Source organism: Rutilus rutilus, assembly GCF_951802725.1.
Source record: "Rutilus rutilus genome assembly, chromosome: 19".
In the NCBI taxonomy this organism is placed as follows: domain Eukaryota; kingdom Metazoa; phylum Chordata; class Actinopteri; order Cypriniformes; family Leuciscidae; genus Rutilus; species Rutilus rutilus.
Genome location: NC_140232.1, coordinates 16,751,420 through 16,823,508, shown reverse-complemented (window position 1 = coordinate 16,823,508; position 72,089 = coordinate 16,751,420). Strand labels below are relative to the sequence as shown.

The 72,089-nt window shown below is 41.2% G+C and overlaps 2 protein-coding genes across 2 annotated transcripts in view; one reads left to right on the top strand and one right to left on the bottom strand.

Moving 5' to 3' along the window:
- The window catches only part of setd1bb (SET domain containing 1B, histone lysine methyltransferase b), a gene marked incomplete at its 5' end in the record, with an annotated part of 15,062 nt that extends 5,957 nt beyond the window's left edge, over nucleotides 1-9,105 (bottom strand). Inside the window, 12 exons of the mRNA XM_084390275.1 lie at nucleotides 1-357; nucleotides 1,077-1,164; nucleotides 1,328-1,512; nucleotides 1,707-1,788; nucleotides 2,502-2,657; nucleotides 2,768-3,403; nucleotides 3,557-4,900; nucleotides 6,926-7,047; nucleotides 7,202-7,466; nucleotides 8,516-8,614; nucleotides 8,785-8,927; nucleotides 9,063-9,105. The exon at nucleotides 1-357 is cut by the window's left edge and continues 36 nt beyond it. Coding sequence (XP_084246401.1) covers nucleotides 1-357; nucleotides 1,077-1,164; nucleotides 1,328-1,512; nucleotides 1,707-1,788; nucleotides 2,502-2,657; nucleotides 2,768-3,403; nucleotides 3,557-4,900; nucleotides 6,926-7,047; nucleotides 7,202-7,466; nucleotides 8,516-8,614; nucleotides 8,785-8,927; nucleotides 9,063-9,105 — 3,520 coding nt within the window. The remainder of the gene's footprint in view (nucleotides 358-1,076; nucleotides 1,165-1,327; nucleotides 1,513-1,706; nucleotides 1,789-2,501; nucleotides 2,658-2,767; nucleotides 3,404-3,556; nucleotides 4,901-6,925; nucleotides 7,048-7,201; nucleotides 7,467-8,515; nucleotides 8,615-8,784; nucleotides 8,928-9,062) is intronic.
- An 11,338-nt stretch (nucleotides 9,106-20,443) lies between these two features.
- LOC311278336 (zinc-alpha-2-glycoprotein-like) lies at nucleotides 20,444-46,149 on the top strand. Its single transcript, XM_084389096.1, has 8 exons — nucleotides 20,444-21,228; nucleotides 39,681-39,766; nucleotides 41,929-42,186; nucleotides 42,396-42,674; nucleotides 43,051-43,341; nucleotides 43,474-43,599; nucleotides 43,752-43,793; nucleotides 43,903-46,149. The coding sequence occupies exons 2-8, from the start codon at nucleotides 39,718-39,720 to the stop codon at nucleotides 43,923-43,925; spliced, it is 1,068 nt and encodes a 355-aa protein (XP_084245222.1). The 5' UTR covers nucleotides 20,444-21,228; nucleotides 39,681-39,717; the 3' UTR covers nucleotides 43,926-46,149.
- Nucleotides 46,150-72,089: the final 25,940 nt, after the last annotated feature.

The following is a 72,089-nucleotide window of genomic DNA, read 5'->3' as shown; positions in this document are numbered from 1 at the left end:
CTGGAGCAGAAGGGGTCACAGGAGGGCCGAGATCTTCTTCACAGTGTGTGAAAGACAAGTAAAATGGAGTGTGAATCATCTCTTGGTTTTCCTTATTATCCTCATCTGAAGAAATCCATATCTCTTCTTCTATTCTCCTGTCCTCATGTAGAGTTTCAGGAAAAGATCTTTCACCATCCAACTGATCTTCCTCCCCAGAAGAAAGACTGTCTGAGGAGTCGTCGCTTCTGTCGTCTGAGGAGTCAATAACAGATGGAGAAAAAGCTGAGGAGTCCGAGACAGTTCTGGGAGAGACTAAGGAGTCGTATCCTTGGCTTTTAGAAGCAGACGAGTTTGAACTTGTATGGCTGATGGTATCTGGAGGATAAAAAGAGGACTATAAGTTGTCATACATGATATAGAAAATATAATTATTTTAAAATGGTTAAATATTATATATGTAAATATAATATATACAAACACTACCGTATGAAAGTTTGGGGTCAGTAAAAATGTATCATGTTTTTGAAAGAAGTATCTTAAGCTTGCCAAGGCTGCATTTATTTGATGAAAAATACAGTAAAAACAGTAATACTATTACATATTAAACTAACTGTTTTCTATTTTAATGTAATTTATTCCTGTGATGGCAAAGCTGAATTTTCAGCATCATTACTCCAGTCTTCAGTGTCACATGATCCTTCAGAAATCATTCTAATATGACCATTTGCGGCTCAATAAACATTTCTTATTATCATAATGTTGAAAACAGTTGTGCTGCTTAATATTTTTGTGGAAACCATGGTAAGTTTTTTTTTATTCTTTGATGAATAGGAAGTTCAACAGATCAGCATTTATTTGAAATATATTTATTGTGTAACATTATAAAGATCTCTACTGTCAATGTTGATATTTTTAGCATCCTTGCTGGATAAAAAAGCATTAATTTCTTTCTTTTTTAACGTACTGCCTCAAACATTTCAGTGGTAGTGTTTTATATTTGTATGTAAATTAAATATTATATTATATACATTATTATATATAATATATAATTAAAATAATTATTTTATATAATAATTAACAGATTTCAATGAAACCTGAATCTGAGTAATCTTCATCCTCTATTACACAGGCATCACTCTTCTTCTCTTTATGTACTTCATCAGCTTTCATCTCATCAACCTCCTGAAAAACACAATAGACACCAAACATGTTCATTAATGGCAGGGGTCAATTATCAACTCTCCTAAATACAGTGTTATCTCCCAAGCAAACATCACAATTTCTGCTCAAAAATCAATATTTCTTTTTATACGTGCATCTGTATTTCAAATAAGTGAAACAGTACCTGAGCAGACACGTCAACTTCCTTAGATTCTGGATCCTCCACCTTCACAGAATTCTCTTCATCTTCTTCCTCCTCACTTTCTAACACCATTGGCCTGGAATGCCTGCGTTTCACCATGGTCTCTTCACTGGCATTTTTGGTCATGTCCTCTCCAACATTATCTAGGGCTGTTTGCTGCTCTAACTCTTTAAGAAATAAATGTTGACCATATTTTTTTCAGTGTACAAGATCTACTTAAACTTTATACTGTGAGATAGAAATTCACAATTTAAAGATATGTCACATTGAAATAAAGTCTAACATTTCCATAGTTAGATCCTTTTTCCACACTCAAAAAGGTTTTTCTAACTCCATGTGAAAAAGCCAATGCCAAACTGACCTTCTTCCTCAGTTTGTTCAAGACCAGGAGAAGGACAGATCCTTTTACCATCAGTGGAGTCCTGACCTAATGGATCCTTCCTTTTTAACTGAGCATAATGGAAAAAATAATGAAATCACTTAATGATTCTCAATCAGGCAGCCTCAGCAAACTTCGAGGGGGCCTCAAGAAGACTTACAATTATATAATATAAGACAAAGCAATCCCTAAAGACAACTGAAAATCAAATTCTAAATACTTCTTATTTAAATTCACCCCTCCAACAACCCCAACACCTATTTTTTTCTTTTTCTTTCTTTGAAGAAGCATGGCTCCCAGGATCTTGAAAAACCTGGATAAACAAGGTAGCCTTATTTTTGAACTTATGATTTCTAGATTTGGAAAGGTTAGGTAAATTAATCAAATTGTGTAAATCCATGGTAATTGTTATAATGTAAATTCATTTTTGTAGTCAAGCTGTAAAATATTTTATTGGGTAGAAACTGAATAAAAAATTATTTTACAAATTCCGCATATCACTGGAAAATTCATGGGGCTGTTGAATGTTTTTGTGGACAATGGGGGGCCTGGGTGTGAAAATTTTGGAGAACCACATCTTCATTATTCATTACAGTTATAAACCTCTGATAAATTTCCATTTCATTATAGGTGTTATTTTTTATCCCAAAATAATAGTGCAGGCAATACCAAAGTGATTAGCATGCATTGCTCTACAGAAAACATACTAACATACTAAAACATATATATATATATATATATATATATATATATACATATGAAGTACCATATTTGTACCTTAAATGATGGTAGTTTAATGGCACCTCGCAGACTCATTATTTTTCCTGTGCCCAATACAGAGCCTTCTCCCCGAGCAGTCATTCTCAAGCATTGCTCCATCGTTTTAAGCTTGATGCCTTTATTTCCTCCTGATTTAACAGATGGGGCAGATACCTGGTGGGGCACAACATGATATATATGAAAATAATGTTGCAATGGTAATGGAAGTATAGATCGACTCAACACAGTTCATCACTACAGTTGAAATAAGAAACAAATCCCACCTTAGCTGTCTGTTCTTTGTCATCCCACCACTGATCAAACGCTTTGTAGGCCACAATCTCAATCATCCTGCGATGTATGTCTTTCTTTACGATAGCCCGCAGCTCTGCAGCAACAACAGCTAGAACTCCATCTACTGTGGCCTTTTGGGGCAATTCTTTCATAGGGACGTACCCCGGTGGGGGCACTGAAGGGTCAAACCTGGGCATAGGGGGAGGAGGCCAAGGTGGTCTGAACCTTAACATGGTAGATGAACACCCAGCGGAAGGGTAAGGTGGGCGATGAGTCATGAAATTGAAAGGTGGGAATGAGGTTTGCCCATGTGTTATTCTAGTAGGGATAGGAAGAGGTATTGCACTACTCTGCCAGTTAGGTGATCTACAGACTTGCTTGATCTTTGGAGGAGGGTACAATGAACAAGAAGTCGGAAGAGTGTATCCAGGTAACAATGGAGAAGGGGGACCCAGTTTTGTTGTCATATTAGGAGGCACAAGGGAGGGGTAGTGAGCAGATGGTGGAATAAGGATTGGATGCGGGGGCATTTGAGGAATTGTAGGGGTTAAAGAGCTCCTGTTAGTGCAGATCACTGGTATACTAGATGGCTGATCTGAAGTATCTTCATCTTCTTTTAGGTTGACCTAGGGAAAAGATTAATATTGATGTAAATGCTTAGGGTTGTCTGCCATTCAGAATTTAATTGAGAATTCCTTTTATATTTTAAATCAATTCCAGAATTTGAACTAAGGCAGCAAACAAAAGTAGATGGCAGTCTAGTTCTATCAATCACTTACAGTAGTGCTAGAGGATATCTTGGACAAAGGCTTCTTGATTGATTGAAGTTCATGTTCATCTTTTGCCACATCACAGAGTGGAGTGAAACTCGCATCCTCAAGGCTTTCTCTTGGATGAGAGTATGTATTGAGATGGGAGCCTGTATTATTTGCACTAGATGATGTTTGGTCACAATTTAGGACAACATCTATGGAGCAAGAAGGAGAGTGGCTGGAATCATGCTCTTCAGTAGCAGTCTCTGAGTCTGAACTCTCTTGGTTCAAAAGGGGCAGAACTGGACTTCCAGCACTAAGAAGCATCTGGATGCGAGAGTCTAGGCTTTCAGGCTTTGATTCCGGAGCAGGAGATTCAGGAGAAGGACACTGCACTATGGGGTCTGAAAGATCTTCTGTGGTTTCAGAGGAAGGACACAGTTTTGGGGTATATGAGCAGGAAGATTGGGCTTGTGGTGGACAATAAGTTTGGTTCACCTCTTGAGTTTTGCAAGATACTTGGGAAGCAATTCCATTGAAAATATTTTCTGAGGCATTTGCATTTATCTGCATATCAGAATGAATGTGATGAACATCCACTCCAATAGCCTTTTGCGGCAATCTTTCTAAATTTGGAAGTGATGGTGGATCTTCAGCAACATATCTATTATTAACACTGAGGCCCTTGACTGAGCCAGTAAAGGTTTGGACTGTGAGCTTATCTGAATGTGATGGTGTGGTTGGACTTTCCAGAAATTTATTAAAAGGCACTTGATTGGCCATAGGTACAGAGCGGTGCTGACCTCCTCTGTATACAGGTCTATGTATATAGTGGTGTTGTGGTCTACGGTTGTATGCGTTTTGGTACTTGCTCTCGAGAGGTCTGACCCGGTGTCCTCCACGAACATGGTTACTAAGGTGATAGTTGCGTCTTGGAGTTCTTTGCCTATTCGAGAAGCTACTGTTTTGAGAGGGAGCTCCACCTAGCATCCAAAAGTTTTGCACAGCACCTTGAATAATGCTAGGTTTATTTGAGACTGGTTGAGTCAAATGACCAGACTGTTGCTGTGAAATGTTTGGGATGGATTGTTGAATAAAAGGGACATTGAAGGCACTGGTTGTCAGCACAGACTCATTTGGGGTCCTTTCACACTGAGGTGGTGTGCCTGGTCTACTGTGGGTCATAGAAGGCGTGCAAGGGGTATCTTGATATTGAGGGGTCTGCCAGAAGCTATTAGGTGTATCCTGATGCATGCTGGAGTAGGCAGTATCCATGGATAAAGGTGTAGAACAATCCAATGATGGAGAGCCATTACATATTGAGGATAATGATGATAGTGTGTACGACAGCTTCTTCAGTGGTTCACACTCCTGAAAGATTGAAAGAGATTTACAAGTGAACTAAAGCAATTTTAGACAAGTTGCAATATAAAAACCTGAATTTGCAATGGCAAATGCACTTTCTGTATACTTTGTGAGAATCTCTTCTCTAACCATTGTATGTCTCTTCTGATGTAACAGCAAAGTTTTAAACCATAAATGTTAAAGGTTAAAACCAATATAATATAATATAATATAATATAATATAATATAATATAATATAATATAATATAATATAATAACAAAAAGCCATCCCTCCACATATAGTAAATGTACTTAAGCCAGAGGGATTCAATTAAAGTTCAATTAAAGAGAGGTCAGGTCTCTATATTTCCTTCCCAGCAAAGGTATGGACTATGGACAATACTTTTTTGGAATTGTTATTTATACAGTATATATAACTACCCAGAGGCACTTTTTTTTTTTACAGAACGTGCACTTGTGTGTACTTGCAGTGTACCTACCTAAGAAAGTACTGGTTAATATAAGGTAACGACATGGGTTATGGTTAGGTTTAGGCGTTGGTTCAGGGTTAGTAATTATTACCCGGTTATATAGTATGTACATGGGGAACAGGACTGTAAAATAAAGTGCTACCATATTTCCACCTGGGCAGCAGTACTACTTTGTAAAAGAAAAATATCTAAAACAAAATAGTCATCAAAGATGAGGATATTTGTAACGTTTAGGCAAGGACAAAGACAGGTAAGAATCCAGTTGCAGCAGTATTTTTTGAAACCGAAAACAAAGATAATCCAAATACAGGATCAAAACCAGGAACAGGAGCAGGAACATGAAATATAATTAAAAGAGAAGGAACTCAGCAGCTTCACACAACATGCAAAAACAACAACCGACAAACCAAGACTGAAACACAGGGGTATTTATACACAGGAAGAAACAAGTTAACGAGGTAACGAGACACACCTGGGTAGACTAATCAACAGGGAAAACTACAAGGAACTACAACATGGCTCTCAAGACAGGAAGTAAAACAAAAATCCCAAAACCTACACAGAGAACATTTGACAATATTGGGTCCCAAGAGCCAAAGCAGTTTGAGTCTGAGAATAAAAAAAATATATATATTTCATCAGTTGAGCCGAATTGGATATGAATATTAAAAGGCAAGATCAGGTGTTGTATTAGGCTATTATTATTTTACATTTAGATACCCATGTATGGCAGGCCATATGACAGGAAAAATACTGTGTGGGTTCAGGGTTTTCCTCTTGGAGTCTGGACCATTTTTATATTTTACTAAAAACAAACAATGTACATAATAATCAAAACACTCTCATTATGAGCAGAAAACAAAGTTAACTAGTAATTCCAAAGTTTTAGTTGTCTTTCCTTGCCATCTACAAATAATGTTCCCAATTATAACATAGTTTTTATAAAATGTTCTTAGCATGCTAATTAATAGGCCTAATGCTAAATGTGGATTTAAAAAAAAAACATCTTGTCACAAACCTGATTTAAACGGTCAGAGCCATATACTGTATGACAGATAAAAATAACTATATTTACTGCATTCTCGTTTTATGAAGCGTTTTATCGAAAGTATCAAAAAAATAAATTGTTGATAAAATAACAGAGAGAGAGAAGCAATGCGCATGGAACGGAAAGGGCTTGAATGAAACGTGTTTGGCTTTAGATTAAAATATTAGATGAGCGTTTGTGGTGTGAACTGCTCCGTTGTTTTGATGCGCTGCCCACTTAATCTGTGGAAAAGTTTTTGTCTCACGGTCCGTTTGGAACCAAGCCGGGGTTCGGAACCGGACCGAGTTCCGCTATTTGAGGATTCCTGATTTAAGCGAACTATTTTACATCCCTTAAAGATAAATAAATATTTTTTTTTATTTGCTGAAATAACCGGTTTCAGCAAATGTGAAAAGAGATTAAATAATCACACATTTTTAAGGGTGCTGAAAGGTGAGATAGCCTATCACAGATTAATAGGGGCTTGAGAAAGGGGGTGAAAAAGAAAAGAAATGCCTATGGTCTTGTACTCACAGTGAAAGAGTCAGTGATGAAAGATGGTGACTGGGGTCCCCAGGCCTCTTCTCCAACAGGGAGAGTAAAAGGTGTATATAAACCACTAACAAGCATCTGGAAGTATCGGTTCCTCTTCACACCTAAAACCAGTCAGTCAATAAAGATCATGAATGATATAATGCATGCAAATGCAGTAAATGTGTCTGCATAGACATGTTTATGAAAACCTTTATTTGGAACTGATAAGGTAGTAAGAAAATAATTTAGAAGTAAGAGATGAAAAAATGTATTTACCTTTGGGGTCAAACTCCACATGAATGTTGTTTCCCATCACAGAAGTGTTGTGGAGGTTTTTTACTGCATTATTTGCTGCCTTCACAGATTCAAAAATGACCTTTGCTATTCCTAAATGCTTCTTATTTTTCGGGTTATATAAAACTTTCAAATCTTGAACCTCTCCAAAGTGTTTACACATTTCAGACAGGAATCCATCTCTAATGTTGTCATTAAGCCTTGCAAATGTCAACTCCTTCGGCGCTCCAACATAATGCTCATCAACCTAAAAAAGAGATTCATTGACATATTATGGCATTATTTTATAAATCCTAGGGTCCCTAAGGCAATGTAAAACAAGCATCAGATACACTCCTGCCCATTGTTTATTTGCATGAATTGTATTGTATTTTTATATAAACTGTTTTTGCTCTGGTCAAATTCATCCCAAACACAATGTTACAATACTTTATCACAATTCTACTTTGGATGATTTAGGTCAGAGAAACTAGATAGATTTAAATAGATTAAATATATTAAAATAGGTTAAATAGGAAAACAACAGGTTAGTTTAGCAATTATAAATAAAACAGTAGCCTAATACATAGAACATTTTAAAAAAAAATTCTCTTGGACTCCAAACATAAAGAATGTCAGTAGCCTATCAACAGAAAATAAGGGTTATACAAAAATGTAATATATGGCCATATATGTACTTATATTTTAAATAGCATGACATATATCTATACATATATTTGACTTACTGACTGAGAACACAATATATGCCTGCAACATATGAACATTTATGTGTCCAAACATGTGAAGAAAATATTTCAGTTCATCCATATATGATACCATATATCTGCATATATTACAGTATAGTATTGGTTTCTCGCATATATGGACAACATTAAGTATAAATATGTGACATACATATTTGTTTTCCACATATTTAATAAATGTATGTAAACATACATGCATGTGATACTGATGCATTTTTAAAGCTGTGGCATATGGTTATGGTACTTTGTGGATGTATTTGTCAAAAATGACAAAGAAAACACTGCATTATTAGAAGCATATTTGTATCCCTAATATAAGTGAAAGTATGTACTATGGAAATAAGTTTCATATATGTCTATGTGTTTTACATATATGAATTTTGCATATATTCTCATATAGGCAGCAGAGATACATGGGCACTGACATTATATATGTAATTTACATATATTTACATTACATTTCTGTATAATGTTTATCATTTTAAAAACGTTGCTTTTACTGTAGGCAAAACATTACACAATGCTTTAATTTGATGCTGTATCTAATACTAACCTTGAATTTGGGGACCAGGAGATCTGTTTCTTTGAATTTTGTCCAAAAACGAATAATTCTGGGATCTCGAACAACATCCACAGGGAAACATCCAGGATGCTGACAGACAACAATTTAGTAAGCTTCAATTGTACATTGAAAAATGCAACTAGACTGTATTTGATTTTAAAAAAATGACATAGGTCATTAAGTTTGATAACTAAGCATTATGTTAACGTTTATATAAATATTAGTAGCCTAGGCTATTGTTGTTCGCCTTGAAATCTCACCGGTGCGCTGAAGTGCTGTCCATCATATCGGTACAGTTTCTGACTTCCGCTGCTCAAATCCGGATCAATAATCAGTTTGTAACAACTCCAGTTTGGAGTTGTATCTTCCAGAGGATCAAAACTACCGGTTTTTAATAATGTATCTAAATTGGAGAATCACAGCACACGATGAAAAGGACTGTTTCTACACAACGGAAACTGTGGTTGAGTAGCCTACCGCATATATAGCCTAAGTAGGCCTACATTACCACATATTTTGATACACCTTTATTTCTTACCGTTATCTTTCCGTTGACCCTCCTTTTCGACGCTTTCGAACATGATTCGCAGTCATTGTACAATGTTAGTAAATTTCTCTTTATAGGACGCTGATTAAAAACGATATTTCCTGTAAATATCAGAAGGCTGTTGTCAGGAATACACTGTAGGTCTTACGTGTCCCCCAAGAGAAGCAGCACATCACTGCTGCACAACAGGTGGGAGGAACCTGCCGCCACACCCGCACTGTCATCAGGACAGATACAGAAAAAAAAAAAAAAAAAAAAAAAAGTCACTGTGGATCTGCAGAATCCTGCAACTGATGTTCAATATGAACAACACAAAATGTAACCAAGACACACAAATTCTAACGAAATCTGCTAGGGTAAATTATTGGATACAAATATTGCAATAATTATTAGGCCTGTTTGTTTGTTGGACACACGACTGTTCATATAATCTGTATAATAATAATAATATTGATAAACCTTTATATTTTTACATAGAGAGTTAGAACAACTTCTACCTCAGGAGGATTGTGGTCATGTGTGAAATTGATTTTGCTAATGTGATTTGGTAGCTGGGTAACGGTGTTAAATTACTTAATGTTACTACATTTGATCTACCAGTAAGGATAAAATCTCCTGGGATGGGGAAATGTGGGTACTTTCCAGCACAGTCACAACATGGCTAATACACTCTCCAAAAAGATGTTGTTGGAGGATGTAATGAATGGCCATGAAAATACTTTGACTGGCTGATTATAAAACAATGCACTGCATGACCATTCCCTTTTGGACCACATTTAGAATAACATAATTGTTACATATACTTTTTTGGATTTATTATGACTATGCCTAAACGCAAACAGAATTGTAACTTGATTCTTAGCCATGTAATTACAGATATAGGGCCAATTCTGAATTGTCCAAAATTGACCATGGCTGGACCATGTGATTGTTACGGAATGGCTGTGTCAATGAAGCACACGACGAAGGATGATTCCAGAAAATAGTATTTTAATCAAAACCCAATAAAGGAACAGGAAGAGAAACTCAAAAACAACCATCCAACAAAGACGACGACATGACAACTAGACAGAACAAGACTTAAATACACAGGTGATAGGGAGGAACTGATTTTCAAGATAATTGACATGCAGCTGAACCAAAAGAACTAATGAGGGTTACTATGGGAACAAATTAATGACAAAAAGATTATACAAAATAAACAAAAAGACATGTATAAGTGATGTTCATTGCTACAAACTCTGTCAATGTCTGTGCACAATTTTCATTTCATTTGGCCCTGCTGGTGTGTGCAGATTTGGCTACTATCTGACTGAAACCAAACTAAAACACACACACACACAAAAAAACTAAGGGGCCATTTATACAACACTGTTTTCAACTAAAATTGGAAAACGTTTTATGCTTTTTGGCATTTTGGGGGCCTGAATTTGCAAACTTTTTAAAATGGGTTTCAAAGTGCAAGTTTTTGAAAACGATGCCATTGTCTCGGTGCAAACTGCAAAATGTGCATGCACATGCATATTACGTCATGTGTTCAGTCGTGTAGTTTTTCTTTACAAAGTGACATCGCCAACTACTGGCCTGGCATGGTTTTTAATACAAATTTTTAATAGGATCAGTGTGAACAGGGATAATTTTCGTTGTCATCTGTACTTAAAAAACGTAAAGGAAAAACGTTTTAGTTTTTTGTACATCTTTGTCGTTAAACCGTGCCCTAAAAACATAGAAATAACCCTGACATTATGGCTGGAGGCGGAGCCAGGGGACTGGGCGGAGCTGGAGACCGGAAGACCTGAGGCAGATTCACAAGTTAAGGATGACAGCATACTCACACCAGGCTAGCTTATATACATTTTATTAGGCCACAGGTAGGCTACGAAACCCTGGTTTCACAGACAAGGTTTAAGCTTACCCAGCGAACACAGAACGTTGGCACAACGTACCCAATCTTCTAACAACGTTTTAACAACATGGCCAAAAGGTTGCTATAACTACGTTGTGTGGTGAAGGTTGTTACAGCGTTGTCACAGTGTTGACATTGAACCACCGTTCAGGGCCATTACTTAAGGTTGTGCCTTGGGTGTGTGGACAACCACTGGACGACATATGTACTCGTCACCCCAACAAACACAGAACGCTGGCACAACGTACCCAACCTTCTAACAACGTTTTAACAACATGGCCAAAAGGTTGCTATAACTACGTTGTGTGTTGAAGGTTGTTACAGCGTTGTCACAATGTTGACAGGGCCATTGCTTAAGGTTGTGCCTATGGTGTCTTGACCATAGACTGTAAAAAAAAGATACCACTGGGCTACATATGTGGGTACTTGTCACTGCCCCGAAGCGCGAAAATCAGCCTTTTAAATTTCATCTGACCGTTGGGCCGTCTCATTCTTCATCAAGCAAGGATACATGAGAATTGCATTTAATTTACATCAGCTAAATAAGATACGTAATTATTCAAACACAACCTACAACTTGGAAGCACTTCGACTTCGGCGCAGTAATATCTTCACTAGAGGGAGCGGGGGCCGGTGAGAGGATTTTTCACGAGTGAAGATATTACTGCGCCGAAGTCGAAGTGCTTCCAAGCACTTGCTATGGTATTCCGCCATACAATATAGTTATCCATTTTACACGCTTAGAAAAGCGCAATGTTTTGTTTTGTGTCACCGTCCTAGGTCGAGTTACACTACGCGAGTAACTGTATTTAAATAGGGAAAACGTGGAGGTTTGGTAGCTTCTCTGCTTGGCACATATTGAATGAACTGGGCTAACAAAGTTTCGCCGCAAGACAGAGCGATTTAGTGCACGCACTGAGACGAGAGAGGTATGTATCAACTCGTCTTAGTTAAGGGAATAACATAGTTTAATATGAAAAAACGGTGGAGTATCCCTTTAAGCGTAGCCTACTTGTTGCACGTTAATGTTTTTCCTTTTTTTGTGTGTGGAAACACACAGAGAAAAAAAATGTTTTAACTGCTGGCACACCTGTTTATTTTTTCCTTTGATTTGTCGACTCATTCATTTCTTTGCTAGATTTTCTCATGTCTGCTCATGCTAGGTAACGTTATTCCACTCCCTGATTATGTTTGTTTGTTTTTTCTCACAAATGTATGACTTTTGGAAGTGCAATTTGATTACCATATGCAGTTTTAATAAAAGTTGAATTAGCTAACCTTCTATGTAATTTTTACTCTTCAAAGTGTACACTTGCAGGTGTTGATTATAATGAATGTACTTTTAGGCCCATAAATCATAATAAGGATAAACAATATTTTAAAAGTATATAATTATCTAACATATGACATTAAAAATTAACCACAAAACATAACATGCTAAATGGGGGATATCTACATATAGCATAGAAAAATTAATTTTGTCAGAACGTCGTCTCTCAGTTGCTGAATGTCGCGTAACAACGTTGCGGCGCCGATACCGTGGGTGCTCCGGGGCTCGAGCACCCACGGAAAATACCGAGCACCCACGTGTGCCAAACTGCCAGTTACATTCATTTAAAATTAAACATTGCAGTTGGTGCTATGTGAAGCGTCTGTCACACTGTGATTGGTTATGTCGCTGTCAGTCGCCTGCTCCATATCCTATCCACCAATCACAGCGTTTCTCGGATGAAAACGCCTCTTTAGTGACCCCGCTCTGTACGCAGAGACACGTACGTTCCTCCTGAAGAATTAACCGCAATGGTGAGTCAACAAATATATTTTTTACTGTGTGGACTTGTGTGACCGAGTCCTGCACGAGTTCAGGTGACCCACAAATTTTGCTCAAACGGGTGCAGGTTGGGTCGGACACGGGGGAAACACGGGTCTAAACACGGGCTTAAATTAACAATCACGTGCAAACGTAAAACATATGCACATTTTTAGCAACACATCTACAAAAATATGCCTGTATTTCAAGTTAATAAAATAATTTAAAATCCACATCAGTTTATTTGTGCCCACGCGACACGCCCTCCCAGGAGTCTCTATAGGCTACCTACTTTCACTTTTAAAAAGTCATCATAACCGCGCGCGCGATCTGCTTGCAGTCGTCGAGATGGATGCTGAGGAGGTGAAGAAAATAATAGCTAGTGGAGATGGTAAAGTTGTCGACAAAACTGAAGAAAACAATGTTGTGAATGGCTTGCTGCATGCATTTTCGGATAGCCGCAAATGTGGAACTTCATCGCTGAGGAAGCACGCAGATAACTGTTACTGTGGTAACAAACCAAGCCGTTCTATCGAACAGTATTTGCTTTAACACTGTTCAGTATGTGTGGTGTGCAGGGCGTGATTGAACCCAACATTGTCAGATGTTGGCTAGACGAAATTGCGTGGCAGATATAGTATTGTAGCCGCGTCTGTTCGACTGGTAAAATGTTATAAGGCTACTCAGTTTTGTGGTAATGTTAGCCATGTTCTTCATGTACCGGATGAAGTTGTCATTGTGTTAATGGTTGTGTGATAACTTCTGTATGATCTGGCAATAAACAATAACATTTTTGTAAGTGTGATAGTACTGATTTTATTTCGGGTCGGGTCGGGTGCTGATTTAAATTAGTGCTGCTGTCGGTAAACGGGTCGGATGCAGTTTTAAGAACTGCGGGTTTACAAAATCGGACCTGTGCAGGACTCTGTTGTGTGACATTGATTCTTAATTTCCCACGAAGCTGATCGCGGTTACGTGTCAGTTAAACTTTTCATCTCCAATCCTGTCTGTATTTGTGAGAAGTGGCGCTGTCCTGAGTTGAAAGATAGCCTACTTTACGGCTTTATTATCAAGTAAATAGGTGTGCGTGTTCGTGTCGGCCGCTGTCCATTTTCTAAGGTTCTGAAAGACTCATGAATATTCATTAAGGAAGTCATCCCTGATTGGTCTTAACCCCAGTGACGGGTAGGTTTAGGGGTAGGTCATCAGACCCCCAGTCAAGAGTATAGAAGTAGGCCTACCAAGAGGCGAAACTCCGTTGCAGTTTTGACAACAGCCACTAGGTGGCACTTCGGTAGCGCGGCAGCCATTTTGGACTGAACCAGCGGCTTTACCGTTAGCACAACTACTGTATACAGCATTAACATTATGAGTGGAAATAATTGGAAACAAAGAAAACAGTGTTCTGCCATCAACTGCAACAACTACCAGTGTACAACCAATCAACTAGCATTTCATAGATTAGATCCAGAGAGGTAAAGTAGAAAAGGTTTTTATTAACGTTAAAGTGAGCTAACGTCAACGATAACAGGTGCTGTAACGTTAATGTAAGCTATCCCATAACCGCAGTAACAGTTTGCTAACGTTATGTATTTGGTCGAAATTGAGTCAAGACTCGAAGTGGGCTTTTTAAATCGCATACTTTAAGAGATATATAAACACCTAAACTGGCAAATGACCGCTTGATTAATTCATTGTTATCACTAAATTATCCTTTTAACTGTCACCTTTTTTTCGCATAAACATGAAAATCACTATCCAAACTTAAATAGTTGTAATTCAAGAATGCTTTGGAATATAGACCTATGGTTGGTCTTGTTTTAAAGAAGACATTTGTCAGATTATTGTTGAAGTGAAAAAAAAGTATGAAAGTGAAACTGAAAAAAGTTATATAAGTTTGAGTTTATTAAAATGTACAAATTTAAACATAGAATTATTTATATTTTATATAAAATATATATATTACAAAATATATTTTACTCTATAACTGCAAGAAAAGGAAAGCAAAAAATCTGAACAAGTTGTGTTCCACATTTTATGTTGATCTTTCTCTCGCTCCCTCACCCTTTCTGCCGTGTGCTCTACACGGTTTGGAGCATGCGCGCTCTTGCTCGCTCGCTCTAGATTCCGGGAGATTTTAGCTAATTTGTGGGCATCAGGGAGCTGCTATCAATATGCGGGAGACTCCCGGAACTTAATTTAACCGCTTTTGAATTTGAACCGGTATCGTTCATTTCTATGACAGCTGTGTTGCGTTCAGTCCAAGATGGCGGAGCTGCAGCTCTGCGCATGGGTGCGTTTGTTGCAATGGAACGTTCTATTGAGTTTCGCCTCTTGGTACTTCTATACTCTTTGCCCCAGTGGCGGGTAGGTTTAGGGGTGGGGTTAGGGGTAGGTCATCAGACCAATCAGGGATGACTTCCCTAATGAATATTCATGAGTCTTCCCCTACCATCCTGGGAAAAAAAATATCGCGGCCCGTTCTTCGTACGTCGCTAACTCACTTAGCTGGATTTGATTGTTGTCGATTTGGTATGATCTTGGATGGTTTCGTTCTTCGTACGTTGTTTAAAACATCCGAGATAAAATTACACATCTAAGATGATATCATCGTGCTAATCATGATCTGGCTAATTAGGTTCTTCGAACACACCTGCCGGATATGATTAGTATCGCTGGATTGAGTTATCTGAGATAATTGCGCGTTCATGCGCTGGTATAAAAGGGGATATGTATCGATAGTAGAAACATTGATCAGCAACGCTGCTATTGGCTACTCAGCGTGGCCAAAGAGCGCGCTCAGTTTTTCTCCTCAGCAGAGCAAGAACTAATAGTCGAAGTTTATTCAGAATTTTAATGTTTAAACAAAACGCCAGGGAACACCTCAAAGTCTGCAAAAGCCAGGAGAGAGGGCTGGCAAAAAGTAGCAGACAATTTAAATCTGTTAGAAGTGGCGATGTTAGATGTTTTTATCACTTAATAGCCTATATTTTTGTATTTTAATAATTGCATAATTACTTTGTTCATTGTAATGTCAGAGTCGCCACACGACATGGGAACAAATAAAAGTGAAGTAGAAAAATATTCTACATAATGGTAATTTTTACCATTAATCCCACCAAAGGCACTGTTAAATAAATGGTTGTCTGTTTATTAAAGCAACCAAGAAAAAGGCTGAGAAAAAAGAAAGAAAAGATCTTAGTAGCCTACACTGTAAAATACTTTTTGCTGCATTAAATTAAGGCCGTATAGTCATTTCAACTGTTAAATCTTGAGTAATGATGAATTGCTTTGACTTGTGGAAGTGAAAACTGATAAACTTAATATGTTAATGTAAAAATATTTTGCAATGAGTTATTGATCACATTTTTTCTGAGTGTAGTTCATTGTAATGACATTGTGTTTTCCTCTTTTGTGCACTTTTACATAATACACCAACACTTGTTCCCAAGAAAGTGGTGTCTGAAATATGTGCAGTAAGTGGACATTTTCTAACTTTCCAAAGGAAAGAAAGTATAAGACTTTGTAATGTCCATTTGTTTCCATTGCACTGGACAGTGAATAAACCCTCTCAGATAACTGTCATATGGAGGAACTAGCCTACCTGCAAGTGCATAAATAACTTTACTTAATTTATACTTGTATGCTTCATGGCTGCAATATAAGTTGCATGATTCCACATCTACAGAAAGGCCTACAGAAGAGTCTGCACAGACAGAGGAGACATAGGCCTACAGGTGGGCAGTGTATAGCCAACTTTTCCTTTTTATTTGTTGCATGAGGCATGTGTCTAATATCTCTTGTTGCAGGCACTTGACCACTGGCTTTTCTTTACAAAGGACAATTGAAATAAAACTCAAGGAACTAAGCATATTTGTCTTTTATTAAACATTTAATGAAAAGTGTTTTTTGGGGGGCAATGTTGTGTAATATGGCACATGCAAAAATGTCACAGGCCCTGTCAGGTGTGCAACCCTCAGACTTTTCAGACACTGAAATCTTCCCTTTAGTTAGCCAAAGTTCATTTCATTGTGTGCCCTTGTCCTGGCTAGAGCTGCATTGTAACTGGTTTGGGTCAGGGAATGGGGTCATAAAACACTTGTCTGCAGGCAGGAACATGTCATAATCACCTATGAAAAAATGCAGTTCTGTTAGGATCAGCATAAGTGTATGTAATACAGTGAGCTTGATATTTAATTGTGGAACTTTCCTTACCACTTTCAAATAATGTGCGTAAATGTGAATCTCTGAAAACGCTTAAGTCATGCACAGATCCTAGCCATTTTGCTTTCACTTTTTTATTTTATTTGATATAATATTACTAATCTGGAATATTAAGAATCACAATAGTAACTGGGCTGCACATTTACATTGTGAACCCCCCTTTCTGTTCACATAGTCCCCTTCATTGAGGCCTTGATGGCAGCCTAGTCTATGGTGGTACCAACCAATCACGTTAGTGAAGCCTGAGTGACATATACTGTAATCGGCATGGTCATGATTGCATGATCTTCATAAAAAATTATGATAGCCTAAAAAAAAAAACTGCTTTAAAAAAAACTGCTTTGCAACATTGGGTCTTAAGTGGCTTGGAAATGCCACAAAAAAACCTAAACCTGTTTTTTTTTAACCTAAAAGCGCCAGGTAAACTCCGAATGACACGACAGACAGCACTTTCCATCAAGTTCTCCGCATCTCAAAGAGCCACTCGCAAATAATCTTAGGGTACAGTTTGTGCTGTAGTTAAAGCCCGACTCCGACAAGTCAAAAAAAAATGTGCGTCTCCAACAAATTAATAATGTAAACGACAATCTCACGAGTCACTAGAAAAAATATATATCTCAGAAAGTGCACTATCGCGCTGCGCTGGACTTCCCGTATCAGCTCCGCTTATAAAGCCGGGATCTAATCCTGTTTACATGAAATAAGCCTGCTCACGAGCAGGTTTAAGCTTGCGCACCTGTTGCTATGACAGCAAGTCCAGGATGAGCGTCGAAGAACCAAACAATCCAAGATCATGCCAAATCGCCAACAATCAAATCCAGCTAACTGAGTTAGCCACGTACGAAGAACGGGCCCCAGGTTTATCTAGTCTGGATAACTGCGTGTGCACGCGTTTCTTAAGCAGCCCTAGAGGTCGATCATAGATCAAATCGATCCACCATCAAACAGCGTATATTTTGTGCTGTTTTATGCAATAGGCCTACTCGTTTTATGCGTTTGAGACATGGTGTTTGCAGAACTTACATTTCACAGGAATATTCTCCATCTGTAAATCTTAGATTTAGAAAGCAATCTTAGAAAGCAAATATTTCCATTTTGCTGCTAAACTTCACATTGAAGCATAGATATAAACACTAGATGTCGCCTTGTATACGGCAGTTCATTGGAACGAATGCGTCAATAGAGCCGCCATCTTGGAACAGGGGAGCCCCTCCTCTTTAATGCATCAGCGTCAATGTAGGCAAAGGTCTAACGGAAATAAAATCACCATAAATCGTCATGAATGCGATTTTCGAGTTTTTATGGTTCGTTCCAACGGTCAGTCATGTATTTATCATTGAGTCCAGAGGAAATTTAAGGTTTTGATATTAAGATAATTACTTCTTTTTCAAAATATAATGCATAGTGCTAGTAGGCCTACGTTTATTAGTCACATTCTTCCACTTGAGTAAACTTAGAATAAACTATTGCTATATAATACATATATAAATGAGCAAAACTTGGCCACTAAATATTTAATATTCAATTATTTTAATGATCACAATTAAATTTTTAATTTTATTAAATTGAACAAGCGCAACATTCAGCATTCAAGCAAATATTCTAAAAGATGTTTTATTAAGAATAATGTTATTTCAACATAATATCTCGTTATTTCGACATAATATGTGTGCGTGCAACAAGCAAGAAGTGCATTTGTAAATCCGGTGACGCGTGCATTGATTTTTATTAATAAACTTCTGACAGTGTCGACTCGGCTGCAGAGATGAAGTTGACGATCGCCATCTCCGTAGTGAACGCGCCTAGAGAGAGAAATGCACATAATGGATTACATAATCAGAGAGTAGCCTAGCTTTTTTCTTTCGTTTTAAATTATTTCGTTTAAAGACTATTTAAGCTTTGTGTATTTGATGTATTTCTCTTGTCTGTGTGAGGCATAGGCTGAGTTTCGTTAAGTTAGGATGAGATGCGCTCCAGTTAACGTGCAATAAGTAAGTGACCGCGCGGACGCCTCCATGATTATATCAACAAGCAATTTGTTGATGAATAAAATTTATTAAAATTAAGATACAATTTATACAAAACGAAATTCACTTTAAAGAAAGGATTTAAACAGTTGACATTTTCACAAATTTCAGTGTCCTTCCACACCTCCATCCCCAGTTTGCAAGGAAAAGAAACAAGCCCTTGAGCCCACTGTCCTTGTGCAAAACGCACACATACATAAGATTTGCGGAATTCTATGTATAATAATCATGGATGTACTGTTTGAAGATTGACAGGGAGAGGACCAGCATACTATTAGGACTGTACTTACAGGTTTTTTTTTTTTTTTTTTCATTAAAAGGTTTGAGTACAATTGGTAAAAAATCAAAAGTTAGGAACAACACAGCACATCACAGCCAAAAGTGGGTATTGAGGATCAACTCCTGCATATTGTACATTTTAAACACAAGAGTTATTTCAAATAATATCTAAAGAATATTCACAGTTCATTAGCTGTGCGAGAATCACAGTTCATTTTCTTCCTCCAAGCAGAGAAATGTACACTGAACTTTTTAAAAAACAACTTGACTACTACCATCCACAGAGTAAATCTAATCCCATGCTGTCTGGTTTTCATTTCGTTCGTGTGAACATCCATACGCAGCACAAAAGTCCGGTATCATCCATAAAATTGAAGTATAGGCGGAGATAGCAGCGTTACCTAGTTACTTCCTATGGCAGGACCCCTGTTCAAAGATGGCGGCGGTTTTGACGCATGTTTAGAACCCCAAGGCGACATCTAGTGTTTATATCTATGACATTGAAGGAGCGCTGCTGCGCGCATGCGCGCCAAAGAGGAGCGCAATAATTCTGACCAATTATACATTTTGCTTGGAAAATTAATAGGCTTTGCGATATTTTATAACACCATAAATATCTTCTAATTATAATAATTTATCTTTAGGATGTTGGATAAGTTGCAGTGAACTTATAGCTCATTACACTCATATATTTTATACTTAAAAAAAAAAAAAAAAATTTGAACAGAAGTAATTCAGGGAAGAATTTTTTAAGAAACCAAATATAATAAAGATACAAAATATAGTTTTGGGTTTAGGACCTAAGCTACTTAACAAAGATGACTTATGCTTATTTAGAATGCTGAGAATTACAGCTTTTAAAGCAATAATAGTTTTTTTTGGAGAAAGCAAGAATGTTTGGTTAGATTTAGTTTATACAGTACATTATGGAGAGGATAACGTGAAATTAAGAGCAAAAGTATACATTTTGAAAAGATATGTGCAACTCTAAAATGAAAGAATATTCCATAAAATTGGAAGCCTACATATTAGCCTACATTAACTAAATAACTATTTGTGTAATTGTGTTAAATGTGTTTGAATTGAAAGACATAATAAAGTACATAATATATATATATATATATTGTTGTGGGATCTGTGAATTCTAAATGGTGTTCCGAACGTACACACACACTCCCAGACACATATGCACGCACACACACACACAAACGTCTAAAGCGCAAAGGACGGAAAGGACGCAAGAATGACCATACATGGGAAACGGAGCTGTCATCACAAGATCCAGCTGATGCAAAAGACCGTTAATGTCGCAAGACTTTGGTTGTGAACGGCCAAGTGTGCAGCTCAGTCAGCTCAGTCATGAGACTGAGTTCCTCTGGAAAAACCCAAACTGTATTGAAACAATGTAACCCAGTTCCGTATAAATATGACTGCATTTTATTGTTAGAGGCTGCATTTTTTATTTTGGTGTCGAATGCATACCTAGAGAGGAATCAAACCTCTTCTAGTATTATCCTGGCTGAATTTCTTTTTGGTTTGAACTGCTCTGCTGTATTGATGTAACTTGGTAAACCTCAGATGAGAACAAGTTCATGTTTACTCGATTTGCTTGAACTGCTGATAAGGTAATTAGTTTTTGTAATATTCACTCATATAGGACTGCCCTGTTGAGATTGAATAAGCTGAAGTTTTATATCCTGTAACATTTTCTTTTTGATTTGCTACAAGTATTGATTTTTGTATTAACAGTGTTTTAATCTTTTGTATAAATAAATTTTTATTTCTAAAGACAATCACTGTGAAGTCTTACTTCAGCTTTTACAAACAGTTCTAATAGCAATAGGCAGAGCAATACATTAATCCTTTATCATCGAAGATATACAAGGGTTCCAAGAGCGATTCAGCTGGAAGGTAAGCATGCTTTTAATTCATATGTCTTGTTAGTAATGTTTATTATTGTTTCCTTGGGTGTGTAGGGACTACACTTAGATTTACTGGTATAAATGATAACAAGCTAGTTGAGGGAATTATTTCCTATTCTGACCTGACAGCAAAAGATCACCTAGACACATTGATACTAGGGGTTAATCAGGAACGTGAGAGCAATACCAGATCTCACCACAATATAATATATATATATATATATATATATATATATATATATATATATATATATATATATATATATATATGCTAAAATTTTTGTTGTTGGACATTAGATGTGCCTTATTTAGAATTTTAAATCTACAAAAGTATTTTTATGATAGAAATAACTGTAAAGGGACTATTGTAATGGGGTTAATCAAGTGTAGGCTAATATAGCCAATTACTAAGCGCAGATTCATCTTACCAGTTAAAATGTAGTCTGTGCTTTTGTAATTATTTATTTTAAATGTTGTGATTTTTAACTTCTGCTTTAATAAGTGTTTTTTTTTTTTTTTTTGATTGTAATGTTCTAATGTTCTTCTAATAACCATAAAAATGTACTATAGCTGCCAAATAAAACCAGAGAGAAATGTATTCATAAATCTTTAAAACTATCTAATTAAATCTTGGGCACAAAATATATAGCCTATATTTGATAAATGAGACACTATAGACCTACAAACGTGTTAAATTATATTGTATACTATCAATTGTTTATGTAAAAAAAAAAAAAAAAAATATATATATATATATATAGGCTATATATATATATATATATATATATATATATATATATATATATATATATATATATATATATATAACAACGTTAACAAACATTTTATATACAATTTAACATGTTTGTAGGTCTATATTGTCTCATTTATCATTGTAGCCTTATTTAAGTTGATTTTCTTTACTGTATGTTTATTTTTGGACTGATAATGGTTAATAAAGTCAAATAATGGTATGAGAGAGTGTCAGTCATTGTGTTCCTATTGGTCGGTGTTAGAGGATCTGTGTAACAACTGAGGCTTAGCCTGACAGTTAGCTTGCCCTGGACCAGGCTAGTTTCCCAGCATAAGTTGCCAGAGTAACTGAGTTCGAACTATTTTAAGTTTGCTTTATGAAACAAAATCAACCGACAATAAGTCTGACTAACCAAAATAAGCCTGGCTTGTATTCTAATCTTGTTTTATGGAACAACCCTCAGGTCCAGCGCAGGCTAACTCTCAGGCACATACTCTAAGTCTAACACAATGATATTACCACTCACTCTCTCACATACCATTATTTGACTTTATTAACCACTATCAGTCCAAACATAAATACAGAAAATCGACTTAAATAAGGCTACAATGATAAATCATACAATATAGACCTACGAACGTGTTCAATTATGTTGTATATGAAATGTTTATGTTAACGCTGTATGTATGTATATATATATATATATATATATACAGTGAGGAAAATAAGTATTTGAACACCCTGCTATTTTGCAAGTTCTCCCACTTAGAAATCATGGAGGGGTCTGAAATTGTCATCGTAGGTGCATGTCCACTGTGAGAGACATAATCTAAAAAAAAAAATCCAGAAATCACAATGAATGATTTTTTAACTATTTATTTGTATGATACAGCTGCAAATAAGTATTTGAACACCTGAGAAAATCAATGTTAATATTTGGTACAGTAGCCTTTGTTTGCAATTACAGAGGTCAAACGTTTCCTGTAGTTTTTCACCAGGTTTGCACACACTGCAGGAGGGATTTTGGCCCAATCCACACAGATCTTCTCTAGATCAGTCAGGTTTCTGGGCTGTCACTGAGAAACACAGAGTTTGAGCTCCCTCCAAAGATTCTCTATTGGGTTTAGGTCTGGAGACTGGCCAGGCCACGCCAGAACCTTGATATGCTTCTTACAGAGCCATTCCTTGGTTATCCTGGCTGTGTGCTTCGGGTCATTGTCATGTTGGAAGACCCAGCCTCTGCCCATCTTCAATGCTCTAACTGAGGGAAGGAGGTTGTTCCCCAAAATCTCGCAATACATGGCCCCGGTCATCCTCTCCTTAATACAGTGCAGTCGCCCTGTCCCATGTGCAGAAAAACACCCCCAAAGCATGATGCTACCACCCCCATGCTTCACAGTAGGGATGGTGTTCTTGGGATGGTACTCATCATTCTTCTTCCTCCAAACACGTTTAGTGGAATTATGACCAAAAAGTTCTATTTTGGTCTCATCTGACCACATGACTTTCTCCCATGACTCCTCTGAATCATCCAAATGGTCATTGGCAAACTTAAGACGGGCCTTGACATGTGCTGGTTTAAGCAGGGGAACCTTCCGTGCCATGCATGATTTCAAACCATGACGTCTTAGTGTATTACCAACACAACCTTGGAAACGGTGGTCCCAGCTCTTTTCAGGTCATTGACCAGCTCCTCCTGTGTAGTTCTGGGCTGATTTCTCACCTTTCTTAGGATCATTGAGACCCCACGAGGTGAGATCTTGCATGGAGCCCCAGTCCGAGGGAGATTGACAGTCATGTTTAGCTTCTTCCATTTTCTAATGATTGCTCCAACAGTGGACCTTTTTTCACCATGCTGCTTGGCAATTTCGCCGTAGCCCTTTCCAGCCTTGTGGAGGTGTACAATTTTGTCTCTAGTGTCTTTGGGCAGCTCTTTGGTCTTGGCCATGTTAGTAGTTGGATTCTTACTGATTGTATGGGGTGGACAAGTGTCTTTATGCAGCTAACGACCTCAAACAGGTGCATCTAATTTAGGATAATAAATGGAGTGGAGGTGGACATTTTAAAGGCAGACTAACAGGTCTTTGAGGCTCAGAATTCTAGCTGATAGACAGGTGTTCAAATACTTATTTGCAGCTGTATCATACAAATAAATAGTTTAAAAATCATATATTGTGATTTCTGGATTTTCTTTTTAGATTATGTCTCTCACAGTGGACATGCATCTACGATGACAATTTCAGACCTCTCCATGATTTCCAAGTGGGAGAACTTGCAAAATAGCAGGGTGTTCAAATACTTATTTTCCTCACTGTATATATATACAGTGGGTACGGAAAGTATTCAGACCCCCTTAAATTTTTCACTCTTTGTTATATTGCAGCCATTTGCTAAAATCATTTAAGTTCATTTTTTTTCCTCATTATTGTACACACAGCACCCCATATTGACAGAAAAACACAGAATTGTTGACATTTTTGCACATTTATTAAAAAAGAAAAACTGAAATATCACATGGTCCTAAGTATTCAGACCCTTTGCTCAGTATTTAGTAGAAGCACCCTTTTGATCTAATACAGCCATGAGTCTTTTTGGGAAAGATGCAACAAGTTTTTCACACCTGGATTTGGGTATCCTCTGCCATTCCTCCTTGCAGATCCTCTCCAGTTCTGTCAGGTTGGATGCTAAACGTTGGTGGACAGCCATTTTCAGGTCTCTCCAGAGATGCTCAGTTGTGTTTAAGTCAGGGCTCTGGCTGGGCCATTCAAGAACAGTCACGGAGTTGTTGTGAAGCCACTCCTTCGTTATTTTAGCTGTGTGCTTAGGGTCATTGTCTTGTTGGAAGGTGAACCTTCGGCCCAGTCTGAGGTCCAGAGCACTCTGGAGAAGGTTTTCGTCCAGGATATCCCTGTACTTGGCCGCATTCATCTTTCCCTCGATTGCAACCAGTCGTCCTGTCCCTGCAGCTGAAAAACACCCCCACAGCATGATGCTGCCACCACCATGCTTCACTGTTGAGACTGTATTGGACAGGTGATGAGCAGTGCCTGGTTTTCTCCACACATACCGCTTAGAATTAAGGCCAAAAAGTTCTATCTTGGTCTCATCAGACCAGAGAATCTTATTTATCACCATCTTGGAGTCCTTCAGGTGTGCTTTCATGTGTCTTGCACTGAGGAGAGGCTTCCGTCGGGCCACTCTGCCATAAAGCCCTGACTGGTGGATGGCTGCAGTGATGGTTGACTTACTACAACTTTCTCCCATCTCCCGACTGCATCTCTGGAGCTCAGCCACAGTGATCTTTGGGTTCTTCTTTACCTCTCTCACCAAGGCTCTTCTCCCCCGATAGCTCAGTTTGGCCGGACGGCCAGCTCTAGGAAGGGTTCTGGTCGTCCCAAACGTCTTCCATTTAAGGATTATGGAGGCCACTGTGCTCTTAGGAACCTTAAGTGCAGCAGAATTTTTTTTGTAACCATGGCCAGATCTGTACCTTGCCACAATTCTGTCTCTGAGCTCTTCAGGCAGTTCCTTTGACCTCATGATTCTCATTTGCTCTGACATGCACTGTGAGCTGTAAGGTCTTATATAGACAGGTGTGTGGCTTTCCTAATCAAGTCCAATCAGTATAATCAAACACAGCTGGACTCAAATGAAGATGTAGAACCATCTCAAGGATGATCAGAAGAAATGGACAGCACCTGAGTTAAATATATGAGTGTCACAGCAAAGGGTCTGAATACTTAGGACCATGTGATATTTCAGTTTTTCTTTTTTAATAAATGTGCAAAAATGTCAACAATTCTGTGTTTTTCTGTCAATGTGGGGTGCTGTGTGTACAATAATGAGGAAAAAAAAAAGAACTTAAATGATTTTAGCAAATGGCTGCAATATAACAAAGAGTGAAAAATTTAAGGTGGTCTGAATACTTTCCGTACCCACTGTATATAATTTTTTTGTTAACACTATATATATATTAACATAAACAATTTGATATTATACAATATAATTGAACACATTTGTAGGTCTTGTATCAATTATCATTGTAACCTATACACATATACATATACTGTACATGTAGATATACTGTACATATACATATATATACTACAGGTTTTATTTTCTTACTGGCTCAATGTTTTGTGCTCAAGATTTAATTAGATTGTTTTAAAATATATGAATACATTTCTCTCTGGTTTTGTTTGACAGCTGTAGTACATTTTATGGTTATTAAAAGAACATTAGAACATTACAATCTAAAAAAAAAGCTTTTTAAAGCAGAACTTAAAATAACAAAATTAAAATAAAGAAAGAAAAGCATAGACTAAATTTTAACTGATAAGATAAATCTGAGCTTAGTAATTGGCCTACAGTATAGCCTACATTTGATTTACCCCATTACGATATATATTTAATATACTTTATTATGTCTTTCAATTTAAACACAAATATACAATTGGACATTTCATTTAAAGACATAATATTTTCCCCAATAATTGTTCCTTATTTTTCCTTCTACTTTGTTTTCCTTTGTTTTTTACCCTTTTGTGACAATCCCCACCACCAACACATCAAAAAACACACAATTAGAAAAATAACCAATAAGTACATAGTTAGACACGTTTACATACGAAAAAAGGGGGAAAAAAGATGAATAAATTAAAAAAATTAACATTCTCATATTTATATCAAACTCTTATAATTACACATAATTCCTAATATGGAATTCAAGTAATATTATTTAAACAACTAATAATACATAAAATAATAAATAGGTAAATTAAAAGGGAGGGAGGGTTATGCATAAATAAAAAAAGATAATTCATGTAATATGTATTCATTTATTTAGAATATTCTTTTATTTAAGAGGTGCCCATATGTAAAGTGATCCACTGGAGGCAAGTGTAAATGAGAACCCAAGTGCAGTTTATTATAAACAAAACCAAACATGAAACAAAAACAATGGCGTGACATGAAAACTCAAAACAAGACATGACCTTGAACAGAACTCATAAACAGTGGTTACAAGGAACAATACTTGACAAAGACAGATGGCTAACATGAGGGCTAAAATACACAAGACTAATGACTAGACAAGGGACACCTGTGAACAATGAAACAATGAACCAATGACAACCTGACACATCAGACAAGGGAACACATGGCAGGATCACATGACTTACAAGGGATCCCATGACAGACAAGGAAACATGACGTGAACAAACCCAAAAACCCCTCTAAGGGCGGCTCCTGACGCCCAACAAAACCCAAAAAAACTAAATTCCAGGAGGGTGGTGGAGTGGAGGCGGTCTTGGGGGAGGGATGGAGGGCCAGGCCCGTGCAGGGGGACAGGACATGGGACGTGGCATGGCGTGGACGGGCCTGGGTCGTGGCCTGTGGGAGGACCTGGGCCGTGGCATGGCATGGGCGGACCCGGCAGTGCAGGAAGCCAGGGCGGATCCGGCAGTGCAGGTGGCCAGGGTGAAGCCGGCAATTCAGGGGACCATGGGGGTGCAGCCTCCATGGTCTTATCAAGGACCCTACTGCCCCTCCCCCCAATTTTTTTTCTTGGGGACAGCTATGGGGTTATGGGCTGGAACAGACAACGGCTCAGGAACAGACACCGTGGCTGCCATCTGGGGACGTGACTCTGGCATGGCGGTGGCCATCTTGTCCGAAGACACATACACAGCAGGCGTGACGTGAACAGCCTCTGGCTGGGCAGGCGTGACGTGAACAGCCTCTGGCTCGGCAGGCGTGACGTGAACTTCAAATGTGTGCATCGACCACACACACCATATGGCTGTGGCCATAATGTTTAGTGTAGCGGTCACTGAGGGCTCAGGATTAGTGGCAGCCATCTCTGCTGAGGGCTCAGGTTCAGGCGTGGCAGCGGCCATCTCTGCTGAGGGCTCAGGTGACATGGTGGCAGCCATCTTGTCCAGAGACACTGGCTCGGCGGCGGCCATCTTGTCCGGATACACTGGCTCGGCGGCAGACGTGGCGTGAACAGACTCAGACTTGGCAGACATGACGTGAAGAGACTCAGACTTGGCAGATATGACGTGAAGTGGCTCAGGCTTGGCAGACATGACGTGAAGTGGCTCAGGCTTGGCAGGCATGACGTGAAGAGGCTCAGACTTGGCAGACATGACGTGAAGTGGCTCAGGCTTGGCAGGCATGACGTGAAATGGCTCAGGCATGAGGTGAAAAAACTCAGACTTGGCAGACAGGGCGTGAAGTGGTTCAGGCTGAGATGATACTGTGGGTTTGCGGTGTTCCTCACCGGTAAAACCCACAGTAAATGAGGAACCACTCAAAAACAGGGCATAGTCCATGTATTGTTCAAGTGAGAAGTGAATTTTTCCCCCAGGCAGTCCATAGCGCAAAGGTTCGTCTAATCCATGTCTAAAAATGTCCTTGAGTGCTACGTCATTAAAATCTACCTTGTGACAGACTTCGCAAAAGTCCTTGACATAATCCTCAATGGTCCGGTTGTCCTGACGAAGACGAAGGAGGTCAACTGCTGGGTTCATGGTTTAGGTCAAGTATTCTGTAAAGTGATCCACTGGAGGCAAGTGTAAATGAGAACCCAAGTGCAGTTTATTATAAACAAAACCAAACATGAAACAAAAACATGGCGTGGCATGAAAACTCAAGACTTGAACTTGAACTTGAACTCACAAACAGTGGTTTGTGTAATAATTACATAATGTAATACTGTATGATAATTAGGGGAGAGTGGGGCACAACCTAACGCTTTTTGACTTTCTCCATTTTTGTAAACCTACTTTGGGTTCAGAGTATTTATTTGTTCCCAAATTAATTTCCCACATGTCTAGTACAATTATGTGGTTTTGTTTCATTAATACAGCGTATACTTTTTTCTTTATTTACCCTGAAAGATTGGAAGTGAAATGTGACAACATGCCCCATAGGTGGGGTACGTTGTAACATGTGAGGGGCACATTGTGAGGGGCACATAACACGACCATATTACAGCTTAAAATGTGATCTAATCAAAACAATATACAAGAAATCTTAAAATATTTTCTCAATAAAATACAATTATTAAGTTTTTTTCATATAAAATAATGTCATTTTCTTAATAATTAAAAAAAAATGTTTTTGGAGTTTGACAACAAACACACCGCAAATTACAGATATACAGCATAGTTAAAAACATATTTATAATTAATCATTTCTGAACATTGACTCTGTCTTTATTTGCCTTTTTCTCATGGTTTCTCAATAGAATTCATAAAAGTATAGAATATAATATCATAGTTCTAATAGGGGCACATTGTAACACAGTGTTACAACATGCCCTGCCTGTGAAAATGGGATTTAAAGGGATACTCCACTTTTTTCGGAAATAAGCTCATTTTACATCTCCCCCAGAGTTAAACAGTTGAGTTTTACCGTTTTAGAATCCATTCAGCCGAACTCCGGGTCTGACGGTACCACTTTTAGCATAGCTTAGCACAGATCATTGATTCTGATGAGTCTAAAATGAATCCGGATCAATCAAGTCAGTGTTGGAGGGGGTGTGGAGAGACAATGGCTACTCACTCACATATTTTTTGGCAATGCCCTTTGTTGGATAACATTTGGAAATCCATTTTTACATATATTAATAAAGTATTGAATGTTGAACTGATAAGAGATCCTCTGATAGCAATTTTAGGGGTTAAACCAGTTGTGATATGCAGTAGGAAAAATATGTATTTATTACAGATATTACTGATAGCAGCAAAGAAAGCAATTACAATAAAGTGGCTTAAAAACGAGTCACCAAACCAAGCTGAATGGCTAACAATTTTGAGAAATATCTACACTATGGAAAAAATTACATATTCGTTGAGATTACAGAGGGAACTTTTTATTGAAAGATGGGCACCATTAATGACAGTGATGGAGGATCAGTAGAAATAACTGGTTATAGTTGCCAGGGGAACTTGTATACAACCCATGTTTTGTTTTAAGTTGATGTTTGTTCTGTTTAAATTGTTTACTTTAAACATTGTTAACAATTTTTTTTTTATATCCTTGTAACTTTGGACATATTTTTCTTTGGAATTGATCATACACGTAAGGATGTGTGAATGTTATGATCCCCTGTAAAGGGTATTGTTTCTGTGTGGAAGTAATTGTTGTAAATGGGGATCTGAAGAACATTCAAAATAAAAAAGAAGTAACAAAAAAAAAAAAAAAGACCAAAGAGTTTCAATATTTTTCCTATTTAAAACTTGACTCTTCTGTAGTTAAACCGTGTACTAAGATCGACGGAAAATGAAAAGTTGCGATTTTCTAAGCCTATATGACTAGGAACTACTCTCATTCCGGCGTAATAATCAAGGAACTGTGCGGCTGTACCATGAGTGCAGCAGGCGTAATGATATGACGCAGCGCCTGAAAATAGGTCTAATAGGTTAGACAAACTTAGTCCCGGTCACGTTGGAAGAAGTTACCGAGCTGGGGACTATTTTCAGGCGCTGCGTCATATCATTACGCCTGCTGCACTCATGGTACAGCCGCACAGTTCCTTGATTATTACGCCGGAATGAGAGTAGTTCCTAGCCATATAGGCTTAGAAAATCGCAACTTTTCATTTTCCGTCGATCTTAGTACACGGTTTAACTACAGAAGAGTCAAGTTTTAAATAGGAAAAATATTGAAACTCTTTGGTCATTTTGAAAGAAATGCTACTGGACTCATCAGAATCAATGATCTGTGCTAAGCTATGCTAAAAGTGGTACCGTCAGACCCGGAGTTCGGCTGAATGGATTCTAAAACGGTAAAACTCAACTGTTTAACTCTGGGGGAGATGTAAAATGAGCTTATTTCCGAAAAAAGTGGAGTATCCCTTTAAACCCGGCTAGTGTCTTCTGCTGGTTAGATCAGCATTAAACAACCATCTCAACTTTTAAATAACAGATTGTAGATTAAAATAATATAAGATTTGTCTAATTTTAAATAAAAACCAAATACAGAGATGAAAAAATAATGTAGCCTAAGTAAAAAAATTACTTTTGCTATGGTCAAATAAATGTTCAGTGATATTTTCCAAAGATTTCTGAATTTTGGCACAATTTTTTCTGTATATACTGTTGATGTGACAACTAGTAAATACACTAAGTTTCATCATGCTAGCATGTGTGGAAGTATTTAAAACAAGTGTGTTACAACTCGCCCAGCGTTAGGTTGTGCCCCGCTCTCCTATTCACATTAAACCATATGGATTTTTGGGTGAATTACATGTGGGGGAGTGGAGAAGAGGGGGCGAGATGTGTTCTGAGGTGAGACTTTGCATCTCAAATGGTGAGTTCAAATCTAATTTCCTTTGTTCTCTCAGAGAGTAGCTCTCTCTTCCAGTTCTTCCAGTTTTTCCAGTCTTAACAAAAGTATTACCAAAAAGTCTCTTATAGGATTCAATGTCCGCATTGCGCTTTATCGCCATTCGCCAACACTCCGACCCAAGCACAACCCACGCGAGATATAGGCCTATGACACTGGGTTCATAAATCATATTCACAATATTAAAGCAAAATCATGCGCCTCAGGTAGGCTAGCCTACCACCCACACAGAAGTGAAATTAAAAATAAAACGAAAGAGGGTTAACACGTCTTGAGGAAGAATATTTCACTGTCTTTTAATTTTAAGCAGCTAAGTTATAAAGACGACAATTATCAAAGAACATAGAAGAAGGCTACAAAACACCTGTTTTTTTTCTGAAGACCGATTTTGCATTGACTTGGGATCGTGTTAAGGGACAAGCGCATGTAGGGTGAATTGCCCTAATGTGGGACATTTTTTGCACTTCAGACTTCTGTGACATATTTCGATGTGTAACCAAAACATTAAATCCACACCCAATACCATTTTAAAAAACGTACTCGGTTACTAACGTAACCTCTGTTCTCTCTAGAGAGGGAACGAGTATTGCGTAAGCTAGCTTACGCTGCGGGAAAGTCTCCTTTCACGAGATACTGAAGCCAAAAATTATCCTAATTTTTTAAAACTTGTCAACGCAGTGCGGCAGCCTGCAGACCTAGGGCAAGCGAATCGCGTGCCCATTGGCTGCTCTGCGGCAACTGCAGCAGCCTATGGCTGAGCCTTGCGCGTGACGTCACGTCCAATGAGCGCGCTTGGCGCGCTTAGTGCGTCACAGCCCGTCATTAGGGGTGTGGCTTAGAGTATATAAGCAAGGAACAGAGGCTGCTTCGCTGGTTTCTGTCGCATGAAGCGAAAATGAGCTCGTGGCGAGAGCACGGCGGGTTACGCAATACTCGTTCCCTCTCTAGAGAGAACAGAGGTTACGTTAGTAACCGAGTACGTTCTCTTACGAGAGGTTCTCTCGTATTGCGTAAGCTAGCTTACGCTGCGGGAACACCTTTGTCAACGCCGTGCGCGCGCCCAGCATCCTGAATGAATCCCGTGGGAAGCCCAGGGAACGCGAAGCGGAGCTGGGCGGCCAAGATACCACAGTACACAAGCACATAATATGGGGCAGGGAGCGGCACAGCCGGTCCAACTAACACTTCCATATAGTGTAGCTCAACCAGTAGAGCTAAATCAGCAGCGTAGCCCGCGCACAGACAGTGGGCTGGCTTACGCGAGACTTAGACTGATAGCACTTTGGCCTGCAAAGCGGGAACTTCCAGGTTGTAAAACCTAACAAATGTGGAGGGGGAGGCCCAGCCTGCCGCTGCACAAATGTCATGAATGGGAATCCCACTGGACCACGCCCACGATGAGGCCATGCCTCTGGTGGAGTGTGCCCGAATGCCCAAGGGGCACTGCAGGTTTTTAGATGCGTAAGCAGCTGCGATAGCATCGACTATCCATCTGGACAGAGTGTGTTTCGAGGCGGCGAGACCCTTGGTGCGCCCACCAAACGAAACAAAAAGCTGCTCTGAACGCCTGAAGGCGGCGGAGCGCGAAATATAGCTTCTCAGCGCCCTAACTGGGCAGAGGAGGTGACTATCTGCCTCGCAGCCAGTAATCGGCAGGGCTGAAAGGGAAATGACCTGCGCTCTGAAGGGAGTGCCCAAAATTTTTGGGACGTACCCATGCCTCGGTCTGAGAATAACTTTAGAGTCATTAGGTCCGAACTCGAGGCACGCAGCGTTAGTGGATAACGCGTGAAGGTCTCCCACACGTTTTACTGAAGACAGTGCTATCAGAAAAACGGTTTTGAGCGTGAGGTATTTCATATCCACAGTTTCTAACGGTTCAAAGGGATGTGCTTTCAGTGCGTCTAAGACCAGTGAAAGATCCCACATAGGAACCGAAGGGGGTCGCGGGGGGTTCATCCTCCTCGCTCCTCTAAGGAAGCGGATGACCAACTCGTTCCTTCCTAATGCGCGGCCCGGCTCTGAAACAGAGAGCGCTGAAATGGCCGCGACATAGACTTTGAGCGTGGAGGGGGACCTGCCCGCGTCCAGCAGCTCTTGAAGGAAACACAATACTTGCGAGACCCCACATGTCTGTGGATTGAGCCCTTTGGTAGTGCACCATTTGTTAAACACAGACCATTTAGACGTGTAGAGCCGCCTCGTGGAGGGGGCTCTAGATTGTATGATCGTGTTCATCACCCCTTCTGGTAGATCAGCATGTAGTTGTTGAGGCTCCACGCATGCAGAGACCAGTGCTCTGGGTGGGGATGCCAAATCGAGCCGCGGGCTTGAGAGAGAAGGTCTCTCCGCACCGGAATCGGCCAGGGGGCTGAGTCTGCCAATTGTATGAGTTCCGGGAACCAGGCTTGGTTCTCCCAGAACGGGGCTATGAGGAGCACTGTGTGGCGCGCTTTCCTGACTCTCTCGATGACCTGAGGCAGCAGAGAGACTGGCGGAAACGCATATAGCGGGCCGCTGGGCCAAGACTGGGCCAGCGCGTCCTCGCTCTTTGAAAAGAACGCTGGGCAGTGTGCGTTGTCTTTTGACGCAAAGAGGTCGACTTTCGCTCTGCCAAAGCGGCGCCACAGCGACTGGACTGTTTGGGGGTGTAGAGACCACTCCCCAGGGGGAACGTTGTCCCTGGACAGTCTGTCGGGGCCCTCGTTCAGATGGCCAGGCACATGCGATGCTCTCAGAGAGCGCAGAGAGTGCTGAGCCCATACGAGGAGGCGTTCCGTCAGGGCGCAGAGTTGCTTTGATCTGACACCGCCCTGGCGGTTCACATAGGCCACTACTGAAGTGTTGTCCGTGCGGACTAGAACATGGTGACCACGGAGGAAAGGGAGGAAGTGCATGAGCGCTTTCTCGACCGCGAGCATCTCTAGACAGTTTATGTGTAGGAGATTCTCCTGGTCTGACCAGTGGCCAAAGACCGGTCTGCCTTCGAAGAGCGCTCCCCAACCTAGGTTGGACGCGTCTGTAGAGACAACTTTCCGGTGTGAAACCACTCCCATATTCACTCCCGTGTGATACCATTCGGCTGCTAGCCAGGGCTGCAGGGCTGAGACACAGACCTGAGTCACTCTGATTAGCGAGCCGCCGGTCGTCCAGGCTCGATGGGATACGCGCGTTCTCAGCCAGCGTTGAAGCGGGCGCATGCGCAGTAAACCCAACTGAAGCACTGCTGCAGCTGAGGCCATATGCCCCAGAATGCGCTGAAATGCCTTCAGGGGAACCCGGTTGCCTTCTTTGAAGGATGCAGCGAGGCGCTGGATGCGGCGCGCGCGCTGCTCCGTCAATCTGGCCGTCATCGCCACCGAGTCCAGTTCTATTCCGAGAAAGGAAATCGACTGCCGGGGCGAGAGCGAGCTCTTTGTCCAGTTGACCGCTAGACCCAAAGCCTCCAGGTGGTCGAGTAGCGCTGTTCTGTGAGACACAAGTTCTGTCTCTGACTGCGCTAGAACGAGCCAATCGTCCAAGTAGTTCAGAATTCGCATTCCCTGACTCCTCAGGGGAGCGAGAGCCGTGTCCATGCATTTCGTAAATGTACGGGGTGCTAAAGACAGGCCGAACGGCAGGACTGTGTATTGATAAGCTCGACCGTCGAAGGCGAATCTCAAAAATGGCCTGTGACGGGGAGTTATCTGGATCTGGAAATAAGCGTCTTTCAGATCGAGAGAGATAAACCAGTCTCCTGGGCGAATTTGCGCGAGGATCTGTCTGGTTGTAATCATCCTGAACGGCCGTCTCATGAGGGCTTTGTTCAGATGTCTCAGATCTAAAATAGGTCTTAATGCTCCGTCCTTCTTGGGAACGAGGAAGTAACGGCTGTAAAAGCCTGACTCGCTCAGGGAAGGATGCACCTGTTCTATGGCCCCTTTTCGCAGCAGCTTTGTTATCTCTGCTTGAAGCAGATGTGCTGTTTCCAAACTCACTTTCGTTTCCGTCTGCGCTAGAAAGCGCGGAGGGCGACGAGCAAATTGGAGCGAATAACCGTGTCTTATGGTGTTGAGCACCCATTCTGACGCGCCCTGAATAGCCTCCCATGCTTTTGCATGCATAGCTAGGGGTCGAATGGTCTCTGGGTTCAGATCGCCGCGTTGCGCGGGATGGGGAACCTGTATCAGAGAAGACGGGGCGGCGCGCGCGCCGCCGATGCTCGGACACGAGGGCAGAAGAACAGGGCTGGCCGACTGTGCAGAATTTAGTAGCTCGATCTCGGACGATGGAGCGTGAACTGCTGTCAAACAACCCAGGCGCGAGGGCGGCGTGGGGATTATGGTGTCTGAAAGTGGGCGCGCGTGCTCGTGAGCTGGCGCGGGATATGCACTTATGACACGGCCAGTGTTTGGGGGCTTTATGAGGTTTGCAACCTGTCTGGCGGAGCGGGCAGTGGGCAGGTGTGAGCACAGGGCTGTGGGCACATTTCCTACACTTGATGCTCGAGCGGAAAGTTTCCGCTTTGAGAGATAGCGCTCTGGACGCGTTGCCATGGGAACCTGGTCTGTGTGAGGCAGTGAGCACACGGGAGTGGGCACTTTTTCTACACTTAATACCCCTGCGGCTTGAGCCGTAGCAATTTGAGGTAACTGAGTGACAAAGCGAGCAGCGAGTAGTTGTGAGCACGGAAGTGTGGGCACTTTTACTACATTTAGTACTCGAGCGGTGTGAGGCCGCTTTATGAGAGAGCGCTCTGGGCGCGTTACCATGGGGATTGTACTTGTGTGAAGCAGTGAGCACATGGGTGTGGGCACATTTTCTACACTTAAAGCACTTATACTCTTTTTGAGATTTATCTGGGTCGCCGAGAAAACGGCGTTTGTGTGCAGGCGAGCGAGTGTAAATACTGGCTCGTTGGCTGCGGTGTGTGCTGCTGCAGTAGCCTGAACATAGGGGACTGACAGAGCTGTGCGTTTTGATGGCGGTCCGGCCGTAGCGGGACTCAACCATCTTTTCCTCCTTGCGGATGTTAGGAGGACTTCGCGGGCTCGGGCTTCAACGCGATCTTGGACCGCGGGCCCCGTGGGGGCGGCGGTCTGTGACGGCTGGTCGAGCGCGACCTGGGGCGATTGCCCTGGCGTCGCTGCGAAGCGCTGGGGGGCCTGGAAGAGCGCTGGTTAGAGCTGCGCACAGGAGGCTGAGTTTGAGGGCGGCCTGTGGCTGAGCTCGAACGGCGGGGCAGGAAGAGGTCCATCGCCTGCGACGCCTTCTGTACCTCAGAGAACCGATCCACAATTCCGCTGACCGCAGGGCCAAAGAGGCCGGTGGGCGAGAGTGGTGCGTTCAGAAACACAGCGCGCTCTGACTCACTCATGTCCGCGAGCGTCAACCATAAATGTCTGTCGATGACGGTGAGCGCGGCCATGGATCTGCCGATGGCTTGAGCAGCGGTCTTGGTAGCGCGCAGCGCGAGATCCGTAGCGCTGCGGAGATCGGTTAAGGCAGACTGATCCGAGCCCTTCTCGTCCAGTTCACGGAGGAGGTCGGCTTGAAGGATCTGAAGAATAGCCATTGAGTGCAGGGCGGAAGCAGCCTGGCCGGAGGCGGCGAAAGCGCGGCCGGCGAGAGCTGAGGTGGTCCTGCAGGCTTTAGACGGCAGGGCAGACTTTGAGCGCCATCTAGCAGACGGCGGGCAAAGGTGCGTTGCCACAGCATCCTCAACGGCGGGGATGCCGTTATAGCCGTTCTCGGCGGCTCCGTCCACCTGGGAGAGAGCCGAGGAGACTGGCGAGCGGAGTCTGGTGGAGAACGGAGCGTTCCAGGACTTAGAGAGCTCGGCGTGGAGCTCAGGCAGGAAGGGTGCTGACCTAGAGGCAGGCGCAGGGCGGCGGCTAGGCAGAAAAAACCCGTCAAGGCGATTGGGCTCCGGCTCCTTAGGTGGAGACCAATCCAGTCCCATTCTCTCGACCGCTAAAGTGAGGAGGCGGAGAAGCTCTGCGTCAACACTAGCGCGGGTTCGAGAAGACTCCAGAGTAGAGGGGGCGGAGCGGTGAGAGCCCGACCACTCCTCGCTGTCAGACGCGAGCAGAGAGCAGCTGTCAGCGGCATCATCTGCATCATCCCCCAGGGCGACGGCAGTGCGGGCAGTGGCCGGCCGCTGCGCGTCGGAGAAGGGTGGGGGGGAAGGAGAGAGCGAGGCTCGCGGGAGAGGTTCCGGCGAGCGCTCAGCTGTAGCGTCCAGTTCCGGCGGCCTTTGAGAGCGACGTTTCTTCTTTCGTGGCCCGGAAGAAGCGGCCGGAGAAGATGGAGTTTCTTCGAATTTAGCGAGTCGAGCCCGTAGGGTCGACATCGGTAACTCCTCACACTGTTCGCAGCCGCCCTCGGAGAGAGCGCGAACAGCGTGGTCAAAACCCAGGCAGAGAGCGCACAGCACGTGGCGGTCTCCGTCGCTGAGCGAGGCTCTGCACGAGCCACAGGATGTGCGAGGCATTTGAAACAACGCCTCGCGCTCTTTTAGATGCAAGTGTGTCGCGGCGGACACACACACACACAACACAGAGCAGAAAAAAAGGATATATGTGCCGGATGGCGCAGCAGGCAGGGAAGGCTGAAGGCGGCGAGCGGCCGGCGTCCTCAGGCTGAGATCCTCGGCGTGCTGGTCGCTGGATTCAACGGCGGCTTCCTCGGAGATCAGCGATGCGAAGAGCTTCGCTGAAGAGACAGAAATCAGCGAAGCAGCCTCTGTTCCTTGCTTATATACTCTAAGCCACACCCCTAATGACGGGCTGTGACGCACTAAGCGCGCCAAGCGCGCTCATTGGACGTGACGTCACGCGCAAGGCTCAGCCATAGGCTGCTGCAGTTGCCGCAGAGCAGCCAATGGGCACGCGATTCGCTTGCCCTAGGTCTGCAGGCTGCCGCACTGCGTTGACAAGTTTTAAAAAATTAGGATAATTTTTGGCTTCAGTATCTCGTGAAAGGAGACTTTCCCGCAGCGTAAGCTAGCTTACGCAATACGAGAGAACCTCTCGTAAGAGAACCCAGGATGTATCCTAATCAAATCAAAAGAGAAAATTCAGATAACCCATTCATAAGATAAATTATAGACATATTAGTGCTCTTATTGCAAGTCGTCTGAGAAAAACTGCAGCTTCCTAATGTGGGACAGAACGTGTCCCCAATGTGGGACACTGAAAAATCTATGATAAAACACCAAAAAATCACATTGATACATGTAGAATAGTAAAATCTTTTATTTTAGATTCACTGGAGAGTAGATTTAGGGACATTCCATGCCCTGGCCAACAGTCAGCTGAGGGACCCCACCATCCTCAACAATCTGCCTATACTCCTCTGGCTCCTCTCATCCTGTCATGCCTCCACTGATTAAGTTTCTTTCTCTTATCCTTTACCTGTTTCTGCCTCTCTTTCTGCATATGACAATCTGTCCCTGTCTTTCTCACCTTTACCATTGTGATCTAAAATGCATTTCATTGAATTAATCAGATGCATAAAATAAAGTGGAATTGCTTTATTGGTTTTCTACGGCATTTTTAAATTCAGAGCTATTTTTAATTTTAAGTCAACTATACCTTTTACACATACATGACACATACATGACACACACACACACACACAGAGAGAGAGAGAGAAAGAGAGATAGAGAGAGACACACACACGTATGTAGGCATGCACACGCACAAAAGAGCCTTCAAACCGCCCTCCAAGAATAAAAAATTCACATGACTGTAAAAATCTGCATTAACAGTATTGTAATATTGCATTACAAGACTAAAACCATGTAAATAACCATGTTTGTCCCACAAACCATGCCCCACCACACATTTTTGACTCAATGAAGTACTGTCCCACATTAGGCTGATCATACTGTCCCGGATTTGGAAACCACATTTCCTAATGTGGGACACTAAGAAATTTGATAAAAATATAAAATATATAGTTGATACGCACAAAGTTAGACTATTTTTTGATGGACAAACATTTCATAAGCATATTAGGCTAAAAAGTTGCAGGATTGCATTGTTTAAAATGTATTTAACTCCTTAATATCAAACTGGTTAAAACTCTATGTCACTGGCCTTCGGATGGTCTTCACACAAGGTGCCTCCTGTTTGATGATTGCTCCACCCTTAAATATTATTGGACATTTGATAGGTCATGTGATTTTGATCACATGACACCACAGCTTTGTCTAATCCATAGTTTAACTGTCATTCATGTATTTATGGGGGACCTACAAACACTAGACCTTAGGTGTCCCACATTAGGCAGTGTCCCACATTAGGGCAATTCACCCTACGCGTTTTTTATTTTTTTTTTATTTTTTGCAGAGTTTATCCATAACACCTGGATTCGTTAATTTAAAGAATGCTCAAGATTGTGTATATGCTGTCGTGCTTGACAGTTGTCAATGCAGGTAAGTTAATTTAATGCTTTCCTATCACCTTATTTTGCAACGCGAAAGTAAGCTATTCTATTAATGTGTGTGAGAATAGTAAAACTATTTGTCCTACAAACTATAATTACTTATTATTATCACAAACTTTTCATTAACTTCGGTAGGCTGTACAACAAGGGAATTGTAGTTGGCTGCTTTTTCTGCAGAGAGACGATCTCTGTTGATTTGTCTTAATTTTGTATCGATCGTTTGTTGAAATGATGAGGGTGAGAGACCTTGCGAGCCACATGATTTTTGCCAAAGAGCCATGTGTGGCTCGCGAGCCATAAGTTCGACCACTGTGCTAGCATGACGAAACTAGTGTTACTAGTTGCCATATTAATACTATATAGAGAAATAATTTCGCCAAAATTCATAATCTTTGGAAGATATCACTGAACATGTATTTAACCATAACAAAATTAATTTCTGACTTATGTTAATTTTTCACGTCTATTTGGTGTTATTATTTAAAATTTCAAATCTGATATTATTTTAATCTCCAATATGTTATTTAACAGTTGATATGGTTCTTTAATGCTTCGCTAACTAGCAGAAGACACTAATCCCAGTTGTGCAGGTGGGGCATGTTGTAATAGGCTACTGTTACAACGTGCCCCTTTTAGAACTATGCTATTCTATTCAATACTTTTATGAATTCTATTGAGAAAACTTGAGAAAAAGGTGAATAAAGACTGAGAGTCAATGTCCAGAAATTATTAATTATTATTATGTTTTAAATAGCTAAGGTCAGCATGAATGTGGTTGACTGTATTCCCTTATCTAATTGTGATGTTTAGCTAACAGCTGTTTACAGTAGGATGGCAAATGTATCATTTATTATTCTATTGTACTTTATTATTTATAGTTAAAATTAAATATATTAAATATAATTAATATTAAATATAGCCTAATTAAAATGATTTTTTATATCTTCTTTTGAAACTCATACATGTTTGGAGGGTGAGTAGCCTAAATGTAGAGTTTATATTTGGGTGACCTATCCCTTTAACGTTGCAATTTTCCTATTTGTCAGTGAATGTTGGATCGTTTTTCAGATTTTGAATATCTTTTTTATTTTATTTTTTGTGACATACAGAAAAGGAGAAATATTGAGTTAGGAAGTTTAGGAAGATCTTAGGTTATAATAATGTGTCTGCCTGGTGAACAATTAATAATATGTGTGAAATATTCATATTTTTATGTGAATTGTAATTTTGCACAATGGCCTGCTGCTTTTTTAAAATATTGTTAGTGTTAAAGTATCATGGTCTTGTCATAAACTCAACTATGGACTTGTCCAGGGGCCTCATTTATAAACTTAGCACGTGAAAGTGTGTGGAACTGTAGACCGTTGTGTAAAAGAAATGGCAATACTGCCTCTCATAAATAACATGAAGACTTCACAAAGCAAGTCTTACAATTAACAGCCTACACGAACACCCGTTTGATCGATCTGCAGTGCAAAACAAAAAAAATCAAACTAAGATTACAACAGAAATGCAAATTAACACATATTTGCAAAAAGAAAAGTGAAATATGTTCTGCAATAATATTGGCATGTTATGCAATTCATCCTCATAACACATCTGCAGCTTGTCAGATGCAATCAAATGGATGGTAATAAAATTCCATGATGCCATCACAATGCGTAATGACGCACAATGGCTGATCTTGCGCTCTTAGTTGAGTGAAGTTACGTTTCTTGGTTTTCCTCTCTGTGTTTGCCATGATTTCGCAATCGATGAATATTAACTTGTGGGCGTTTCACGGACTATTTATGGGCAACTATGGGCGTGACATGAAGCCGCAAAAGCTACATTTAGAATTGATTCTGATTTATTGAAAACTGCTTGTTGGATGGCTTGTAGGATGTGTGTGCGCACGGTTTTATAAATCCGAATATTTCTGTGCTCTCCTTTCACGTACCAACACTCTTCTATTGTCATATGATGGTCACACACATCTTAAAGATAACATTTCTTCTTCAGTTATAATGCCAGAGGAAGATAAGTCTGAAATGAAATGTATAGTCATGTGTTATGGTCTAAATATGTTCTAAAGTTTTTTAATTGAATTTAATTGAATTATGGTCTAATTTGACTAATCTGTACTAATATTTATTGTCCTTGTGTACACAGGTTCTCACTCACTGATGGCTTTGGCAACATATATAGTTGGAAAGACACCATTTCCTGAGTTCAGTGTTGTGGTGATGTTGGATGATCTGGAAATAGTATATTATGACTCAAACACATGGAAACCTGTCTATCGCACTAACAGTGATTCAAAATACTATGATGAGGAGAAAAGTGATGCTGGTGCTATATTTCAAGACATGTATAGTAGCATGAAAACTCGGGATCTTTATGCTAATAAACACCTCAATCACACAGATGGTGAGAACTATACATTATCATCATTAACAAATAATTTAATAACAGATGTAGCTTCTATGTGTTTTATTAATTTTATTAAAAAATTCGATGTAAGACTTTAAGAGGGTAATCATAGAGTCCATAATATTCATTTTCAGTCCAATACATTTTATATTGTGTCAGTGTCAGAGTGAGGACTAATAAAATCTTTTTTTTTCTTTTATTTGAAGGTGTACGTGTGTTTCAGAGACTTGCTGGATGTGAACTGTTGAATGATGATAAACCAGGTCCAATTCATTCCTGGGATGCTTTTGATGGACATTGTATGGAGGAGTTCACCTATGACCTGGAAAAAAACGATATCCATTTGAAAAAGCCATGGATGATATCATGGGACCAAGTAGAAAAGCTTCAAATACACTTTTTATATGAACATGTTTATCATCCTATTTGCGTTAAAACTTTGCAGAGGTACCTGTATTTGGAAAAGAACAATGTGATGAGAAAAGGTGAGAGAATCAACCTAATTATCTTCAGTATAATTAAGATAGAAAAAAAAGTATAATCAACAAATATGACCCAGACAGCGGTACTGACAGAAAATGTGTGCCTCTGAATGCGTTATGAAACATAAATAACAACAGTAGGGTGGGGTGGTGTGGCGCAATGGATAAGACACATGCCTTTGGTGTGAGAGACCCCGGTTCGAATCCACTGTGAGACACCAATGTGTCCTTGAGCAAGACACTTAACCCCTAGTTGCTCCAGAGGCGTGCGACCTCTGACATATATAGCAATTGTAAGTCGCTTTGGATAAAAGCGTCAGCTAAATGAATAAATAAATAAAAATAAATAAACAGTAACACTTCTCATTATTCTCTGTAGTGAAACCCAGAGTCAGACTCATGGGGAAGAAACTCCCAGACGCTCAAGGGCTTCAGATCAGCTGTCTGGCCACTGGTTTTTACCCCCGTCACATTAACCTGACCCTGTTCAGAGACGATCAGCCTGTGGATGATGATCAGATCACAGGAGGACAGATTCTGCCCAACGGAGACGGAACTTACCAGATGAGGAAGAGTTTAGTGATCAGCGATGAAGAACTACGTGAAGGGCATAAATACAACTGTACAATGAAGCACCTCAATCTGGACAACAAACTGGACATTATATTTGGTAAATAAAAAGGCCCAACCCAGCAAGCAAACAAACAAAATGGCCTTTTTGATATCAACAACTACTTCAGTAGCCTATATATCTTTATTTTTTGTATTTATTGTGTATTTTTTTAATTCACCACAATTTCAGATCCAGATAAATATGACCCAGGAGGATCCTTCAGTCTGTCTGTAGTTATCTGTGTGCTGGTGTTAATGTGTGTGGCTGTTCTCATCGTAACTGCACTCATCATATGGAGGAAGAGACGTGCTGCTGGTAAATGTTCTACGGTCCAGTTCATTACGTTTGATGCTCAATTAGAAAATGAAACCAAACATAATGTTCCTTTAGAAGAGGCTCTTTCAATGTTTACCGTATACAGTTTTGTGATTGTGACTTTTTATTCTGGTTTATTTCATCTTATTCAGGACAAGGCTCTGAGACGTCACAGAATGAATACTCCCCTCCATGTGAGTATACTGTGTTTTACAAGTATACAAGTCAGCAATATGTTCATTTTAAGTTTAATTTTGGGAAATGTTTAGAAATGGAACCAAAGGAATGTTTTATTGATTTCAGCCTCCACGCAAGATGAAAATTGAATCTATGTAGTCATTACATAAATAAAAATCAAGACAACACATGGGAAAATTAGCATTTTGGGGAGTTTCCAAGATGGCTGCTTGATTGCACATGTTTTGATCAGCTCTGCATTCCCAAATACTTAAATTGACTTGTAACACTGTTGCAAAGAAGACTTTGAAAGATAGCTAACTCTAATAACACAGTGATTCTTCGGACACAACAATGGGTGGTTACAGACAACTTGCATGATTATCTCAAACAAGACACTGATCTGGATGAATTTATACTGGTGGAGGAAGAATTTCCATCTCTCCCTGAAACTCCATGCAAGTCTCCATCCCCAAACAACATAGCACTGTAGACAGACACACAATGGTCATCCTCGCACAGATCTCAGAACTTTCCCGGCTGGTGCAGAACAAATCACCAAAAACAATTGAGTTTATTTGCACCAACATCAATGCCTTGAAAGACAAAGGTACTCATGCAGAATATCAACTGAAACAAGCTGTCAAGTGTGCTAAGGAGCAAGAGAGACGACTAACCTTGTTGGTAGGCTATTCGCACAGGAATCTGAGAATTCATGAGCTTCAAGAGAGAGGAGTTTTTTCTTACTTGATGCATGTAGAAAATCTCACCCATCACAAGTATCTTTTACTTGGAGTAATAATTCATCAATAAGGCAGTCTAGGATTGATTATTGGTTTACATCCAAGTAAAATATTATCACAGATATAAAACTTTCTCCATTTTCAAGTATTCCCTTTAAATCTTTGTAAAACTTAAATAGAAAATCAGCATACTGGAAAATAAATAATTCAATACTACAACATGAGATAATCACCAGCATAGAAAAACTAATCTCATCTTGTTGGAATAAAGCAAAAAATGATTAAAAAATTTTAATTTGAAATTAGATTATTTATTTTTTTCAAAGTATTGTAGTGAAATGGCAATGGCAAAATTAGGAAAATTGGTGAGGATAAAATTGTTAGTAAAATTTCCATCTTCTAAAAAAGTAGGCTAGAGGAAACGTCTGAATTGGACTAAACAGAACTTACTGAGCAGAAACTTAAATTAGAGGAAATTTACAAAAGAATGGCTGAAAGAGCCTTTATAAGATCTCAAACAAAATAGCTTGAAGAGGGCGAGAAGAGCTCTGACTATTTTTTAGACTTGAGGCATGCAATCCAAAAATAATTATATTGAGCAATAGAATATTAATGGTGATATTGCTGAGGACCCCAAAATCATTGCACATTTTTGTTGAGTTTTATAGTTATCTTTACACCTCTAATTTTTGTCAACAATCTCCTACTTCTTCGAGTAGTTTTTTGAGTCCTTGCCCAACATAAAGCATCTTAGCATAGAGGATACTATGCGAAGCCCCTCTCAGAATTAGAAGAAATTATTGATGCCATAAATTATTTGAAAAATAAGTCTCCAGGAATGGATGGTATAACTCAGGGGTGTGACTTGTGCGTGCGTGCAAGGCACGGGTCGGGTATTGGTTAACATAATGACCGCTCACCGCTGTCGACGTTTTTTTTTGCTATTGCCACGTCATGGTAGGTGCGCCATGTATTTTCCTGCTTTTTTGTCCTTTGCCAGTCACACCTATGATAACTGCTGAATTTTATAAAGCATTTAGGAAGACCGTAGCTACTTTTTTGTTCAGAGTTTTTATGGAGAGCCTTGAAAGAGCTTTGCTTCCTCCAACCCTGATGTGTCAAGGGAGGCCACCCTAATTTCAAAACCAAATAAAGATCCTATTTTAATTGATAGTTGGCAGCCAATTACGTTGCTAAATAATTATAAAATAATTGCTCTTTGACTTTAACTCTCTGAACAATGCTTTTAAAATAAACTAGCGTAGACAATATTTTCTCAAAACCCATGATCTGTATGGAATACAATCCCTCTGTATATGTATATCTCTGTATATGGCAAATAATTTATTTTAATGTGCAATCATAAAATTGAAAAACTTCAAATTAAACTCTAAATTCTATCAACAAGCACTTGCTGCTTGGAGTCTCAATTAAGTATTCATTTATGCTTATTCAACAATATATAGATATGCTCTCTGTTGTTTTCTTTCTTTTTTTCTTTTCCTTTTCTCTTTTTTTGTGTAATTTCTATTGTATTGTGAAACATGTATGTTCTTCTTATGGAAGCTACTCTTGTACATGCTATTTGTTGAAAGCATTAAAAAAAATAGCATTTGCTTGGTGGATGTAATTTGGGTTGTTATGAAAATGACCATTAAACGATGAAACCACAAAGGAATGTAACACAGGTAACGAATGTTTAACAGTTATGAAATGTTTTTAAAGAATAATATCACTTTATAAGTTTTCTTTTCTTGCTGGTCAAAAGGAGATTTGTGTTTTATCCAAGCTCTTCTCACTCGCAACTTCAAGGCATCTGATATTGTCATGTCCAATAATTTTTTTTTTGCATCCTTATACAAATGCCCAAAGTTGCCATAATGTGACATATGTGACCCTGGATCAAAAAAACAGTCACAAGTCGGACGGGTATATTTGTGGCAATAGCCAACAAAACATTTTATGGGTCAAAATTATCGATTTTTCTTTTATTTCAAAATCATTAGGATATTAAGCAAAGATCATATTCCATGAAGATATTTTGTAAATTTCCTACCGTGAACATATAAAACATTGATTTTTGAGTGAATGCAGCACAACCGAGAACATAAATGGACGAATTTCTCAGTGTTTCGATGTTTTTGCACCCTGAGATTTCAGATTTTCAAATAGTTGTATCTCGGCCACATATTCATCCTAACAAACCATACATCAATGGAAAGCTTATTTATTCAACTTTCAGATTATGTATAAATCTCAATTAAAAAAAAAAAATTCCCATGTGACTGGTTTTGTGGTCCAGGGTCACATATTACTTTCAAAGAGAAACCTTTGCCATCAATAGACTGACACAAAGGGCATGGAAATTTGTGCCAGAAACCAAGGGAAGATCATTTTATCATATGACATATTTTGCCGTAAGATTTTCAGTTTGACTGTGTAAGCTTAAAACTGAAATTCCCAATCATGCATTCAAAAAATGCCTGAAGAAGCGTTATGTAATCTAATGTGTAACATGCCAAAGTTCAGATTTATCTTTTGAATGGTTGAATTCAGAATGGCATACTAGCATTATATGCTTAAGGCATTGCAGAAATAGTAATAGTAAAACATTTAACGCTTGAACAAATTTCAACTCGATAAGAGAGTCCCAAGGTTTAAAGCAGTTGTTATTATTCCAGTGCCAGAAAAGCAGAATATCAGGTTCTCACTCACTGATGGTTTTCGCCACATACAGTAAATCCAGAAAATATTCAGACACCAGATATATATATATATATATATATATATATATTTTTTTTTTTTTTTTTTTTTACTGGGTGCAGGACACTATAGTTCATTTATGTATATCCATGTGAGGATAGCAAAATAAAGTAAACATATTATACCCAAAAATTCTCACATAATGGACCAGTAAAATTTATTCAGACACTTTGACCTGACCATGTTTTGCCTAAGTGTTTTTTTATTTAATTGCTAATGCATCCTTTTTACACCACAGACTATTTAACCTAATTCATTTGTGAGGCAGTCTAACAGAAGGATGGCCAAAACCAGTGAAATATCAATTGAGTTCTTGTCATATTTTATTTACCATTTTCTAAAGTATAGTGATTGAATAAACTGTGATGATGTGAGAAATGTTGAAGGTGTCTGAATAAATTTTGGCTTGACTGTATATTGCTGGACAGACACATCATGAGTTCACTGTTGTGCTGATGTTAGATGATGTATTATGACTCAATATCATGGAAAGTTGTCCACTGCATGCAGTCAAAATAATTCAAATGATGGCAATGATGCTGGTGATATATTCAGTGATATTTATGACATCATGAAAGACTGAACATTTTATTATAAGGACCACCTAAATCGCACAGGTAAGTCCAAACCTAAATTTTGGTATTATTGCCAATCACCTTTCTTTTTAAATTTTTTCATCTGCCTCTTTTTGTTTGATGCCTAATTCTCTTTCGTTTTGTTTCTCTCTTCTTGCGGATTCTTGTGGTGCACACTGCTGTGCCCTGATCAAGTTGTGAGTAAATCGACTAAAATCGCTGCTAAACAGCGCAATGAATGCTGCAAGTGAATTCAATACCTGTCTGTAGTTATAGTGTAGTGTACTGTAGTGTACTTATAGACATACTAGTGTACTTGGACATAAATTAAACATTTAAACAGACATTGAAACAGGCTTCTATAAAACATTTTACTCTGCATTAAACTTAAAAATATATAGGCCTATATAAAAAATGTGCCAATTATTAAACTTACCAACAATGTCAATTTTATTTATCAAAAGTCTCTGTGCCTACAATGTGTTTTCAAACCATGCATACATTGTTTGTTTGTTTTTTGTTGTTTTTTTATCCAATTTTGCAAATGAGATAAAACTGTGTAGCAGATACTATATCCATTGTTTTGCAATGTCCATTTTGGGTCACTAGCACCAAGGGTTGGCAGGCATCTGAACCAATCCAATGACAGCTGCGGTCTGCAAAAGTAAAAGTAACAAACGAAAGAGCAGATAAAACAGGCAATAACATGTTGTATCTAAGAGAAAGAACACTGTCTTCCCTGCTGAGAATGTGCCAAATGAACTTTGAGGGGCTGCTTAGTATCCTAACAATGGATATAGATCAAAGAACATTGTAGAAGTACACAACACCTGTTTTGAATTAATTGAGAGAATTCTCATGCTTCTGTATTTGTCATTCTTGACAGTCGTCAATGCAGGTAAATTGATTTACAGGTTTCCTGTACTTTTTATTTAATTTAAACAGTCAGTTTGACCCTGATATTAAACACTGCTGAAACAATGAAGACCAGAAAAAGTTTCCATGCACTGCCATCAGAAAGGAGTAACGCTGAGCGTACACTGTAAAAATGTACTCAATTCTTTATATATATATATATATATATTTTTTATATATATATATATATATATTTTTTTTTTTTTTTTTTTTGCATGGTCTTAGTTTTACTTTCTCAGAAAATGCTGAAGCCTGATTGAATCACGTCTGTGCAACTGCACAGACCAATGCCGTCTCGTGTGCCCAAATGGGCGAGTCCATATGTTATAAGCAGCCGCTGAGTGAGCAAACGGGACTCGGTGAGCTCACGTCGGCCCAGATCCTGCATGCCTCACTCTCTCCACAGCGAGACGATTCCCCTGTGCTCAGAAGATCAGTGTCCCTCTTCCGGTGCAAGTGGCTTGCTCTCATTTGGAAGGTCAGAGGAAGATGACAGCAATGATCCTATGTCCCTGGTTGTTTCAGATTTAGAGGAGTGGTCGAAACCCCACTAAGGATTCCACTACCCTGGACAGAACAAGCAAGATGATTCCTGACCCGCGCTAGACTCAGAGCTCATCTGGGTCCTCTCCAACGCAATCGAGGAGCTGTTTTTTTACCCAGAGGTGCATGAAGACCTGACAAAGTCATAGCGTGTCCCCTAAACAATCTCTCTCCAGACATCTCTGTCCTGAGCCAGTCATTCCCGCTGCCCTCATGTGTGGCCCATCCTCCAGGTCTGCCTCCAGATCACGGCACCAGGTGTTTCTTTGTATGCCCCTCTTCCTCCTCACTTGGGGGTTCCAGATGAGGGCTTGCCTTGTGATGCTGTCTGCAGGCCTGCGGGGGGTATGTCCAATCCACCTCCAGCATCTTTGGAGGATGTCATCTTCCACTGGTTGCTGTTTCATTAGTTGCCACAGTTCTTCGCTGCTGAAGAACTTTCTTGTTTGGCCAGCCTCTTCTGAGGCAGGTGTTGATGAAAACCTGGATTCTCTTCATGGTAGTGGTGGTGGTTCTCCAGGTCTAAGCTCCATACAGCAAGACAGGCTTCACAATGATGTTGAAGACCCTGGTCTTGGTGTTGATGCTGATCTCAGAGGATCGCCAGACGTTTCTCTATTGATGTTAATGCCAAGGCTTGCTGAGGTATCTAAAATGATGCTGGTCTTCCCCTGCATCTGTTGTTGGGTGTGAGAGAGAAAACGCCTTGGTTATGACTGTAACCTCGGTTCCCTGAAGAGGGAACGAGCGTTGCGTCGAGTTTGACGCTATGGGAACGCTTTGCGTGATGATGTCTTGAAGCACATGTAAAATCAGTCCAATGGCGTGGCGGAACGTCAGATGCGGGTGACGTCACGTACCAGGAAACTATAAAGCCTGCTTGAAAACAGAGAGCGGCAGCTTCGTAAAGTCTGAAGTAGCAGCTGACAGGCATGAAGGAGATATGGCAAGGTGACGCAACGCTCGTTCCCTCTTCAGGGAACCGAGGTTACAGTCGTAACCGAGGCGTTCCCTTTCAGGGGAACTCGCGTTGCGTCGAGTTTGACGCTATGGGAACGTCTATACCAACGCCACCATAGCTACAAGTGTCTGTCCTGTGTGAAATCATAAAGAGCAGCACTAGGATGACAGGACCTGAGACCCTGGTGTAGAGTCCAGGTCCAAGGAGTAAAACCTGACAAAGGTGTGCGGTGAGGACCAGCCTGCCGCATCACACACGTCCTGGAGAGAAACTCCTGAAATAAGGGCCTTGGAGGCCGCCATACTCCTTGTAGAGTGCAACCGGACAGCCATAGGAGAAGGCTGCCCGGCCGCTTCATAAGCAAGCGGAATAGCCTCAACCACCCACTTGCTCATTCTTTGCTTAGACACTGGAGATCCCTTGTCCTTGGCCGGTTGAAAGGATGATGGCGCCTGTGTTGGCTGGCCTTCTGCTGTCCGCTTCGTCGCTGCCGTTGGCATGCGTTTTTCTCTTTCTTATCTCCATTATGATCGCAAATTGTAATTCCACCCTCGTGTATGACCGCTTAACATTGCTTAACATTCGAAATGTGGTCATGGACTCTGCCAATGGTGATGTTAATGGACATAGAGCATTCCAATCGTCTTTTGCGATCCATCTCCCTATGCACCTGTGCAGGTGTCCTATGGATTTACCTAGAAGAAGGCGCCGGTGGAGGCGCGGCAAACGGTGTGGTGTCGCTGTTCGCCGGAAAACTGCGTTGGCTCGAGAGATCGCCGCGCGGCACCCGTCCTGTGAGTTGGGAGCTCGGGCTTGTGGACGTGGCACAGAAAGGTGTTTCCCTGAGGCTCAGTTCCAGCGGCCATGTGCGAGTATCCCAGTTATTATTTCCACGCATCGTCATGCGATGTCTCTTCATCCTCACCGTGACGGAGTTAATTCAGGTAACCTCCGGCCTCTGTGTCGTGCAACTACACAGTCGGATAGTGACTCATCTGTACTAAAGATGGCCCTCATCAATGCACAATCCTTGATAAATAAATCTTTCATCCTAAACGAACTTTTTACTGCACAAGCGCTGGACTTCCTCTGTATCACAGAGACATGGGTTAAACCTGGCGAATCCAGCTCGCTTGTTGAATTACTACCGCAGGATTGTGACTTTCTAAATACCCCGCGCTGCTCTGGCCGTGGTGGGGGGTTAGTGACTGTTTTTAAAAACACATTTTCTTGTCAAATTTTATCTGCGTCTTCATACGGCAGTTTTGAGGTGCAATTATTCCAAATACTACTAGCAAATCCTGTCACTATTGCATTGTTATATCGTCCTCCCAAATATAACTCAGAATTTATTAATGAATTTGCTGCATTTGTCGGAGACCTTGTCACTGCTTATGATAAAATACTGCTGCTTGGTGATTTTAATATTCATGTTTGCTGTGCATCTATAACCTTGTCCATGGAGTTTTTAAATCTTATTGAATCCTTTGACTTTGTTCAGTGGGTTTCTGGCCCTACGCATCAACAGGGTCATACCTTGGACTTGATTTTAACTCATGGTCTATCTGTCTCCGATATCAAAATTAGCAATGCAACCTTCTCTGATCATATGCCTGTAATTTTTAATGTCCCATATTTTGGTCATTCACTAAAAACTCAGTCTATGGGGCGTATGTCTCGTACCCTCAGTGCACATTCCAGTGAGGAGTTCATGGCTGCATTTCATGAGGTGTGGACTTCTTTTAAAACTGAATCTACTCTACATAACCTGGATGCGGATGAACATCTCAGTTATTTTAATTCCACCTGTGCTTCTATTCTGAACAGTATTGCACCTTTAAAGCTTAAATTTCGTAAATCAGTGCCAATTCCATGGTTTAATGACTCAGTGTGCTCTCTTAGGCAGGCTTGCCGGCAAGCCGAGCGCAGATGGAAAAAAGACAAATTGCATGTTTCATACGAAATTATGAGAAACTCTCTTTCCTCATTTCAGAGGGCAGCTAAAGCTGCTAAGAGTAAATATTTCTCTGATTTAATTATGCTTAATAGAAATAACCCGCGTGTGCTTTTTTCCACTATTGACTCTGTGTTAAATCCACCTGTTAATCTTTTTCCTGAGCCTTCTGTCTCGCTCTGTGAAAGTTTTGCAAGCTTTTTCACTAATAAGGTATTGGCTATTAGATCTAAGATGTCTCAGACAGGACATGTTTTGCCAGAGATTCCATTATATTCCGTCACATGGTCTGTGTTTGAGCCACTCAGCTTTCAGGCCTGTAAGGAAATTGTGGATCGTCTTAAGCCTACATCATGCCTACATGATATTGTTCCATCACATTTCCTAAAACAAAATGTGGGTGCTATGGGTTCAAGTCTGCTGTCAGTCATTAACAAGTGCTTACATACGGGCACTGTTCCTGCTTGCCTCAAACAGGCTGTGATAACTCCTTATATTAAAAAACCTAATCTAGATCAATCATCTCTCTCCAGTTTTCGACCCATTTCAAATCTCCCTTTTATTTCAAAGATTATGGAGAAAGCAGTTTTGGTACAATTACAAACTTTCCTGTTAAATAATTCAATCAATGAAGTTTTTCAATCTGGTTTTAAAGCTTTACATAGCACTGAGTCTGCTCTTTTAAGAGTTCTTAATGACATATATTTTATCACAGATTCTGGCAAACCATTGGCTCTGATCCTCTTGGATCTAAGTGCCGCTTTTGACTTAGTAGACCACAGCATTCTTCTGTCACGCTTGGAGTCTTGTGTAGGACTTCGGGGTTCTGTCTTACAGTGGTTTCGCTCTTATCTGTCAGATAGATGTTTTACTGTTCAGTTAGGTCAATATTCATCCTCTAATAAACCGCTTAATTGTGGTGTCCCCCAGGGATCAATCCATGGGCCGGTGTTATTCTCTCTATATTTACTTCCTCTGGCCACTATCTTTAAAAAATATGGTGTCTCCTTTCATTTATATGCCGACGACACCCAACTTTACCTTCCCCTGCAATGCAATAATGATTCTTCTCTTCAGCCACTGTTAGACTGCCTGAATGATCTTAAGGCATGGCTTTCCCTCAATTTTCTTCATTTAAATGAAAACAAAACGTCTCGGGTTACGTATGTAACCCTCGTTCCCTGAGTAGGGAACGAGACGCTGCATCGATACTCGATACTTTGGGGAATGCCTTCGGCATAAAGCGTCTGAAGTCAACTATGGAACTATTCCAATCTTGATTGGTGCAACGTCACCCGTGACGTCGCATGTGACGGTGATCCGGAAGCTACAAAAGGGTCACAGGAACCAGGAAATGTTAGCTTCTAATTGGTCAAAGCAAGTCGTTCTCAGGGGCGCGAAAAGTGTGGCCGAGGGATGCAGCGTCTCGTTCCCTACTCAGGGAACGAGGGTTACATACGTAACCCGAGACGTTCCCTTTCGTAAAGGGAACTCCCGCTGCATCGATACTCGATACTTTGGGGAACGAATACCCACGCCGCCACACTGAGAGAAAACGCCCTGGTGTAAGGCATCTGGCACACTCACGGACAACAGAATGAGTAGAGGGCAGATCCAAACTAGCTTGTCATAAGATTTGGTGCAAGAAGGGGAGGTCTGGAGCCGGAGGCTCGACTGACCTCATGGATGGGAGCCCCAGACCATAGAAAATATTAGATGAGAGGTGAAGGCAAAAGCGCACCTTGTACTTCAAATATAAGTGGTCTTAGATAACCAACTGTACTCTTAATAAAGGGAATAGCTCCTAACCCTTGATGCATAACTAGATGGACTGACTCCTCTCAGCCTAAGGCCTAATGTAGGAACCTCAAAGGCTACGACCTTGACCATCCGACACATGCGATGGAGGATCGAATACCCGAAGAATCTTAACACTGCCTACAGGTACCTCAGTACCGGGCAAAAATAACGTTGAGTGGCTCCCACGCTAGCAAGTAAGAGGGGGCAGCACCACCACTCTTCCAGGGAGTAAGACGAGCAGGAAGCAGACTCAATAGATTCTCCTATATATACTTATATATCTCAAATATATATTCGTATACCTCACCCACAGGACATGATGGGTGCCAGGGATAACCCATCAGCCTGATGCCAATAGGCTGGATGAAAAGGATTCATCCTCCAATCTACAGGAACATGGAGTTTCAGTGGGAACGTCCTTTCGAGAACACCCTTAGAGGCTTGCGGAGGGCACTGAGGCCGCCACAGAGGCCCTAAGCATGAACAGGAGATCCCGTTAGAGAGCGGGATGGAACACCAGTACTGAAGCCAGTGGGCAGTAATAAACTGGGTTCAATGCCCTCCCTAACTTAATTGTTTAGTTCCTAGTAGAGTGGGGTTCTAGTATGGATGTCCTGACCACCTCGGTGGAAAGGGCAACCTAATTATGGGTGGGACCCCCTCAAGGGCCAGACCCATAGTCTCCATTACTCTGGTCAGGGATGAAATAATGTACCATCAGCCTGAGACAGAAGATCTCTCCTAATAGGAATTTTCCATGGAGAACTCTCCAAGAGACTAATAAGGTCCGAAAACCAAATTCGGGCCTGCCAGTACGGAGCTACAAGGAGTAGTCTCACTCCGTACCTCCTGAACCTTTCTAGAACCCCAGGGAGCAGAGCGATCGGGGGAAAAGTGTACAGATGTGACCTCGGCCACATCTGTACCATGGCATCCAAGCCCAAAGGAGCTGGATGTGAGAGAGAGTACCAGAGCGGGCAATGAGAGTTCTCATGATAAGCGAAACAGGTCAACCTCCGCCCGGCCAAACTCTCTCCATATAAGCTCAACCACTTCAGGGTGGAGCCGCCATTCCCCGGGCCTCAGCCCCTGCCTCGACAGGATGTCTGCTCCCATATTATCAACCCCAGGAATATAAATAGATCTGATGGAGAGAAATTTGTCCTGGGACCAAAGAAGAATTTGATGCGCCAGTCTACAAAGAGGGCGAGATCTCAATCCTCCCTTGGCAGTTGATATAAGAGACCACCGACATATTGTCTGTCCTAACAAGAACATGATGGCCTCTGAGGTCTACAAGGAAGTGCCTCAGGGCAAAAATACGGCCAACATCTCCAAGCGATTAATATGCAATGTGAGATGATGGTCTTTCCAAGTACCTCGGGTGTAACGGCCCTCCATAACCGTACCCCAGCCCGTTAGGGACGCATCCGTGGTCAGAGTTTTTCTCTCACATGGTGCTCCCAAAACCGGGCCCTGAGACAGGAACCATCGTTTCTTCCATACGACAAGAGAACGAAGGCATCTGCGCGTAACTCTGATCGTACGAAAAGGGTTTCCCAGAGGACAAAAACCCTTGTTCCTGAGCCACCACTGCAAGGCCCTCATGTGGAGCAGACCAAAGGGTACTACCGTGGAAGCTGCAGCCATAAGACCCAAAACTCCTTGAAAGTGTTTGACAGTGATAGCCTGGCCTAACCTAATACTCTTCAATGTGTTTAAGATAGTATTTATACGAGCAGGAGACAATTGTGCCCGCATCGTGACTAAGTCCCACTCTACTCCCAGGGACGTAGTCCTCTGAAGAGGAGTTAAGGAACTTCCCTTCACATTGAGTCTCAACCCCACACACCTCAGATGACGCAAAACAACATCTCGATGTTGAATTGCTAGTTCTTTTCGACTGAGCCAAAATGAGCCAGTCATCTATAAGATACGGACCCCCTGAAGTCTCAATGGAGCAAGGGCCGTGTCCATACATTTAGTGAAGGTGCGAGGGGATAAGGCTAGGCCGACTGGAAGAGTCCAGAACTGATGCGCTTTTCCCCCCAAAAGCGGATCTCGGAAACTTCCTGTGATAGGGTTAGAAGGGAAAGAGGAGTTAAGGAGCTTGTGGATCTATCAAGACAGACCAGTCCTCGGAGCTGGTCTGACTGACAGTCGGTAACTTGAATCTGAACCCCCTCGGAGGTTGATCCAGTACCATGAGATCCAAAATAAGGCCTAACTCCCCCCCTCATAGGAACTATGAAGTGCCAGCTGTAGAACCCAGGCTCCCGTAACCAAGGAAGAGCCCACTTTGAGGTTTCCTGTGTTAAGAGGGACTAGACTTCCTGTTCCAAGAACCGACCCTGCTCGGGGCTGGCCGACATGTGAACCACCTTTTGTAGATAATATTTGTATATTAGCTCCACTGTAAGCAGGACCCCCTAGGATAGATTTTGAAGACCCCTCGGGGTGTCTAAATATGCCATTATGGGGACCAGTCCCTCGAGACTGGCCTCGGCTATAAATTTCCAAATGGCTTCGGTGACCTGAAGCAGCTAACTGGCAGGAACTAACCGAAATATGCTCTCTACAGACCTCCTGAGAGGCGGCGAACTCGACAGGGCCGCAACGTTATCGGGCAGATACTGCGATTTGTGTTCGCTGGAAGCCGATGTGTCCCGAAGCGCCATCGGCGGCGGGAAGCAAACATCGATTTCCTAAGGGCTGCATAAGGGGGCGAGACTCCTGTACTCGCTCTCCTGGGGGAATGCCCATAAGGGTCTGCGTGTTACAACAAGACCTCTTAGTTGAAGCCATCTTAGCCCGAGAGACAGTCCTCAGACCTGTCTTCGGTATGGAGTGCTTCGTGCGAGAATGTTTCTTCTTGCCCCAAGCCTTATACGGGGGGGCACGAGAGGAAACCTTCTCAAAATATGAGGAGCTGGCGGCTGTCCCATGAGGCTGCCCCCTGGCAGCAACCCCATGAGACCTGGACTGACAACTGGGGATAGCTGATTGTCGCTCTGCCTCCTGAAGCCTCTCGACAACGGATCTTGCCGCGTCGCCAAAGAGGCCGGAAGGTGAAAGGGGAGCATCGAGAAGGAAAGCCCTGTCTTTCTCCCCGATCCACAAGCGATTAAGCCATAAATGTCTCTCTGAGACGACTAGTGCTGCCATAGAATGGCCAATAGCACGGACCGTCTCTTTAATAATACGAAGAGATAAGTCAGCTACTCTATGAAATTCAGTAATACCATTGAGTGAGACCTCCCAGTTATCATCCACCTGCTTGAGGAGGTCAGCCAGATATGCCTGTAATAACCCCATTGTGTGTGGGCATGCACCGGCTCGACCCACCGCCATATATGCTTTCCCTAACAAATTCGATGTACGAGATTTGGAGGGAAGTGTCTGAGCTATCAGGGGTGACGCAATGTCGGGGAGAAAATATTTCGCAAAATATTCCTCAACCCGAGCCATCACCTCATAACCATTTTCATTAGATTCCCTAATGGATGAGTAAATATATACATGGGGGGGGGGAATAATTGAGATGAAAATGGATTTTTCCACGATCTCGATACCTCAGTATGGAGATCAGTGAAAAAAGGGAAGGCTCTGAAACGAAGATTGTGACTGGGTCTGCAGGAAGCGCTCATTCATTTTATTTTTCTTAGTCGCTTCCTGCTTATTATATGGCCATTTAACATTTAATTTAACCACTGCCCAGATTACAACCTCCAGCAACTCCTCACTAACGGGAATATGGGGTGGCGAATCCCCATATCCACGTGATTCAGTGTTGATAAATAATATCTAACTCCTCGGAGCCAGATAAATCAAACGCTGTGTCTTTAACACGGTCGGAAGAAGCCGCAGCGCGGGCTTCCGAACCGTGCGCGAGACCAGTGGAGCTGGTTAACCCTCGTGTTATGTTGGAATTCTGTGCACTCCCCTTATGTTCCGGGTCAAATTGACCCGCATTGGATTCAATACAATTCCTCAAAAATCACACTATGAAAAACAACAAAGATTCAGGTTCAAACTGTAAACTTTTAATATCAACATTTGTCAAATATTCCAAAAAATATATATCTTAAGATATGATTTAATGAAAATGTTTTTTAACCATTTTTAAAAACTATTTAAAATTTGAATATACGTTATATTTATATATATTTGCATATACATTTTTTTTTACTTTTTTTTTTTTTTTTGCTTAGAACATCATAACTGAACAATTAATCAATTAATCTGAGCTAATTTTTCCTGCTGTCTATGTCGAAGTCTCAATATATTTCAGATATCTTGAATATATAAATGAGAGCTTATTTTACTATCTGTGTCTGTCAAAAATTTTCATTTGTAATTTGCAATTAATTCTGAACACCATGATTTAGCTTTTTCAAGTGTGTTTGGTTTGGGTTAGAGCACTTTTAGATACACTTACACTTTAGAACTGGAGTTGATGCCCTGACATACATAAAATAAATGTTTTTATTTTGTGTCTGTACAGTTGCTTTTGAATAGCTGACTATGATGGTCAAATTGTAATCAAAACGTAATAGTAATTTTGTTTGTATATGTAAAAAAAAAACACCAGCATGTTGAAACTTTGCATGCATGTTCATGATGATAAATGTGAAAAAGTCACAAAATATCAAGAAAAAAAAAAGGTTTAATATTATTTCAGGTAGCTTGAAAAAATAAATGATAGGTAATTTTTACCATCTGTGGCTGACAAAATATTTTTCTGCATTGAAATAAGTGTGGAAAACCAATTTTTTTAGCTTCATAAGGTAGTAAAAAAATAAAATAACAAAATATAACCAAGAAATGTTATTATTTTTGGTCCGTACAGTTGCCTTAGGCTTAGAGCGTTAAAATATGCGGGTCAAATTGACCCGCGAACATCACGAAAGGAACAGTAATTTTGTTTGTATATGTCAAAAAACACCAGCATGTTGAAACTTTGCATGCATGTTCATGATGATAAATGAGAAAAAGTCACAAAATATCAAGAAAAAAAACATAGGTTAACCAGTATTTCCAACAACTAGAAAATCTAAACGGGTCAAATTGACCCGCAACACAACACAAGGGTTAATAAACACTGAGAAAGGGTCGCAACCGTCTCAGTATTATATGCCAGCCCCACGTGCGAATCCCATGCATACAAGTAGCGCGCTGCCTCAACAGACGCGGGACCTGATGCACTGGAAACGCGAGCGGCGAGCCTGATCTATTTGATCGAATCAAACGCTCTGTCTTTAACACGGTCGGAAGAAGCCGCAGCGCGGGCTTCCGAACCGTGCGCGAGACCAGTGGAGCTGGTTAATAAACACTGAGAAAGGGTCGCAACCGTCTCAGTATCATATGCCAGCCCCACGTGCGAATCCTATGCATACAAGCGGCGCGCTGCCTCAACAGACGCGGGACCTGATGCACTAGAAACGCGAGCCTGATCTAATTGATCGAACAAGCTCAAACGGGAGCGGAGCTTTTTCATTGAAAACAGTTTGCACAGACAGCGCCCTCGAGCACCGCCCGTGCATGCTCCACTCCCAGACAAACTACACAAAGCGAGTGTGTGTCACCCTCGCTTAAATAACGTGGGCAAGGGGACGCACACTGCCTGAATAGCTTCTCTTTTATTCACCATAAATAATACTCTTTTCACGGGACAGACAACACCAAATAGAACAGACAAGATGACATAGAGCGCTTGCTGAAGACCAGAAGCTAACATTTCCTGGTTCCTGTGACCCTTTTGTAGCTTCCGGATCACCGTCACATGCGACGTCACGGGTGACGTTGCACCAATCAAGATTGGAATAGTTCCATAGTTGACTTCAGACGCTTTATGCCGAAGGCATTCCCCCAAGAATGGAGTATCAATGCAGCGGGTGTTCCCTTTACGAAAGGGAACTGAGTTTATTCTGTTCGGCCCCAAGGAAAACTGCGATTTTGACCTTGACCTCGGCCCTCTCACCCCTTATAACACAAAGTGTGTTAGGAATTTGGGCTTCTTATTTGATTCAAATTTAAAATTTGATAAACAGATTTCTGCTGTAGTCAAGTCATGTTTTTACCAACTCCGCCTTCTCAGTAAAGTAAAATCCATTCTTTCAAGAAATTATTTAGAAATAGCCATTCATGCTTTCATTACCTGTAGGCTTGATTACTGCAATTCATTGTACTATGGCAGTACTCAGGCATCTATCTCCCGCCTACAGCTAGTTCAGAACGCAGCCGCTAGATTGCTTGCAGGGAAGCGTAAGTTTGACCATATAACACCTGTTTTAACCCTTTAATGTTCTGCTCGACCATTTGGTAGATCACTTTTTGAGTCGCTATATCTTATTGAAAAATGTGTGGAACTGAACTCAAGCTGATTGGGTCATCTCTACAACTTGGTTGAGGTATGCTATGCTTCAAACATCCACTAGAAGTCACTCTATTTTTTGACAGTAGAACTTTTCACTCATCCTGCTGCTAGCAAGTTTAAAATTGAAAAATCACCTCTGACATGTGGACTATTTTTGGCTGTACTTTCAAAGGTGAGTTAGTTTTGTCAACATTTTATATCATCTAACACGTTACTTAACAGAATTATGTAAATTGATGCAAAACAGAAACATCTTATAATGGTCAAATAATTTTTTTAAAACATGCTTGACCATACGGTTGAGTTGGCACTCCATGGTAAACCTTGGCATGGAATGACAGCTCAACCGCACGGTAACAGTTTGGTGAAGTTATGCTAATTTTATTAAAATGCACTATTTTCCATGGAATAAAAACACTGATGTTAATGCATTGTTATCAATATGTTACAGTTATAGTGTTATTATACTTAAATGGTTTAATATGTATGATTTTTGTAACAGGCTGACATTTATATGTAATGGTGCATCATTTCCTTATTCCCACCTTGTATTTCTGTGTTTTAGAAGCAAATGATGGATGCTAAATCATTTTATGGTTCAAGGCCATGGAATTTTCTGGCCCTTGTACCCCCTGATGCTGTCAAGACACCCTCCCAGTACTTCAAAAGGCTCTTCACTGATGAGATGATTCAACATATTGCTCATCAAACCAATCTCTACTCTTCCCAGGAGTTGGGGGATACACACACACACACACACACACACACACACACACACACACACACACACACACACAGTTATACAGTCACACACACACACACACACACACACACAGTCATACAATTACACACAGTCACACACACACACAGTCATACAATTACACACAGTCACACACACACACACACACACACAGTCATACAATCACACACAGGCATACAGTCACACACAGTCATACAGTCACACACACAGTCACACAGGCATACAGGCATATAGTCACACACAGGCATACAGTCACACACAGGCATACCGTCACAAACAGGCATACAGTCACACACACAGTTATACAGTCACACACACACAGTCATACAATCACACACAGGCATACAGTCACAAACAGGCATACAGTCACACACACAGTTATACAGTCACACACAGTCATACAATCACACACAGGCATACAGTCACACACAGGCATACAGTCACACACACAGTCATACAGTCACACACAGGCATACAGTCACACACACAGTCATACAGTCACACACACAGTCATACAATCACACACAGGCATACAGTCACACACAGGCATACAGTCACACACACAGTCATACAATCACACACAGGCATACAGTCACACACAGGCATACAGTCACACACAGGCATACAGTCACACACACAGTTATACAGTCACACACAGGCATACAGTCACACACACAGTTATACAGTCACACACAGGCATACAGTCACACACAGGCATACAGTCACACACACAGTTATACAGTCACACACAGGCATACAGTCACACACAGGCATACAGTCACACACACAGTCATACTATCACACACAGGCATACAGTCACACACAGGCATACAGTCACACACACAGTTATACAGTCACACACAGGCATACAGTCACACACACAGTCATACAGTCACACACATGCATACAGTCACACACAGTCATACAGTCACACACACAGTCATACAATCACACACAGGCATACAGTCACACACAGGCATACAGTCACACACAGGCATACAGTCACACACACAGTCATACAATCACACACAGGCATACAGTCACACACAGGCATACAGTCACACACACAGTTATACAGTCACACACAGGCATACAGTCACACACACAGTTATACAGTCACACACAGGCATACAGTCACACACAGGCATACAGTCACACACACAGTTATACAGTCACACACAGGCATAAAGTCACACACACAGTTATACAGTCACACACAGGCATACAGTCACACACAGGCATACAGTCACACACACAGTTATACAGTCACACACAGGCATACAGTCACACACACACAGTTATACAGTCACACACAGGCATACAGTCACACACACAGTTATACAGTCACACACAGGCATAAAGTCACACACACAGTTATACAGTCACACACAGGCATACAGTCACACACAGTCATACAGTCACACACACAGTCATACAATCACACACATGCATACAGTCACACACAGTCATACAGTCACACACACAGTCATACAATCACACACATGCATACAGTCACACACAATCATACAGTCACACACACAGTCATACAATCACACACAGGCATACAGTCACACACACAGTCATACAATCACACACATGCATACAGTCACACACAGTCATACAGTCACACACACAGTCATACAGTCACACACAGGCATACAGTCACACACACAGTTATACAGTCACACACAGGCATACAGTCACACACACAGTTATACAGTCACACACAGGCATACAGTCACACACACAGTTATACAGTCACACACAGGCATACAGTCACACACACAGTTATACAGTCACACACATGCATACAGTCACACACACAGTTATACAGTCACACACAGGCATACAGTCACAAACAGGCATACAGTCTCACACACACACACACACACACACACACACACACACACACACACACACACACACACAATGCAAGAACAAAAGTTCTTTGGGGATTATACACAGCAGAGCTGAGAAGTTGGAGAGGGCCCCATATGTTTTTGACAATACAATTGTTGTTAAAATTGTTGGAATTTTATGCAGAAAATGGGAGCTTTTGTTGAAATAAAATTTACTTGACATGGATTGTTTCCTGGTATTTTTACATTTGCAACTTTGTTTTTGTCTTTGTAGGTATTAAATGATCATTTAAATCCTATTATACATTTATAATTATGTAATAGGTACTTTTACCATCAAGCAGCATCTCAACCATTTGGTAGAGGCCTATATTTAAAAAACTGGGGGGTATATATTTATTTATTTTTATTAATTGTGTTATTAGTGCCCCAATAACTTAAAAAATGCAAACAAATAATTTTTACATTGTTTTTTTCTTTGAGTGAACATTAAAGGGTTGTCCCTTCACTGGTTACCAGTCAAGTACAGGATTGAGTTTAAAATTGTATTATTTGTTTACAAAGCTTTGAATAATCTGGCACCGCAATATTTAACTGAACTTTTGGTTCCTTATACACCATCTAGAAACCTGAGATCCAGTGACCATGGCCTCCTAACAGTCCCTAAAGTAAAACAAAAAAAACGTGGCGATCGATCTTTTGCTGCCGCAGGCCCGAAGCTATGGAATAGCCTTCCGATGTTTATTAGGCATGCCCCGTCTATCTACATTTTTAAAACTCAGCTAAAGACTCATTTATTCTCCATGGCTTTTAACACTATATAGCTATTTTTAGCTATATTATTACTGCTCGCTTGTTCTTATTTTTTGTATTATATATGCATGCTGTATCTGTTTTATTTGTTCTACTGTGTTTCTTTGATTGCTTGTGAAGCACTTTGGTCAACCTTGGTTGTGTTTTAAATGTGCTCTATAAATAAATGATTGATTGATTGATTGACCCAAAGCATACAAACAGCTGATCACTTTTACGCCACAGGGCAGCTCTGTGGACATAAGCGCCTAATGCCCGAACTGGGCAAAGCAAATTATTCGTCTCCTGGTCCGCATTCTGAAAGGGAGGAGGACAGAAGGCCTGCAGAACAATAAGTCTAGCCACATTAGTGGGGACCTTGGGGATATAACCCGGTCTCGGATGCAGAAAAGCTTTAACCATACCCGGTGCAAACTCTAAGCATGACGGAGCAACCGACAATGCTTGAAGATCCCCTATTCTCTTGAGAGAAGAAATAGCTAGAAGGAACAGAGCTTTCAATGTCAAGAGAACTTCTAAGGAACCTCCTGAATAGGCTCAAAGGGGGCCAGGGAAAGGCCTTGCAGCGCAATGGACAAATCCCATGGTGGCACCTTAGAGCGAACTGCAGGCCTCAGCCTCCAGGTGCCACGAAGGAAACGAGATACCAAGGGGTCTTTCCCCACAGACATTCCACCCAAAGGAATGTGGTAAGCACCTATGGCCGCCACATAAACCTTTAAAGTGGACGGGGTCAGACCTGCAGTGAACCGGTCCTGCAGGAACTCCAGCACTGTACCAATTGGGCAGTGAACTGGGTCCAACCGACGGTCACTACACCAAGAAGTGAATACTCTCCACTTCAGGGCATAAAGTTTCCTTGTGGAGGGAGCTCTGGACTGTAGAATGGTCTCAACAACCTCAGTTGAGAGACCTGACTCTATGTGCTGGGCCCCCTCAGAGGCCAAGCCCACAGGTTCCACAGTTCTGGTCGGGGGTGTAATATCGAGCCCTCCGCTTGGGACAGAAGGTCCCTCCTGACGGGTAGCTCCAAAGGAGGCCCGTCGAGGAGAGACACAAGATCGGGAAACCATACTCTGCCTGGCCAGCGTGGGGCTATAAGAAGTAGATGGACCCGGTCCCTGCGAACTCTTTCCAGAACTCCCGGGAGCAGAGCAACTGGGGGAAAAGCGTACAGACGTAGCCTCGGCCACGTCTGTACCATAGCATCCAGTCCCAGAGGAGCTGGATGCGTGAGGGAGAACCAAAGTGGACAGTGAGACGTCTCTCGAGACGCAAACAGATCCACTTGTGCTTGGCCAAACTCCCTCCATATCAGCTCCACCACCTCGGGGTGGAGCCTCCATTCCCCGGGCCTCAGCCCCTGCCTCGACAGAGTGTCTGCTCCTATATTCTGGACCCCAGGAATGTAAGCTGCCCTGAGTGACAACAGCTTCCCCTGGGACCACAAGAGGATATGGCGTGCCAGATTGCATAATGGGCGTGAGCGCAAACCCCCTTGGTGATTTATATAGGCGACTACCGACGTGTTGTCCGTATGTACTAGCACATGGTGTCCCCTGAGATCTGTGATAAAGCTCCTCAGAGCCTGGAAGACAGCTAACATCTCTAGGCGATTGATATGCCATGAACGATGATGGTCTTCCCACAGACCTTGAGATGAGCGACCCTCTAGAATCGCTCCCCAACCCGTGAGGGAAGCATCCGTCGTTAGCAGTTTGCGACGACAAGGAGCTCCCAAAACTGGGCCTTGGGACAGGAACCAAGGTTTCTTCCACATAGCCAAGGCACGTAGGCATCGCCGCGTGACCTTGATTGTGCGAAATGGGTTGCCCCTCGGGGAAAACCCCCTGGTCCTGAGCCACCACTGCAGGGGCCTCATGTGCAGCAGTCCAAAAGGTATCACATTGGAAGCTGCTGCCATGAGACCCAACAGTCTCTGGAACTGTTTGACAGTGAGTAGCTGGCCTAGCTTTACACTTTTCACAGCTGCAAGGATGGACTCTATACGTGGCGGTGACAGGCGAGCCTGCATCGACACTGAATCCCAAATCACGCCTAAAAAAGTGGTCCTCTGAAGTGGAGAAAGCACACTCTTCTTGGCGTTCAGCCATAACCCCAACTCTTTCATATGGGCGAGGACGACATCTCGATGCCGAACTGCCATCTGATGCGACTGAGCTAAAATCAACCAATCGTCGATGTAGTTCATTATGCGAATACCCTGAAGGCGCAAGGGCGCCAGAGCTGCATCCACGCATTTGGTGAAAGTGCGGGGTGATAAAGCTAGACCGAATTGAAGAACTCGATATTGGTATGCTTTGCCCCCGAAAGCAAACCTCAGGAACTTCCAGTGACACGGACAGATGGAAATATGGAAATATGCGTCCTTGAGATCTATCGTGACAAACCAGTCCTCGGACCTGATTTGTGGCACGATTTGTCTCAAAGTCAACATTTTGAACTTGAGCTGCATGACTGACTCATTCAAAACTCGAAGGTCTAAAATGGGACGCAATCCCCCGTCCTTCTTTGGAACTATGAAATATCGACTGTAAAACCCGATTTCCCTGTTGGAGGGAGGTATATATTCTATGGCCCCTTTCTCTAACAGAGTGTTCACTTCTTGTTCCATGACCAGAACCTGCTCGGAATCCACCACTGTGGGTAGGACCCCCATAAACCGAGGTGGGCGTTTCTTGAACTGTATTTGATACCCTTTTTCTACGGTCTGCAGTACCCATCGAGAAACATTTGGCAGTAGCTTCCACGTTGTCAAAGATTCTACTAGAGGTACCTGTCTCTCGAGACTGGCTTCTGGATTTTGTTGTTGTTGAGTAATCGGTTCGTCGCCCTGTAACGGCGCACCAGCAGGGAACGACTGAACGGACTGCTCTAACACCCTCCTCAGAGGGGGCGGGCATTCCGAGGCCACTACGTTTCCGGGTGGTCCTTGAGATATGTGCTCGCCGGACACCGCTGCGCCCTGAAACACCGGAGGTGGCAGGGTTGGCAGAACGGTCCCCTGAGGGTACCGAAGGGAGACAGGCACCGTAAAAGAGGTGGGGGGGGGGGGGGGGGGGGGGGGGGCTACCCTCACGGACGTCAGGACTTTTTCCCAGCAGCCTTCTTGGCGGTAATAACGGTCCGCAGATCCGTTCTACCCTTCGAAGGCTGGGGTTGAGAACGTCCTCCCTGTCCCCGAGATCTTTGTGGGGGAGCACGGGAGGAAACGCTCTGCTTCTGAGATGCCCTATGGGAGCTCGAGGTCTGAGGCTATTCCCGCACAGCAGCCTCAGGATGTGAACGACGGGGGAGCAATTTTTGGAACGCTGCAGCATGTTTAGAAGCCTCTTGGAATTTTTCAACTGCAGTATTAACAGCGTTACCAAACAAACCAGACGTACAAACAGGTGCATCCATTAAAAAGTTTTTTTTCTTTCTCTTTTATATTGCTCAAACCAGACGCGGAATAAGCCTTGCCCACCAGAGAAGATGTAACTCTGAGGGGCTTATTAGGCAATGCCGAAACACTTAGGGAAGATGCCGTTGCTGGAGAGAGATAGCTCGCAAGCGTCTCTTCAACCTTCGGCATCTCCCCATAACCATGCTCTTTGTAACCAGAAATAGAAGAATAATTAGATGTTTGTGAATTAAAAACTCTATATGAAGCTGGCTTCTCCCACGATCTCGACACCTCAGTGTGGAGATCGGGGAAAAACGGCAGATTTCGGCGTTGTGATTGTGCACGTGAGGGCAGGAAGCGTTCGTCAAGTTTACTTTTTGAATGAACGTCCTGATTATCTTTAGATGGCCACTCAATACATAGTCTATCAACTGCTCTTGTCACTACTTCCAGCAATTCTTCAAATGCATGAGACTGAGGTGGGGCGTCCTCAGACTCAGCCTCAACACTAACAACATCCAGTTCCTCAGAACTGGACAATTGCAGTGTTTGTTCCATTATCGGGGCGGAAGAAACCGCAGCGCGTGCTTCCGAACCCTGATGACAGACATCGGATCTATCAGGTAAGGGCTGAGATAGGGCAGAGCCCGTCTCAGACCCCGCTGACAGATCCATTTGCGAACCCCAGGACTGAGATCGCCGCTGTGCCTCAGCAGCAGCGGGACCCGAGCCCTGGGGAACGCGAGCTTCCCGGAAGAAGCTCAGCCGGTATCGGAGCGAGCGCATGGGCAGCGCCTCACAATGCACACAGCCAGCACCCTCGAGTGCTGACTGGGCATGCTCCTCTCCCAAACAAACAATGCACAGAAAGTGAGTGTCCCTACCCGTAATAAAACGCGGGCAGGGATGCACACACATTCTGAACTGATCGCTGGAACTCATAATGGTGACAAGACAACAATAAATAGACAGAGACAGATTTCACATAGAGCGCTACTGAAGACACAGAAGCTGCCGCTCTCTGTTTTCAAGCAGGCTTTATAGTTTACTGGTACGTGACGTCACCCGCATCTGACGTTCCGCCACGCCATTGGACTGATTTTACATGTGCTTCAAGACATCATCACGCAAAGCGTTCCCATAGCGTCAAACTCGACGCAACGCGAGTTCCCTTGAAAGGGAACTAAGACAAGTAATTTCCCTCGGCGGCCATCTTTGAAACGCCTCTCATGCAGCTATTTCAGTCATGCAAGTATAGCACCTATCTCTTTCAATTTAAAATCTATTTTACCTTTGCACAATGTGTAAGTATTTCTCAGATAATTTTGGTGTTTTGGTGCCTAATCTGGTGTTTTACTAATTCTTTGTCACATATTTTATTATATTTTATTTTATTCCTTTCCATTCTGTTTACTTAATAGTTGTTCCTAATCTGTAAAGTATGTCAACGTAATGATTGTATTGCCTCCACAAATAAAATAATGTAAAGGTACGATCAGCTATGCCAGCTCAGTGTTTCTTCTCGAGTTCTCCCTGCCTGTTTCTGGACACATTTTGTAATTAAAATGACACACAAGAACAGAAAATCGACCACCTGTTGAGTAATAAAATAAAACAGAGTGGAATAAGAATTACCAATATCATAAATGTTTTATGGTTTTAAACACTGAACTATTATCATTCTCTGTAAATGGCTATTTAAATGTCTGTTTCATTTTTATATCTCGTCTTTATAAGCACTTTATATTTTTTGCTTAAAGAATTTAATTAATAAATTTATAAAAATGCAGCCTTCCGTTCAAGAAGCAACATATTAACTTTTATTTTGGTTTTGGTGTAACGACGTCATAAAGGCTGCGCCGCTCTCATCTGTCTCAACCTTTTTTACAGTCTATGGTCTCAACAAAGGTTTGTGTTTCTGAACGATTATGTATTTAAGGTGTTAAAATCGATTTATTTTAAGTAACATGAAATTAATTAATTAATTACTTATGTTTAGTGATGGCCCGTGTACTTAATGAAATTAGTATTTGAATAACTGGGATGTACCATTAGCACGAGAGTGTGGGTTGGGGAAATGATAGCCACGCCATGGGCTAAATTTACTGCATGGATTTTTAGGAGTAACGTTAGTTAAACACAGTGGACGGGAACATTCTTGACACGAAGTGCCAGATTTCTTCTTGTTAATAATTGCAATTATTAAATTTAGACCCGAAAATGAAAATACTGTCATACTCACCCCAATGTCGCTCCAAATATGTATGGCTTTCTTTTTTTCTGTGGAACATAAAATATATTTTACATTAGTATTGCCTGGTATAGTCTGAAAATGTTTCCACTGACCCTGTTAGTTTGTCCTGTAAATGGCTCATAAATGGTTCATAAATGATGAGTGTTATTTGTCTGTAAGTAAAGTGTATTCATACTTGAGTAACATTGGGTTTTGATATAGTCTACATTGTTTTTCTCATACTTAACATGACAAAATGTCCAAAATACAGGAAAAACTCCTGAGATAACGTGACATATTAAGATGGCGTTTATTAAAGAGGAGGCTGAAGACATGAGAATTTCAGAACCACCGGTGAAACATGAAGATGTTGAGAAACAAACAGGTTGGATCTCAAATGTGAACTCCGTTATTTGTTTCTTTAAATTGTTTAATTGTTCTTTAAATTAAATTGTTGACATCTAAACAAATGAAAGATAATTTTGAAAAATGTTAGGCATGCTATAATAATCCAGTCATATCAGTGCAACAATTAGCTGATTATAAAAAAAAAGGCAGAATAAAACCCTTTGTCATTTTTTTGTGATATGCCTATGATTTGGGGCATTTTTCGGCGATCTCTTAACCTGTCGACGAGCGAAAATCAGGCTTTAAATTGTTCAATGTGAACTTGGCATAAATCATGGGGTAATTATCATTTTGTTGTGAACTAACGAACTATGAAGGAAAAAAAAAACATTTAAATTAGTGTTGTGAATTTGGCCCTTTTCTTTAATTTTTACTTTCTCTTTTTTTTTTTTTATACACATGTACTACATATCCCACAATTCAAAGCAGACTACACTACTAAATATAGTACACTACATTACCCATACACCCCCTGGTTAAGGTCTATAAGTAGGCCTCACTTCCTTTCTTTGTTTCTTTTGCATTGGTGAGAAACACCCACGTGTTTGAATGGAGGCCCAACCATGTCCTTTGAGTCCTTTCCTTAAGATGCGTTAAGTAAGTTTGTTTTTCCCAATTGTATTGTTTGAATTAATTTATTTGAATTGTTTGGATTGAGTATATATATGTTATGTTTATTGATGAATTATATGAGTTTGATTTCCTTTATTGTATCGTTTGTAGTGACTTAAAACCATCTTGTACATCCAATTCATCCTGTCCATCTGTTAACATCTGTCCATTTACAACGTGTGAATCTTCTCCATGTGAATCCATGAACTTCATACCATGTGAATCCATGAACTTCATACCATGTGAATTGCCCAAGACTTAATCATCTTGAACTAAGAATAAAAGAGAGCAAAGGACTGGTATTTGTCCCGTGTTTTAATCAGACACGCCATCAAGTTTCTACAACTCTGACGAACTTTGGATATATTTAACATCTGATATCCAACAAATGGTCCTTCGAGCCGGAGGTAGAAATTTGTTGGAATGGATTACCATGCAAGACCTGCAATCCGGCGCAGCCTAGGAGAAGACCTCCTGCCCGTTTTGCTGACTGTATGGTGAGAGAACGTGCTCCTTCTCCCCCTTCCTCACCAACACTATTTGTAAGTGATCATCACCAAACCCAGAATGGAAATCCATCTTCTTTAAGACCTGCACCGTGCTCATCGTGAACAGTCTCAACATGATTTACTCAATATGGATGTTAAACAAGAAATACTTGGACTTAAGGGTATGCTTGGTGAGATGTCTAGAATGTCACAGTTAGTAGTTTCTTCTAAACTGAAGACTAAAATTTACTGTTTAATGTTATGTATTTGTATTATTTTTCTATATTCATAATTTCATAATGTATTTTGTCAAGTCAGATTTTCATGTGCATGTGTTGAGTACATGAGGAGACTATAGATAGAATGAACCATGTGAAGATCATGTCACATGAGACAGGTGGATGAGCTATATTTTGTAGAGGGTGTGTACAATGTAACATGTTTGCAACTGATGCAGATGTAAGCAACAAAGATATGTTCTTAATATGGAAGTGAATTGTGCCATATGTTCTATGACATATACGTTCCATTTTTAAAGTTTAAGCAACATACTTTGTTACCTTAAAAGGAAGCTGCTCTGTAATGTATATAAGCTCTATCTTACTGTATAACCTCAGAGAAACAGAAACAAAGGCAGAGGCATGAGAAACAATGGCATGAGGGTAGAGAAACTTAATGGCAGAGAAACATAAAGCCAGAGAAACCATTTACATCTAGCATGATGGGATGAGAAGATTAAGAATGGGGAACAGAGAAATCTGGAATGAAGACCTCTCATGTAGCCTTATGTTCTTATATGCCTGTTTCTCTCTGTCTGACACATGATACATAATAAATTGAATCTCTTGGCAAAGGTAACTGGTGTAGCTTCCGTGATTCAACCATAAAGGGGAAACCATGATTTTTAAATCTACAATTGGCGTCACGAACAGGATTCCGTCTTCAGGCATTTGTTTGATCAGTCAGGTAAGACCTTATTTTATTCTAAATAATTATAAGTCTGCCTGATGATTAAACATAGACTGAAACTGCTTAAAAGAACTGTGCTATTTAAAGTACCAGTTGTGTTGCCAAGAAACATGTGTCAGACATGGTAAAATTGGA

Bases quoted from the DNA above. Each gene is read 5' to 3' on its own strand.
- LOC311278336 (XM_084389096.1), top strand. From the start codon at position 39,718: ATGCTCAAGATTGTGTATATGCTGTCGTGCTTGACAGTTGTCAATGCA. The intron at 43,342-43,473 runs GTAAATAAAAAG...CCACAATTTCAG, and splicing joins CAAACTGGACATTATATTTG to ATCCAGATAAATATGACCCA. The intron at 43,794-43,902 runs GTGAGTATACTG...TATTGATTTCAG, and splicing joins GAATGAATACTCCCCTCCAT to CCTCCACGCAAGATGAAAAT.